Source organism: Chanos chanos, chromosome 5 (genome assembly GCF_902362185.1).
Source record: "Chanos chanos chromosome 5, fChaCha1.1, whole genome shotgun sequence".
NCBI classification, from domain to species: Eukaryota; Metazoa; Chordata; class Actinopteri; order Gonorynchiformes; family Chanidae; genus Chanos; species Chanos chanos.
In genome coordinates, this window is record NC_044499.1 from 26905537 (window position 1) to 26977625 (window position 72089).

General features: G+C 41.1%; 1 protein-coding gene and 1 pseudogene across 1 annotated transcript; both read right to left on the reverse strand.

Moving 5' to 3' along the window:
• Nucleotides 1–27157: 27157 nt before the first annotated feature.
• On the reverse strand, nucleotides 27158–29966 carry LOC115812352 (uncharacterized; annotated as a pseudogene).
• A 5770-nt stretch (nucleotides 29967–35736) lies between these two features.
• On the reverse strand, nucleotides 35737–53786 carry LOC115812353 (histamine H3 receptor). The gene is made up of 3 exons (XM_030774833.1): nucleotides 53543–53786; nucleotides 51599–51765; nucleotides 35737–36522 (listed from the first exon to the last, which is right to left on the reverse strand). Exons 1-3 carry the CDS (start codon nucleotides 53784–53786, stop codon nucleotides 35737–35739), a joined length of 1197 nt encoding a protein of 398 aa, XP_030630693.1.
• Nucleotides 53787–72089: the final 18303 nt, after the last annotated feature.

The following is a 72089-nucleotide window of genomic DNA, read 5'->3' on the forward strand; positions in this document are numbered from 1 at the left end:
CACTTCTTTTTAACACAATTCAAGACTTTGGCTTAAACAAATGATGGACGTTGCATCATTTTAAATTGTATGGGCTTTATATATATATATATATATATTATGGAATCACACCTGTAATTATCAACAGTATAGAGATCTGTTCATAGCTCATCTTTCAGTCCTATGAGGAATTTAAACTGCACACATCTGAGATCAATATAAATATAAAGATATTTCAAACTGCTTTCATCTCACTGAGGTGCAAGGGGCAGAGAAAAGTTTAACAAACTGTCAAATGTCTGTTTTATAAATATATAAGTTCATGAAATGTTGATTCGCTTGGATGGAAATAAAACCCAGGAGCCAAAATTCATCCTGTCTATAACTTTGCTCCATCAAAAACTTCACAGGAGATCTCTGGCTTTGGACTAGACTTACCCTTATCTTGGAGGAGCATGAATTCTAACTAGCATTTCAATTTAGCTCAGTTCAGTTACATTACGTTCCAGTTTAAAGGTTTATGGCATGGAGCAAGCTTAACTTACTGTTCAAAAAGTTATCCGGTATCAGGAAATGTTTTACATCCTCAATCTATGTGGTAAAATGTTAACAGCACAATAGATTAACCCAGTCATTCTCAGTCCAAATAGATACATGTTTCATTTGATAACTGGATCTAGAGTGTAACATACAAGCTTGGAGGGCATTAGGGTAGTCTACTGTGGCTAAGAAAAGCAGGGTTTTGAGGAAGTGAGAAACGGCATAAAAGCTCAAATTAATTTTTTCACTGTTGGAAGTTTTCACTGGACAAAGACATATGGAAAGTAATATCAGATTATATAAATGCATAAATTACTATGATTACAACCCTTTAAATTTCTTCCTACTAGTCTGATTGGTCTAGTAATCATATATTAATACCCCTAATCATTTGTTAACAGTAGACTTTAAAACATATCTAATCTAATCCAATCCCATCTAATCTAATCTAATCTAACATAAAATATTATACAATATAATATAAAAAGTGTAACACAGAGCCCTCCTCCACATTCTGTAAATATAACAGTAAATGATACAATTTTATGTGGTCTATAATTATAATCTCTTTATTTCCACCTTTACTATTTCTTTACTTTAGTTTAAACTGCTTTAAACAGTACATAACAAACTGGGGTCCACATGCCCTCCAGAACAAGTCAGACAAGAAACATAAGCAGCAATTGTGACATATTCATCTAACAACACACCTTCATGGTACGTATAATTCCAAGCTGAATCCACTCTCACTCACTCTCACTCATTATCTAAGCCGCTTATGCTGATTAGGGTCACGGGGTGTGCTGGAGCCTATCCCAGCGCTCATAGGGCGAAAGGCGGGGAAACACCCTGGACAGGTCACCGGTCCCTAATAGGGCAGACACACAGACAAACACACTCACACACGCTTTCATACCTAGGGGCAATTTAGTGTCACCAGTTCACCTAACCTGCATGTCTTTGGACTGTGGGAGGAAACCGGAGCTCCCGAAGGAAACCCACGCAGACACGGGAAGAACATGCAAACTCCACACAGAAAGGAACCCAAGACCTTCTTGCTATGAGGCTACCCACTGTGCCACCATGCCGCCCCTGAGTTGAATCCAAAGTTTGTTAAAGTTTGAATTGTTAAAACCCTCAGTTCAATTCAGGTCAGTTCAGTTTCAGTTGTATAGGAGTGTGTCATGACAGACATGGCTGCCGGATTCCCGAAGTGAGGGGACCATCAGCTGACCAGAGGTGGTAGAGCAGAAAGCTCTAGCAGGGATGTAAGGAGTTATCAGAGACTGAAGGTAGGATGGGGCGGAGCCTCTTGTGGCCTGGTAGGCCAGCACCAGTGTCTTGAACTGGATGCGGGCTACTACTAGAAGGTTCTGTCTAGCTGAGACTGGCGGAGTGGGATCAGAGGATTTCAGGGAGGGTGAGATCGAGAGGCAGAAGGACACGAAGAAGTGATCTGAGGCATGGAGAGGTGTGACTGTGAGATCAAGAGCAGCGCAGTCTCTTGTGAAGACAAGGTGCAGCTGGTTGCCACCCTTGTGCGTTGCAGGGGACTCCACTAGGGTGACGTCAAAGGACTGGAGGAGGGAGAGGAGGCCAGCAGACTGAATAGAATTCAGCGGAAGATTGAAGTCTCCTAGCAGCAAGAAGGGAGTGCCGTCCACAGGGAAGGAGCTGAGGAGTGTCCAGTTCATCCAGGAATGACTGCAGAGGGCCTGGTGGACATTAGAGAACAGTCATGTGCAGTTTACAAGGGGAAGAAACAGAAACAGCATGAAATTCAAAAGATGTGGGGGAGATAGAAGGGAGAGAGGTTACTCGGAAGCTCCATGAGGGGGAGATCAGGAAGCCATTTCCTCCACCCCTTCCTGAGGGTCTGGGGGTGTGGGAGAAGGCAGAGGAGAGGGCTGTGTTCTCCGGCGTGATCCACGTCTCAGGGAGGGCCCAAAAGTGCAGGGAGCATGGAGGCTTGAGCAGAGATGAAGTCGGCCTTCTGTACCGCTGATTGGCAGTTCCAGAGGCCACCTGAAATCACAACAGTAGTGTCAGCAGAGCGTGACGGATGAATGAGGTTAGACAGGTTACGACTACGAGGATGCAGAGACAGCCACCAGCAAAGATTACGAGGGGAAACTCGAACAGGAATAGGGAGATGACACATGATTAGTGTAAGTGCGGGAGAGTCAAGGATATTCAGAACAATCGGCGTAGTAGCACAGTTTCAGAACAAAGAGATTACAGCAATAAGTTGCACAGTTACGTAGATAAACAGAAGGAGAGGGACAAAGATATTCAGAACAATAGGAGTAGTGGCACAATTACGTAGGTAAGCAAATGGAAAATGATTATAACGCAACAACTAGAGCACAGGGATTAGGAGAAAGGAACACAATCACCGTGTGTGCAGCAGGCAGGAAGCAGTTGTCTCGGCTTCCTCGTTGTTCCCCCTCTGTGAACTCCCGCAGGTAGACTCCCTTATCTAAGTCTGACTGAGTCTTCGTCCGACGAGACAAGGGAGATGAGACCACTCCAGTTGCCGCTTAGCGGAGGCACAACTCCTTAAAGAGCCTTGTGACTCACAACGCTCGCAGCTTATGGGCTGGCTACAGCCCTGCCCCCTCAGGAACCAGAACAAACCGGCAATCGGCTGTGACACAAACTAACAAACAAACACAAATCAGCAACTCAACAGCTGATGCGACAGGAATTCAAACGACCTGGTAAAATAAACTAGCGACGCTACCAGACAGAACACACAGTTATAGATTGACAAAGAACCCTAGTCAAAAAGTGAACCCGAAAGAATCTACCACAAAATAAGTTATATACAGCGAACGACAACAGAATAAACAGAGCAAACCGAAATCGCGGCTACTCAGGCAAATAACAAGCAACAGAGACAAGAGAGAAAACAGAAATCGTGGCTACTGAAGCAAATTAAAGCAAAGCCTTACTTAGATCCTACTCTGATGGAGAAGAAATCTGACCAAAAAACGATGCACAGTAAGAGCCACAGTAAGGCCTGTTTACAATAACCTATACCTGTAATAGTTAAAACAAAAGGGAGCTCGGCTAAGGCCTGTCTTCCATCTGTTAAAAGGATGAAGTAATCAGGCAATACCTGATGGGATAATTTCCAAGACATTAGCATGTATCAGTTGATCTGTGAAACACATTGTGATGTCATCACTCATGTAATGTATTAAGCTCAGGCCCCAATGTAGTCTTACAGGGCATGACCTGAAACACATGGTGAAAACATATTGACACTATTTAACTTTCAAAAGGCCTTATGATTGTTACATTACACCCCATGACTTTGGACAAAACATTCTGAAGTAATCATTCTGTTACATACACTCAGAAAAATTATTTGTTGAATGAACACAATTTAACCATGCCACACACTTCCATCTAAACAAATCAAGTGAATACAACATACATTTGTTAATAATATGTAATCATTTCATGTAAGTTATTTACCTTGCACTGTATCCAAATGTTTGTAGGCCTAAGTCTAGTCAAATGAGCTAGTACATTGTTTGTCTTACTAGTATCAGTCTTGTTGGATGACTTTGTAATAACATTTGCTAGTTTTAGTTTCACCAAATTTGGATTAATCTTAAAATATATATACAAAACCACAATCTATGTTCCATTTGTTTTTGTTGTTTATTTACTTCATAATGATGGAAAAAGTTTAGAAATTTTATTATTATTATTAGCACTCACTTCAGCAAAAACTCTTTCAATAAATAAGAGCAGGAACAGGAGACAAACAGTTATACTATATTAGGATGGCGGAGGGGATTACATCTTTCACAAAGACAATTACATTCACAGTACACATTTAACGTTAAAACTATCACAAGAACTAATTAACACGACACAAAGACTAAATGATAAACAATCACAAAAACAATCATAAAAGCTAGACATAAAAGGGAAACATAAACTGAACAATAATGAACTGAGTCTAGACAACAGTCCATTGCCCAAAGGCATGCTGGGAAGCTCCGCCCATCTACCGAGAGTATGGAGCCTGCACAGTAGGTAGCAATACTTGTGTCATTGATCCAAACTAACTCATCCTCCTTGAATTAACATATGTTGATTTGGTTCATCAGAATTTTTGTCGCCTGACATTAAACAAACAAGAATGAATCATGTATCAAATATAAACACAATACATTCACATTACACATATTTCTATTTTGGTAATGTAAACAAATGCCCTTGTTGAGTTTTTGAGTGCACCTTTGTCATGAAATGATTACTTATATTGTGCAGTGTGGAGGAAAAGAGACTTCTGAGAGATATGTATTCTTTTAAAGCTTAGCTGATGCTATAATTTTATAATCATGTGTTGCATAAAACTGCACAAGTGTAATTTATAGCACAGATGTCAAATAACTTGTAATCATCTGTACTAATTTGCAGTTTTACAGTCTCCACAATCCTTCATCTGTGCTCCTAAATTGCTTTGCTATGCTTTGCTTTCCATGTTTGTAAATTCACAGGAAGGAGCACATGGTGAGGGCAGTACCCTTTTGTTTTCAGACTAATGAACTTAATTGAATGTTGTACTTATGTACCTCATGTACTATGTATGAGTGATTAGATCTAAAACCTGACTCGAACTTCACTAGAACATTGTTGTTATTTAAAAAGTGGTAACTGATTAAAAACGACTTTTTCAAGTATCTTGCTCATGAAGGGTAAATTGGATATAGGCCTGTAATTACTTATCACACTATAGTCTAGATTTGATTTCTTCAATAGCGGTTCATTAAATGAACAGACAGTTACAGACAGTTTTTAAGAATTTAGCGGGAACAGGGTCAAGACAGCAAGATGAAGGTTTACTCTGTCTTGCAATCTTACAGAGTTCTGCTTCAGTGATGCTACTAAAGTTCTACATAATTGCTGGCCTATTACAGGGCAGATCATATAGGCTACTGGAATTCCTAACAAAACCAGCTCTTATAGTTGTTATTTTGTTGTTAAAGAATTCTGCAAATTCTTCACATTTTGAGGCAGAAGCTGGAGTAGGATTTAATAATTTGTCGATAGTTGAGAACAGTACCCACAGTTGCCGCAGTACTCTGCAATGACCTATGAAAAGTGTATTCTTCTCTCAGTGCACATAGCATTGCTATAGGTCGAAATACACTCCTTCGGAATGCTACAGTGGACCTCTGATTTAGTTTTTCTCCATGCCTGTTCAGTTGTTCTACATAGATTCTTAAGCTCATGGACAGTGTTATTTATCCATGGTGATATTTTAATACGTGATCATTTTTTCATCTTAACTGGAGCAACGCTGTCCAATGCATTATTTAAATTGCTATTTAAGGCATCAACCATTTCATTTAATGAACAGTGTGCATTACATCGGTCAAAAGAGTTTGCAAGTTCAAAAAAAATTTTCGTTCTGTGGTGGCATCTAAGTACCGTCTTTGAATTATGATTTCTCTTTTGTTACGAGACAACTTTAACAGAGCATCAAAGAGCACACAGTAATGATCAGAGACAGCAATGTCAGACACTGAGACATTATTGTGCTTATCCCGTGTGATACTACGGAGTCAAGTATCTTACCCAGTCGATGAATAGCTTCAGTAACATGTTATGTTAATAATTTAATTATGTTAAAAGTTATCTAAGAGATTCATAAATTCCTTTGTGTTATTACTGTGAATATTCATATCTCCAATGAGGATCATTTGGCCATAACTAGTAAGAGTGATGGACATAAGCTCATAGAATTCAGTAAGAAATATTGAGGATTGCTTGGGTGGTCTGTATAGTGTTAGTATAATTATATCTGATTCAGGTTTGAGCACGACGGCCGGATATTCAAAAGATGAGCATTTACTTAAATTGATCTCGGTGTAACTGACCTGATTGGAGAAAATAACAGCTATACCACCCCCTCTTTTCTCCTGCCTTACTGATTGAAAGAACTTTTAGTTAGGAGGACAAATTTCAACAAGAGTTTCATTGCCATCATTCTTGAGCCGGGTTTCCACAAGAAACATAAAATGCAATTTCTTTTCAGAGATAAAATTGTTGATTTAAAAAACTCTTAAAATGCTAGTTAAGTTACTGAGATTGCAACCAGCATTAAGCCTAGGCCTATGTTTTCTCTGCACAGTAGTAACAGATGGAATGAGAGATAAAGGCAAGGCATCAGTGCAGAGAGGTACAGGTATAACAGTGTTAGTAGGTAGCATGAGCCTAGAGACAGTAGTTTGCCCCAGCCAAGGGCAAGGTACTAAATGCCATGTTGGAATTGGGATCATTGAAACTATGTGTTACAAGTGATACAAGATGTGATACGAGTACGCAGCTGTACTTAGAATCTATTGGCATCAGATTCACTATACGTCAGTTGTTCAAAGCCTTGTGAGATTGCAGCGCGAGTTCAATACTGCTGGCTAATATTCTTGTTCCTGCACTATTTAAATGCCATCATCCTGTGCAAACAAGTAATGTCTTTCCTAGAAACTTGTGAATATCCGCAAATGGTATATTTAATGCACTACAGTAGCCCTTCAGCCAGATGTGTAACTGGCGAATGTGACTAAAGTTCATGTCTCCAAAACAGACCAAGGGAATTGGTCTGTTTTGGAGACATCAAGAAGTGTGTTTATAAGGGTTTTAAAATCTGCCTCCAGTTTTTAAGTTTGCTTATATTTGATGTCATTATATCCAATATGGTGGATGATTGTAGAGGCAGTCGGGTGATCCTGAACTATGGATGGGCTGGATGAGCTGATGTGTGAAACAAGCTGAAAACAAAAGTGGAGGGAGGGCCTGTGGTGGAGGTGCAGTGAGGATCCTCTCGGGCAATCCGCCCTGGTGGTCTGAACTTTGCTATTGGATGAGGTGGTGAGTGGCGTCGAGGAGAAGGCTTGCCCCCATCCTGACCCTCAAGTCGAGAGGCACCCGGAGAAGAAACAGCCATGTCGATAGTTGTTTGCCCAGGGTTGCTGCCTGATCCGGTCACCGCAGTGGAATAATCTGGTTCATCCAATGCCAAAAATCCATTTTTGAGCTTCAGTTCCTCTTACAGCAGGAGGCGACTGAAGTGTCTTCCCCTTCGCCTACAAAACTGGACATTGGACCATGACTTGGGGGCGATCAGTGTGGAGCATGCCATGGTTTTTTGGTTTGGCTCCAAGTTCGGTCCATGGGTTTTCCTCAGGATCTTTCGCCAGCATCAGACAGCATTGTTCACCGATTTCAGCGGGATGCTACATGGAGCGAGTCTAAAAATCTCTAATCCTCCCTGATGGAGTGGTTGGCAATCCGGCTTTCTAGTTCTGAAATCTTCTTATTCAGTGATAAACATCGATCACACTGAGATAACGGAGGCATATCTAAATATAAATAGAGCGAGCTCAATGGACAGAATCTTTCTTGATTGTGTGTCAATATTTTGTAATATTTTCCTGTCTAAACACCCTGTACCTGCCTCCAAGTCCTGACTCTGCCATCAGCATGATGCAAAAGGAAGCAGGACCTGCCCAGCAACAGAATGTTTTCCAGCTCTGCAGTTCACCATTGTATTGAAACTGTGCCCATGAGATCCACTTCCTCTCGAAAGGAGTAGAACTTGGTACAGTCCATTCCTGCTGTTGCCAGTAGGGCTATAGACTAACTAGGTTTGTTAGGCTGTGCATTTTTAGATAGTCTTCTGTAACAGAGATCACTCTGTGCTGTTACAGTTGTAACATAGTTATTTTTATGTCTCTGTAACATCCCCTAGCGGCATATTTGGGTACACATTTAGGCACTCATGTGCAGTCATGCCACAGGAAGTAAGATTCAGGAAGTGATGATGTTCTGGAAGTTTGTTCAGTCAGTACAGGGTGCGATGTTGATGAAAGTTGTTGGATTCCGCCCCTCATCCTCTGTCTTTCGTGACATCATCTGTACACATATGCATTTTTGTTGGTATTTTGTAATATTTGTGACATTTATGTAATGTTGTGGAAAATAACTCGCGCATGTGCCAGATCATTAATGACAGTTCTTCAGACCAGTAATATTGAGTTTCTTCTCTTTATTGAACTTTCACACTTTCTACATTAATAAAGCTGTGGACAACAAAATAACCGTCTTCAGAGTGCTAATGCCAGTTCCCCTTCTTAAACTGTAGGTGCGAGGAGGGAAATACAGTACAGTGAGAAGATATCACTCTACAGATAAGGTTACGGCGCTCATGTGGTTATGGCCACTATCATCATACATTAACATCTACAGGGGTTGGACAAAATGATGGAAACACATGGTATTTCAAGACCTATAAATTTGCTGACGTTTAGACATTAATAATATTCCCAGTGATATGTAAATCTTATGTATATGTATACGTGTGCTTTATTACCCAAGATTTTTCTTTCTGTAGAGTTCTGTGTATCAGTATGAGTCAAAATGTAAGACCTTTCAGATTTCCAAAGAGGGCAAATTGTTGGAGCGTGAATGGCTGGCGCTTCAGTAACAAAAACTGCTGAGTTGTTCAATGTATCAAGGGGAACTATTTCTAAAGTCATGATGGCATACCAAAAGCTAGGGAAAACTAGTTGTGGGAAGTGTAACTATGGATGGAAGCCAACACTCTGTGAATGTGACTGCAGAGCACTAAAACGCATTGTGTCAAAAAATCACAGAACCACAGCTACTAAAGTGACTGCAGAGCTAAACCAACATCTTCCTAACCCAGAATCAACCAAACAGTTCGTCAAGAGCTCAATGCAGCTGGATACCATAGAAGGGTTGCCATTGCCAAACCTTTTTTTTTCCCCATCAATGTTCGAAAAAGACCATCAGAATGGACAATGGACCAGTGAAAGAATGTCATCTTCTCTGACGAATCATCCTTCACGCTTTTTCCTTGTTCAGGATGAATTTATGTATGGAGGAAGCCAAAAGAAGCCCTTGATTTCAATTGCCTGACCCCAACCATTAAGCATGGAGGTGGTTTTGTGATGGTTTGGGCCGCAATATCATGGAATTCTCTTGGTCCTGTGTTAGCACTACAAGTTAGGGTTACCTCTAAAGAGTATTTGTCAATTTTGGGTGACCAAATTCACCCAGTGGTCCAAACACTCTTTCAAACAGTGGTGCCATCTTTCAAGATGATAATGCGCCAATTCACACTGCTAAAATCATTAAAGACGAGCACAACAGTGAAGATGAACACTTGGATAGGCCCCCACAATCACCAGATCTTAAAAAATATCTGGTATATTTTGGAGCAGCAAGTAAGGAGCCACTTCCTTCCACCATCATCTCTGAAAGAGCTGGAACAGGTTTTGCCTCAGGAATGGATTAAAATTCCCTTAGCCACTGTCCAAAAGTTGTATGAATCTATTCCTCAACACTAAGAGACAAACTTATGTGCTCTGAAGACTAGGTCTTATGCCTCTGACTTCTCAGTGCATTCTGGCAGATCAGCTATGAGTGCATCTGCTGTGATTGGCTGCCAAAGCATGCTTGATGTATGCTGATAAGGAGATAAGACTGAGGATGAAGAAAGCTCACCTGGAGCCCTTGATGGAGATGCTGACTCTGGAAAAGGAAATTGCTGTGGCTGTGGCAGAGGCCAAGGTCCTGGAGTCAGCAGCAGATGCCAGTGAGGAAAAACACAGCTGTAAGCTTCCATTCACATCATCACCACTTGACCCCACTCAACCCACAAGAGATTACATGGAGGAGCAAGCTAAGGAACGTAAGGACAAGCAGTTTGCACGTGAGGAGGATTTACCCTTTCAACAAAAGACTAAGCGGTCACTCACAGAGCTATCTGCACTCCACTCTGCACACACCCCATGTCTCAGTCCAGAGAGAGCTATTCCTCCTGTTGTTAATACTAATGTCAATGACACTTACATTAATGCTCTAAGTAAATGTAAGTCTCAGAACTCTTTTCTCACTCCAGATGTGGGTCATATTCCAGCTCCACACAGCAGGCGCCCTCATGGAGTAACCTTCAGCGATGATGATGATGATGATGATGATGATGATGATGATGATGATGATGATGATGAACATCTGCTAACCTCTCCACACAGCCATGCAGCACACCATGCTCTCAATAGCAACATCTACATTATGCCTTCTCAGCCTCATGGTTATGCTCTCTGGCCCACTCATGCTGATGATTTCCACATGATGGATTTCATCATATTTCTTGCACGACTTGAGCTTGTCACAACTGGTCTGCATCAATTTAATGACCAACCAGAGAACTACAGAGCTTGGCATCGTTCCTTCCAGAATGTGGTAAGAGGCCGAGACTTAACATACAATGAAGAAATGGATCTTCTTGTCAAATGGCTAGGAAAAGAGTCAGCTGAGCACGCATCTGCCCACATAAACCAACCAAAGAGGGGACTGGAGATGATTTTGAGCAGGCTGCATGAGTGTTACAGCTCAGCTGAGGCAACTGAGAAAGCTTTGTTCCAGACACTCGATAGGTCCCCCAAAATCAGCATGAAAGATTTCTCAAAACTCGTTCCTCATTCCAGAACTAGAGCCCGATGCTCCCATCACGTTCCAGCTTGACTGTGATGTCATCATACTCCACAAAATTCGCAAACATGTCAGTGGTTTCCTGAGACTCCCAACACCCAGAATTTTGATCTAGGATGGGTGATCATGGGCTATGTTTGTTTGGGCAGTGCTCATAGGCCATTCAGTGTGAGCATGCTCTTCACCAATGCCTTGGAACAAGATCATCCAACCATCTATGAGCCATGTCCCAGTGTGTTACATGTGAAAGAGAGAAACGGCTCCGTTCAGAGCTCCCTGTCACATGCCTCAGGACTCTAATGGAGAAGATACTTACCTAGGCTGTGTTCCAGCTGACCAGCTAGGATAACAAGCTGGCTCCATCCATCGAAGACCTCACTTTCATGGTGATAATGGAACAGGGCCTCAAGAAGGACGACAGTAACAGCTGGGTAGCCCCTCTGCCCTTCAGACTGCCAAGACGACATCTCCCTGACAACAGACTGCAGGCTCTCAACCGCTTCTCTTCTCTCAAACGTAGCCTTGAGAGGAAACCAGAGTTGAGTCAACATTTTTTCTCATTCATGGAAAAAATATTTGAGAATGGCCATGCTGAAGTTGCCCCTCCCCTCAAAGAAAACAAGAAACAGTGGTATCTACCTACCTTCAGGGTGTACCTTCCAGAGAAACTCAGAAACACCTGTTTTGTGTTTGATTACAGCACCCAGTACAACAGAGTGTCTCTCAATGACAATCTCTTACCGAGACTTGATCTCAGTAACACTCTCCTGGGAGTCCTCATTAGATTTAGCAGCCATTGCTGTGACAGCAGATATTAAGCAGATGTTCCATTGTTTCCTCGTGAGGGAACAAGATCGGAATGTCTTGCACTTCTTTTGGTTCCAAAACAATTATCCTGCCCAAGATGTCATTGAATATCATGTGGCTGTACATATCTTTGGGAACAGTCCCAGTCCAGCAGTTGCCATCCACTGCCTCAGACAGTCCCTGAAGAAATGAGAGCCTGACCACAACTTCTGCTTTGACGATGGTCTAAAGTTGCTTCCCACAGCCATCGGCGTGATCAGTCTGCTGACAAGGACACAGGTGATTTGTGCCTCCTAACACCATTTAGGGCAAATACATCCTAAGAGAGCTCACACAAGAGAAAAGTGACGGGGATTCTCCATTGTACAAAGAGACAGAAGACCAGTGGACATCTTTGTGAACCTCCCTAAAGGACCTTGGTGACCTACAGATTTCCATGTCCTACACCAAGGTTTCTCCCTCTACAACATGTAGGAGAAAGTTATGTGTCTTCTTGGATACATCAACAAAGGCAATAGCTGCAGTTACTTACCTGAGGGTGGTCAATCGAAGTGGAAGCACTCATACAGGCTTTGTCATAGGTAAGGCAGAACTGGCTCCTCAGCCTGAACACCCCGTCCCAACTTGAGCTCTGTGCTGCTGTACTAGCTGTAGAATTGGAAGACCTTATTTCATCTGAGCTTGACATGCAGATTGATGCTATGACCTTCTATACAGATACTAAAGCGGTGCTGGGATACATACATAATGAGGCAAGGCACTTCTATATCTGTGTGAGCAATCAATTCATATGTATATGAAGATCCTCTCTTCCACAGCAATGGAAGTATGTATCCACAGACCAAAACCCTGCAGACTATGCCACCAGGTATGTTGTTGCTGCTCATCTCTCAGAAATCACCTAGCTCAGTGGGCCTTCTTTCCTAAATCAACCTGCCCAAGAACTCCCTGGACCTGACACCCTTGAGCTTGTTAATCCAAATGCTGAAGCCCACACCCAAATCTCCATGCTTAATACAGAGACCACGGTCAAAGAGCTTGGATCTCAGAATTTTTCCAAGTCCTCCTCATGGCGGTCTTTGAATCATCTGTTGCCCATCTCCATCATATCGTGCACAGCTATCATAACCACCCAGGTAGCAGGAGCAGTGCCTGCAGGAGAAGCATGTACAGCCAAACAGCTCAGTTAGTCCAAGTTTACCATTAGCTGGGCTGCACAGGAAGAGGCGTACGCTGAGGAACTGACTGGTATAGGAAAGAATGAAAAGATCTCTCAGAATAGTCCTCTCAAAACCTTGGACTGCTTCATTGATGCTTACACCCTCCTTAGAGTTGGGGGTTACATAAGGGAGGGAAAAGCTTGAGGCAGAAGAGAAGAACCCTCTCATAATTCCTGGTAAGCACCTCATCATGACACTGCTGGTTAGACATTACCACAAACAAACCCTACACCAGGGATGCCTCTCCACAGAGCCATCTGCATGGCTGGCTATTGGATAGTAGGTGTGAATAGCATCACCCACCATTGTGTCACCTGTTGTAAACTTCATGGCACCCCTCAAGCACAGAAGATGGCTGACCTGACAACCGATTGCCTGTCCGTGGGGCCTCTATTCAATGTGGGAGTGGACATGCCCTGGAGTGTTGGGGCACACCAGACAAGAGGCAGTCTAGCCTACAGCAAGAGATGGGCTGTGATATTTACCTGTATGACTGTGAAGGCAGTCCACATTGAGGTTATCGAATCTCTAGATACTTCAAGCTTCATTAATACTCTCAGGCATTTCCTTGCCATATGTGGTCTGGTGAAACAAATTCACTCCGACAGAGGAACAAACTCCATCAGTTTGTCTGCTTAACTGAACATCCCAACATTGATTGCACTTCTGTGGTGAGGTACCTTGCAGATCATGGCTGTTCTTGGATCTTCAGCTATCCTCATGCTTCTCACATGGGCGGGAGAGGATGATAAGAATAGCTAGAAGAAGCCTTGATTCAATGTTTATCCAGCTTGGACCCTCAAAGCTAACACACAAGGTACTGACCACACTGATGGCGGAGGTGACAGTCATCATTAACATTAGGCCTCTCATCCCCATCTCAACTGACCCAAGTGACCCTGTCACACTTACCCCTGCCACTCTCCTGACTCACAAAGTGAGTATTCCCTCAGCTCCCCCACACAGCAAAGTTGTGCGGATTTACTTTTTATTACTAGCTCTTTTTTCTAATTCAGCACTATCATACATTCAGTGTGACTAACCAACACTTTTGGAGATACGTTTGTCAGCCAGTTCGGACCTAAACCGACTTGCGACACTGCAGACACTGTACTCTCCTGGGTCTTTTGTTTACTTGCACGACCTCTGAGGAAAACAAAGAGGGGGGAGCACACCGGGGTTCTGCGTAGAAACCGACAGAGAAACTAGAAACCTCCTCTGCCCAGCATTCTTCTAGTTAATGTACAGTCGCTGGACAACAAGCTGGACAAATTGCGCACACAAATTAAACATGAAAGGGACATTAGGAACATTCTGTGTTCTGGCATTCACTGAGGCAAGGCTGGAGCCAAGCGTGCCTGACTATGCCCAGCATGCCCGACTACGCCAGCAAGATCAAATGAAAGACTCAGGCAGGTTGAGGGGACAGGGTGTGTGCTTTATGGTTCACTCTTTGTGGGTCATGGATGTCTGTGTTTTAACAACGCACTGCTCACCGGTACTGGCGCTGCTGACCATCAAAGTTAGACCCTTCTACCTCCCCAGAGAGTTCAGCTCAGTCCTCCTGACAGCTGTTTACATCCCCCCACAGATTGATAAACATTCAGCACCGGATGAGCTGTATAGGATTGTAAATGGACTGGAAAACTCATACCCAGAGGCTGCACTCATTGTTTTGGGAGACTTCAACAGAGCCAATATGAAGAAAGTTCTCCCAAAGTACTATCAACATATCACTTTTCCCACCAGGGGAGAACAGACCCCGAATCACTGCTACACCCCATTCAAAGACTGCTATAAACCCCTCCCCCACCCTGCTTTTAGAAAATTGGACCACTGCTCCGTCCTGCTGCTGCCTGCATATAGGCAAAAACTGAAACAGGAAAAGCCAGTCTCCAGGGTCATCTATAAATAGGACGAAGAGGCTTAGGGGGTCTTACAGGGCTGCATTGAGACAACTGACTGGCAGCTGATGGCAACATCAATGAATACACAGACTCTGTCATACGCTATAAACAAGTGCATCAACGATGTTGTCCCAAAAATCTCCATCTGGACCTACCCCAAACAGAGGCCCTGGGTCAACCGGGAGATTCGAGTCAAACTCTGTCTCTTGCATGGATCACAGACAGGATGCACCGGGTTCATAGCTCGTGTTTTATTAACTGGCAAATAAAATGTTTGGTTGTCAATTTACAGTATTATAATACAACTCGTCTCCTGCTCTGCACTCGCCACCAGTTTTTTTGTTTGTTTGTTTTTGTTACACAGCAAAGTTACATGCTTTGTTAAAACCCATTATGATTTTGATAACAGATAACACAAATAACATTCAGAATATAGTGGCCACTTAGCTAACTAAAAATACATTTAAACACAATACATTTTAACATACCTGGCAAATAAACAGTATTTGGTTGTCAATTTACAGTATTATAATACAACTCATTTCCGGCTCCTGTGCATAAAAATGGAATACCATCAATTATAAAATAATTTAAAACATTTTTAATATGACAATGACCAGGGCTTGTGTTTTAACCTTACCACACTCGCCACCAGTACAAAGAATAGGGACGAGATGTGACATACCCAATGACCTTCACAACCAACGGTTACCAACTGGCATGAAGAGAAGGATGCAAACAGTTTAGAAAAAATCATGAGAACACTTGTAAATGAATATTCAGGGGATTGAGAATCTAATATTTTGACAAACTTTATATTCATTTGAACAGGTTAAAACTACTCCTGCTACAACAGCTCAAATGTCATCATTAAGTTTGCTGACAACAAGTTTGCTGATCATCCTGGGTTTCATCACACACAAATATGAGACGGCTTACAGAGAGCTGAAGGCAATAACCAGCTGGTGCCAGGACAACAACTTCTTACTTAACATCAGCCAAACTAAAAAGATGATCGTAAACTACAGAAGACAACAGGGGGGCTGACACCTGCCCATCCACACTGTTGTTGCTAAGGTTGAGAGGATCAGCAGCTTCAAATTCCTTGGTCTACACATCACAGAGGACCCCTCCTGGTCACTACATATGGACACCGTGGTCAAGAAGACTGAGGTAGTTTGGCATGAACGCCAGCATCCTCACAAACTTCTACAGGTGCATCATCGAGAGCTTGCTGACGGGCTGCATGATGGTCTGGTACGGGAACTGCTCTGCCCACAGCCGCAAGGTGACACATTACATCACAGGCAACAGACTCCCTGCCATTGAGGACATCTTCCACCAGCAGTGCCTGGGGAAGGCACACAGCATCATTAAGCATCCATTGTTTAACAATTATTTTATTTGTTAGTCTATTTTTAGTTAATTTTATTCCAAATTAAAGAGTGGTGGACGTGGGTTTCTCAGAGTAAAATAATTTCTAACTTGGACTTTTGTCACTATCATAATATTTTTATTTTGGATATTATACAACAAAGTGCTACAGTATTTTATTTTTTACTTGGTATGCTCAAAACTTCTAACACATTTACCAGAAAACAATTTAAATCAGTTAAAAATATATTAGCAGTTACAAAGAATGTTTTGACCCCGTAAGACACAGGTACAATACAAGTGTACAATACCAGCCGATATGAAACAAGAAAAAAACCCAATTCAACACTGACCTCTAGTGGCATACCTCCTCCAGTACGCCAAATGTCAGCTCAAATTTAGATTTTAATGGACAGTTTTATAAAACTGAGACATCTGAGTTTATCTGGTAATCAAGAACTCAAGGACTACAATTAATCATTATACATATTTATTTTACCAACAGCACAAAGATATTAAAATTCTGTGGTGTATGCAATTGAAATATAATTCTGCGTGATGATATCTTTTTCACTTACAGATTTACACTATATACAACGAGTATCTCTCAGAAAAAAAATACACACGAGTTATTAAAACACAGCAAAAAGGCATGGTCAAGTTGGCCAGGAAAAGCGGGGGCAACTGGCATCTGGAGGCAGCGTCTTTTTAAAAACGACGCCGTCAGGCTGTGGGCCAATCTCCGACCCTGACTGTGTCTGTTATTTGCCTTGATCTGGGGTGGTGGGGTGGACAAACCTGTTTTGCCTTAAACGCAGCTAAGATAGGTGATGTAGAGGGGTTACTTGCAGGGACAGGACATAGCTGTTTTGTTGATGAGGTACTTGTGGAGGGTTGGGTGGATACCAGGGTAGGATGCTTGAATTCAAGTGACTGTGCATTGTAGATGCTGACAGATGTTTAACATCTTTGCCTCTGCTAAATTTACTTTTGCATTTTACAGATCTCCTTGGCTGGATCTGCACTGACTGTGAAATGCTGCAAGACAGAACTTGTGCAAGGTTTTTTGGCTGCAGGAGCACTACAAGTAGGCTCAGCATGAACCCTCTCCTCTATTTCATCTTCCAAATCCATGTTGGAAAATGGGGTAGGGGCTGGGGGACAGCAAATGAGTGGTCAAAAACTGGTAGTCTGCTAACTATGGAGGTAACTTTGTAGCACCGCCACATATGGGTTTTAGGATTCCTTTTTTTAAATGCAAGGTTAACAGGATGACGCTTGACCATCAATAAAGGGAATCCCTATAAGGTAATATTCCATCCCCAAAATGTATTATGGTTGTTTTAATTTTTTACCAGTCTGTTGTTTTATTTTCGTTTGCTCTGTTGGGGGAAATCAGCTGGCCGTCACACCGGTCAGCTGACCCAACTGTCAGCTGACTTGCCAGCCCGGGAACTTTCAAAATATTTTTAAAACGAGACACGGGTGTGGCAGGAGAGGAGCGTGAAAAGAAAGTCAGGGAGTCTGCGGGGGACCTGAGCATTTAAAGTGCACTCAAAATAAATTCAACTGAAAAAGGAACTGCGTGAACGTTTCTTTGAAAAAACTTGCAATCACCGCATTTCACGCCTGAACGCAGGTAAAATCTTCGGATCCCTATTCCTGCCGGAGCGGTGAGGTTGTCCTTTTTTTCTTTCCTTTTTTTTGCTGGATGCACGGTGGATTATCTTTTTTTTTTGTTGTTCGTTGATTTTTTGGGGGCTCTTTATTTTTTCATATTGCGTTGGATTACCGTTTTTTTTTGAATGACTTTCTTCATGGATTGCGTTGCGAATACGGAGACGGAGCGAACGTTAAGACTGGCATTTGGTTTGTGTATGTGTAAATAAGAGGTGTTGGGTGTTTGAGCAAGTTAATACATTTAAGTTACGGCCTCTTCCGCGTTGCCTATTTATTTAATTTTTTTACAAATCCAATTGTAGCAATTCATAAGAATAGGAAACATCAGTCTCATCTGAAAGGAGAATCAATTTTACCCGTGTGTATAGTGGTAATGATCGTTGTGTGATAGCTGATCGTTACAACTTAACTAGTAGACAAAGGGGCTAACAATGGAGCTAACTATAGACCTTGCTGTCTGCAAAAAGGAGAGTAGCTACTATGCAAATATTTCAATCCTTGTCAACTGTAGATGCAATCACACAAAAGGTAGACCTACTTCTACTCTGCCAACACAAGGCTAACTGGCGAATGGTCAAACAAGCTCTGTTGCATCTAAGTAAGGGATACTGTACAGCGAGCCAGTCATTATAGCAAAATAAACCCCTTCAGGGTGATTCACTGTACATTATCCCGCTACTACATGGCTACTTACTAAAGAAATCAATCATTTGACACAAAATACTGATTTAAATTGATTTTATTTGATTTTATTTTTTTTATTGATTTTATTGATTTAAAAATTATTTTATGGCTTCCACTAAAACAAACAGTTCCATAGCAGCACTCTGCTATACAGAAATAACAGACGGTAGAATGCTGTAATTGACCAATCAGAAGCGAGTATTCAACAAAGTTGTGTAATAATGAGAAATAAACCCATTGAAGACCCCTGCGCTTCACAGGGATCTTGAATCAAGGTTTTTTTCTGCCCTAATGACCGGTTCACTGTACATTATCCAGCTTATTACATGGCTACTTAAAGAAATCAGTCATTTGACACAAAATATTGATCCAAAAATGATTATATTGATTTACAAATGATTTTATTGCTTCTGCTGAAAAACTAGTCCGTTAGCATCCATAGCAACAGTCTGCTATTCAGAAATAACAGAGCATAGAATGCAGTAATTGACCAAATCAGAGTCAAGTATTCAACAAATCAGTGTAATAAGTTGAAACAGTGGCACAGCAACTTTGCTAGAATAGTTATATAGAGCACTCTAATAAAAAAAAAAAATAGTGGTGAAGCAGTGTACTACGTTTTGCCTATATTTTAATCGGGCTGCACTGCTCCTTTTCAGTCTGTGGCCTCTTTCCCCTCCACTCTCCTGTTGTCTCCTTGTGAGGAATGACAGGCCAAGACCAAATCACAGACCCAGTAATGTCAAACAAGTTTATTAGAAAAATCAGGTGGAAGTCTCAAAAACAAAGTCCAATCCAAGGACAAGGCCAGAAATCCAGAGAGCAAGCAAATCCAAAATGTATGGCAAAGGCAGGTCAAAAAACAAGTTCAATCCAGGTCAAATCCAACGATCCTCAGATCCAATTTGTTAGACAAAAACAGATCAAGGTAAACACAGTCAAGATTTCAAATCACAGAAGGCAAAAACTTACACAGGCACAGAAAACAAATCACAATTTGACAAAGAACAGGTACAAACACAGGACTTAAATGCACAGAACGAGTAACAGCAGAGACAGACTACTAGAGGAAACAAACCAGGTAATAATAGGGATGAGGTGGGGGGGCGGGGACAGGGGGGTATTCCAGAAAGTGGGTTTAGTGAAAACTCTGAGTTTGTTAACCCTGAGATGAATGAAACTCTGGGTTTTCCGTTCCAGAAAGCGAGGTAACTCAAACTCTGGCTCAGTTACCATGGTAACTGACTCTGTGAACCTAACCTGCTCGCTGGCAGGTTTTCTTCAACAAACCCTGAGTTTCTCCCTAACTCCTCCCTCTGGCTGAACCTGAAGCAGCTGTAAAATATGGCGTGTCCTTTTGTCGCTAACCCGATCAGCGCTGAAGCCAAATTAATCCGCATAGCCTTATGTCGGGAGAGGTTTTTGAGACCCTGATTAGATGTATTATCATTCCCTGATGACTACGTAATCGAGCGTTACCGTTTTTCATCACAATCTGTCATTTATCCGAACAACTCCGGCCTACATCTCTAATATTAGACACCGTGGACTTCTTGCTCTCAGATTACAGCAAATTCTTTGCTCTTCATTTTTTTTTTGCCGACAGGAGTTTCCTTTATAACACCGGCGACGCCAAGTATATTGGGAAAGCAACTCTTTGTAGAGCTGTAAAAAAGTGTCCCTTGCACTTAAACAGCTACTGCACATTTTCGTAGTGTCTCCTGGTCACAGACCTCTAAGGACCATCAAAGAGGAATTATACAGGATTGCTGGTGACTGATGTAGAATCATTCAGTTGAAGTTAATGATGATATTTTAAATTATATCGTGTTCATGACATTCTGCTGCGACCTCAGACTGGGATGAGTAGTTAGTTTTTATGTTGCAGGGTTTCCCAGTGTCATGGGTTGCATCGATGGCACACAGATCCCTATCACCGCACCTTCAGTTAATGAAGTAGAATATGTGAATAGAAAGTCTTTTCACAGCATTAATGTGCAGGTACACTGACTATTGTCTTACAATAACAAAGACTGTACATCACACTATACTGCAACTTCTCATTTTCTGCACTGTCAAAATCATATATGAAGCAGCGCACTTGATCGCAAATGTTGAACCCAAGTGGCCCGGCTCTGTGCATGATATATGAATGTATCATTAGTGTACCCTGAGCAACAGATTTGCACATGGTAAGTAAAGCTTTGCACAAATATCAGTCCCGTTTGCGCAAAGTCAGAGAAACCCCAGAGACGGTGTGTGACACTATTTTGCCATGTACTGTTCTCCATAATATTGCCACAATTAGAGGAGAGCAGCACCCTGCCACACAAATGAACGATCTTGAGGAAGACAGTCCCATCCACCCTGCAGATGTCCTGGATGGAGGAGCCGTCCGAGACATAATTTGCCAAAAACATTTCACAGATTAAGATACCACCACATAAGGATGACATTAAATTCTACAGTTCTACATGCAGAATTAACCTGGCATTTACTGAACATCTCACTGTGTCAGTCTGTGCTGTGGGGGTTGATGGACTCTCCTCCTGGTAATGCCCAGTCATGCTCTGTTAAAAAGGATAAGAACGTGTCATCCCTTCAATGTGCATTTTAAACTCAAAATTCTACACAAAAATGTAAAAACATTTAAATGGGGAGAGAAATATCAGTAGCTACCATACATAATATTAAGATGTAAACCGCTGTAGGCCTTTCTGAATCCCTCTCTGTGGCAGCAGATGTGTCCTCATCATCATCTTCATCAGTATACTTTAAACTACTATATTTGGCAAAATCTCTGAAGTAGTGAATACTTACAACTCAAATGTTAATCTGCTAAGCAGGATATTAGGCGAGAGGACATTTGTGTATCTTAAAACAGCATTCTGTTGTCTGTTTGGGGTTAAAGCTACTCCAAGTTGAAATAGCCACTGAATGATATTTACTTTGTTTAATATCTCAAATATGATAAAAACCAAAATGAGGTGCAATCATGAGCCTGTAGGCCTAAGCAAAATGTGCCTTACCTGTTTGAAATATCTTTTTATATTTCATTTTCAGTGGCTGCCAAGTGCAATTTGTGCTCATGGGATTACACCTAAAAGAAAATAGAATTTTATTCAATTACATTCCACCATTCAATTACATTCCAGCTGTGTTGCGCCCCCCCCCCCCCCCCACCCTTTTTTTTTTTTTTTTTTTTTGAGAAAATGTGCTCATACTCGCCATAAGCACATATCAGAATTTCTAACTGCAGCTGGGTGAAGTAAAGTGACTTTTGTTTTCGCCGGCTGCAATGGTGAATCGTGGTATGGGAGCTCTATTGATGGTGGCTTTTTATAACTGCTTTTCTGGAACCGAAAACTCTGAGTTTCCCATCTCAGGGTTCATGAACTCCAAGTTCAGGATTAAACTCAGAGTTTGTTAAACTTGCTTTCTGGAATACCCCCCCCAGGTCATGTTTTATGTGTGTATTATTTTGAACAGACTTTCTTCGGAGGAACCACCACATTACTGGAGTGACAGCGAAATAAGATGACTAGCACGGATTGGCACAGTCGGGTAAATAATTTTCTTCTTATTTGAAGGACTTGACTCTGAAAAAGAGCTGAAAGATTGAGTGTGCGCACTAACATTTAAAATCAGCTGATGGACTTGAAATTTTGTTATGAATGTGATGTGTTGGAATTTGAATGTATAGACAAAGTTATAAGGTTTAACTTACTTAAGTTGTTTTAGTTTGGTTTAAAATTTTATGGTACTTACCGGGAACACAAAAACTGCGCCAAACTAAAACACCTAAAAGTAGAAGAAACAAACGTAGGTATTAAATCGTTCCAAAAATAACCTTCCGTTACGTTGCTGAGCAAATAGGGATTTCTAAAAGATTAGAGAGAATTTAACTGAAACTTTAATTAGTAAATAAAGTTAGATCTAATAAGTAGAACAAATTTAGTGAGTCACAAGGGATTCTGGTACCTGGGGCCAGTTTAACCAGACTGATTTCATTTTGTTAATATCAAGGGGAAATGTAATTTCTATGTTGTTTGTTTTTTGCATTTGGGTAATTGTTGTCTTAAGTTCTGAATTCTTCTACCCTTTTCTATAAAATAAAAAGCCTCAGAAGTGTACGCTTCTCTGTTCACTGCCCCTTTCGACACCTAGAGTTTTCCTTGTATTTATAGAGTTCTGAACCAAAATCTTAGTAGCACTTCATAGGGGTTACATCAATCCTCTCTGTTCAATCATAAAGCAAGCAATATCTATGTTTTCAGATCCGGCATCTCCTCTCACTTTGGCAGTCCAAGTCTCGCCACAGCACCTCTGAAAAGTTCCAAAGCTGTCGAGGACCTGTTGTTATTGCAGCATGTCAAGCAAGTGATGCATCTGCTGAAGCCGTCCACACAGCCACGAAGGACAAGGAACCCAGCTGGCAAATTTATGATTGGTGTGCACATGCCTATGTAGAAATATGATTTGTGTTAAAAGATTTTATAAATTAGACCGACAGATAACAGAGAAACAATTTGAACTTACCATAATTCATTAAGTGCATTAACATGGTACACTCTTCTTCTTGTTGCTCTCTGTCCTCTCAGTGTCCTTCCAACTGGATCAGTAATCATTCATAGATCCTCCATCATTGAACTCTAATTCCCCTTCCTCTCAAACTGCCCTGAATATGTTTCTCCAGAGTAGGGGGTAGACGACAGAGCATTTGCTATGTTGTGGTCAAGCTCTGCATCAGTCAGAGGGGTATACCCACCATAGTCTCCAAGTCCTAAGTGCATTCTATGATTGAACAAGGTTCTAACAGTAACACCTAAAATGTTAGCTATAGTGGTCCAACAAAATCCAAGGTGTCGCAGATTGACTAGGAGTGCCCTTGAAATGTGGTACCTGGAGAGAGAAATTTTAAAGAGAAATGACATCTCAAATCATTTTGCCTAAACTGACCTCCCACTGTAATCAGATTGAGATGATGGTACATGGTTCAGCATCAGTAAACAGTAGTATCAGTGAATACAGCTGAAAACATCTATACCCTGGGTTCAAGCACCATAAACAAAGACAGCATCTTGGGTGACACATATGAATGATGTAGCCTCAGATTAATTAAGCAATAATCCTGATGTGTAAACTTTTGTACGAAGTAGTGTGATGTTTCATAACATGATTTTAGATTTAAAGGTATTTATGTGAAAAGCCTTTGCCACATGCAAGATGCATCGTGTGATTGCTTAAAAATTGTCATTTCAGTTGAGGGGTACAGCGTGGCCAGTCACCACCAAATTTAGTAATGGGGGTACAAGAGACACACTTAGCAAAATTCCACGTTTCATATGAATTAGCCAAGGGGTTCACCTAGAATTCATAAAGTAACTGATGAGTAAAAATAACCCAAAATGGTGCCAATTCAAGATGGTGGGATAAAATCTAAAGTACATTTCTAATGAGGGCATTGTTTAGTCCATCAACTTTGAAGTCTCTGCAAAGGAACAGTGATTTTTGTGATTTTTAAAATATTGTACTTGCATCTCTACAGCACCCTGTATGTTTTGATGTGCTTACTGGTTTAAATTACGTCATCTTTATCATTCCTTGAGGCGGTTTTGTTCCTTATGAGAAGAAGTATCTTTATTTAACCTAATTTTGTGGCTCTCAGACAAATGTGAATTTTGGACTGAGTTCTATAGCACAGCAAGGGTCCAACTTGATGGTAGATAACAGTTTCAGGAAACCAAGAGTTCAGCTATCATAAGAAGCACACCAGTTTATTTCAAGTCAAAGGGGAGGAATAATACAGATATAATTGTAACGATATAATACTATTACATAATGGAGCTCACTGATTGATAGACATAAATGTCATATCAGGTGTTCATTACAGCACACCTTGGTCTGCCAGGATAGTTTGAAGCCACCATTCTGGCCATCATAACATTATGGTGGTACTGCGGTCTTCTTTCTATTTGTTCAAGATGATCAGTGACTGAATTCAATAAGTCATTTAGTGATGTGCAAAGACGGGCAAACAGAGACAGTACATTTGCATTTGCAGTAGGGAAACCATTAAGAGCTATCATAAAAGCCAAAATAATATTGATATGATGCTCAAGATTTCTTGATGTTGTTTTTTAATATATTTGCAGAAAGAAAATGATCTAATCCTGTAAAATAATTGCATAAATCTGCCATGCTGATCATTATAAATGTACCAAAATTCTGTAACTGTGGTAATGAGACAGCTAATAGGCAAATAAAATGGCGATGGTGTCTGATTTAGGTCCTCAACAAGATGTCTGGAAATATGCCTGAGACAAAAATTCTATATTTATATATTCAGGAATTATATTTATATATTCAGTAATACATTTATATATTTGGGCTTATATTTATATATTTAGCTTGATATTAATATATTTCCTGTTTGGCCCCTCATTTTATATATATATATATATATATATCCATCCCATTCTGATATTGTCTCAATAATTTATCATTTCTCCCCTGACGTGTATATTCATTTTTGAACAGTACCATAGTAAAGCTATGGCACTTTACCTCAGAGTTTATCCTGATATCTTCATTTACGGGAAATTTTCATCCTTTCTGTGTGTTGGTGTCTGTAACAGCTTTAACTGTGTATTGAAACTTATGGAGTAAGGTACTGTCACCTTGAGAAAAAGAGGGAACCTGTGTGAGGACACAATATTTTTAGTTAAGCTTCTAAGAGAAAAGAGAACTGAAAAATGCAATATGGAAAAAAAGATGTGATTCAAGCTTTAATTAAACTTGTTGCCTAAAGGAAAATTGCCTAAGGAGTGAATGGTGGAGAAATGAGGAGGTTTGGTATAGGGAATGAATGGTGGAGAATTGAGGAGGTGTGGTACAATGGGCGAATGGAGGAAAAATGAGGAAGTTTGGTATAAGCAGTGAATGGTGGAGAAAATGAGGAGGTTTGGTATAAGGAGTTAATGGTGGAAAAATTAAGAGGTCCTGGTATAAGGGATGAATGGAGAGGACATGAGGAGGTTTGGTATAAGGAGTGAATGGTGGCAGGGTTGCAGTGGCCAGAGAGTGAGAAACAAAACAGCCAGAGGTATAGATAGAGGAAGCCAGGTAGGGAAATGACTACCAAGCCAGACTGTGAGGTTTATGCCAGGACTAGAAAACAAGACCAGAGGTAATTAAATCGGTGATGGAGCTAAGTCCCTTTAAACTTGAAACACCAAATTACATGAAATCTTGTACTTTTCCCCTTCATGCAGAACAGCCAGTCTACATGTCTGAGGCTATTGCTCCTATTTTCCTCTATCTGTGTGTAGCTGGCCAGTGCATGTTTTCCGCACTAGAGCTGGCTTAGTGATGTAACTGGGATAATGCTTGGAGGAGAGCCTGACAATGAAAGACCATCGATAGGAAACTAGGCTCTGCCTGGCTTTGCCTGTTTTATTTCTCTAGACCAGTGGTTCCACAATCCTACTCCTACATATCCTCTATCTATCCTTGCTCCGATTAGTGTAATTAACATGTTCTTGATTAAATCAGGTGTGCTAAGCCAATCAAAAGTGCCACTGATGGGTTCAGTCAGGTAGGTAGAGCAGGGAAAGATGGAAAATGTGCAGAGCAGGGGTCCTACAGAGGAGTGATTCAGAAACCTAATTAGGGGCAGAGGGTGGAATATTAGGGGAATTTACACATCTTAATAATTATCTTGTATGTTGCATTCTACCACTTGACCACTAGATGGACTGTTGCTCCAAGTGCATTTTTCTTAATCCATATTTTGGATTTCTTATTTAATCATTTTTCAGATTTAAAAATTACAGCTTTCTTAGCCTGACCCCAATTTAACCCTTTGCATACTCGAGCAATTAACTAACCAAAAACCATTACATTTCCTAACCATGTTCTTAATACCTATTCCGGATTTCTTATCATATTGTTACACTTAAGAATTACAGCTTTCTTAGCGTAACATTCATTTAACCCTTTGCATACTTTAGCAACTAATTAACTGACCCAAAGCTAAGTTTCCAAAGGAATTAAATTAGTTTGAGATTTCTGGCGAACGATAGCATGTTGACAGCTGAAAATTGTATGCACACAGTTAGACTAGCTCCACGAAATTTGTGATACTGTTTTGGATTGTGTCTAAAGAATTTACAACGTCATTTGACGCTATGCAGAATTTGCCCGTCGACGGGCAACGCTAGAGGGCGTTTTGCAGTGAGAGGTTAAATTAGGATTATGCTAAGAAAGCCTTAATTAATTAATAATAATAATAATAATAATAATAATAATAATAATAATAATAATATTTATTTAGAGCCCAATATCACTATTTATAGTCTATAGGCTTTACATGTCTATAACAAAGTCAAATCAAAATTATATCATGCATAAGTTCGAGAAAATAGATGTCTTTAGTTTTGTTTTAAAGGAATTGAGAGAGTTTGTCTCTCTAACTTCTTTAGGTAAACCATTCCAAAGGAAGGGAGAGCGGTAGGAAAAGGCTCGGTTGCCAGTGGACTTCTTTTTAACTCTTGGAATGACTAATAATCCAGAATCTTGAGAGCGCAGGGTGCGAGGTGGGTTATAGGGTGTAATTAAGCCAGACAGGTAGGAAGGCTCAAGCCCATGTAAAATTTTATATGTTAATAAGAGGACCTTAAAATCTGCCCTTGCATGAATTGGGAGCCAATGAAGGGAAGCCAGGACAGGGCTAATGTGATCAAACTTCTTCGTTCGGGTCAGAATTCTGGAAGCAGCATTCTGGACCAGCTGAAGACTATTGGTACTAGAGGCAGGCAGGCCAGAGTAAAGAACATTGCAGTAATCGAGGCGAGACGTGACGAATGCGTGAACAATGGTTTCTGCATCAGCCATACTGAGAAAGGGCCTAATTTTAGCAATGTTACGGAGGTGACAAAAGGCAGTCTTGGTTGTGTTCTGGATATGAGTGACTAGCGAGAGACTAGAGTCAAAAATCACACAAAAATCAAGGTTCTTAGCTGAAGAGTTTTGAGAGATGATGCAGTTGTCAAAATTTAGAGTTAGATCACTAAAAAGATGCTTATGCGTAGGGGGACCAATGACCAGCATTTCAGTCTTGCCTGCGTTAAGCATCAGGAAACTTGAAGACATCCAACCCTTAATAGCACAAAGACATGCCTCAAGGTTAGCCAATTCAGAGCGGTCATTATGCTGGATAGGTAAGAAAATCTGAGTATCGTCAGCATAACAATGGAAGTTAATGTTGTAACTACGAATAATGTCACCCAAAGGGAGCATGTAAATACAGAATAGAAGAGGGCCAAGGACTGATCCCTGAGGAATACCATAGTTAAGCTTGTGGTATTCAGAGGTCACATTATTATAGTGGACACACTGCTTTCTCTCAGAGAGATAAGATTTAAACCAAGAGAGCGCCAGGCCATGAATGCCAATTTGGTTTTCCAAGCGCTTTAACAATATAGTGTGATCGACCGTGTCAAATGCTGCACTCAGATCAAGCAGAATAAGAAGAGAAGTAGCACCAGCATCCATGGCTAATAAAAGATCATTAGTTACTCTAGGAAGGGCGGTTTCAGTAGAGTGAAAACACCTGAAGCCTGACTGAAATATTTCAAACAGACTGTTAGAGGACATATAGGCTATCAGCTGAGCAGCTACAATTTTTTCAAGTATTTTAGAAAGAAACGGGAGATTAGAGATCGGCCTATAATTATTTAAGGCTTCGGGGTCAAGATTTGTTTTTTTTTAAGTAAAGGCCTGATCACGGCTGTTTTAAAAGAGGAGGGTACAATACCAGATTTAAGTGACATATTTAGAATGTTTAGGATTGTTGGGCCAAGAACCGAGAAAAGCTCCATATAAAGTTTAGCAGGTAGGGGATCAAGGAGGCAAGAGGCTGGTTTAGCAAAGTACACCAATTTGGACAGCGAGTCTAGAGAGATAGGGTTAAATTGAGTTAAAGGCTGCACATCCCTACTAATCTTAGGCGCAGTAACAGAGAGCGTGCAGGCAGTCTGATTTGATAAATTAATTTGAATATTACGACGAATTAAGTCTATTTTTTGCGAGAAAAATTCAACAAAATAGTTTGCGGTAAAAGGGCTAGGTTGAGGGTAGTGATTCTGGGTAAGTTTAGATACTGTATCAAAAAGGAACCTGGGGTTATTTTTGTTAACATTAATTATTTTCGAGTAATACGCGGATCTGGCTGCGTAGAGAGCGCGTTTATAATCTATCAGGCTGTCGTGCCATGCAAGGCGAAAAACCTCTAGTTTGGTTGCCCACCAGTTTCGTTCCAATTTCCTACACACCTGCTTCAGCGCGCGGGTTTCATTATTAAACCAAGGTGTTAAGTGTTTACGCTATTTTTTATAGTTAATGGTGCTACCATATCTAGTACATTACGAGGGGTAGAATTTATGCTGTCCGTCAAGTCGTTCAAAGATCTCTGCTGATCACTGAAAGGGTTGAGAGCAGTAGGATGCAGATCAGCGAGCGCAGCAGTGGTGGAAGCATTAACGCGACGGCAGCCACGAACCGCGGTAGAGACAATTGGTGTCAACGGAAGAGTCACTTGGAAAGTAATAAGAAAATGGTCTGAGAGGGCAGCGGAGTAAGGAGAGACGACAACATGAGAGATGTCTAGTCCGCGAGCTAGAATAAGATCTAAAGTGTTGCCACTGATATGAGTTGGTTCGTGGACATATTGGTTAAAGCCAAAAGTGTCTATGATAGTTGTAAAAGCTTTATTAAGTGAATCAGAATTGTTATTGATGTGAATATTAAAGTCCCCCAAGATCAGGATTTTATCCACTCTAGTAAGGATAACAGAGATAAATTCAGAAAACTCATCTAGAAATTGACTATAGGGCCCCGGGGGACCATAGAGCACTGCTATGAGAAAAGTTGAGGCAGTACCATATTGCTTCACGGAGAGCAACTCAAAAGAGTCAAAATTAGGCAAACTAAGGGTGTTAGGAGTAAATTTAGTATAATAGATTAAAGCGACGCCCCCACCTTTATTTGCTGCCCTAGCAGCACAGGAAAAGGAATAGTTAGGGGGTGAAGCTTCATTTAAAGGGAGAAAAACTTCTGGCTTTAACCAAGTTTCACACAAACCCATCATGTCAAGGCTAAGATCACTGATCAGGTCACTAACAAGCAACGCCTTAGGTGAAAACGATCTGATATTGATAAAACCTAACTTCAGCGTAACCGGGTTTACAGTAATCATATCGGAGGAGGGAGTCAGTTGAATTGGAACTAAATTGCTACGAAATATGGTCCGTTTGACTCTAGACCGAAATGAGCTACGAGGGCGTGAAAGTACACTAATGGGAAAAATGTCACTACTAGCTATATACATAGTCATATTAGTCTTAACATTATGATGTTCATTACGATGAACATTATTCGTTAGAAGGATACTTCGAAGAGGGCGACGATTTTCTTGTTGTTTCTGTTGTCCCTGCCTGACCAGTGCTCCAGCTCTTTTGCCTCGCTTCCTTCTCCGTCTCCGTTTACAAGGTGTAGCAGGTAGGCTAAACAATTTAAATCTAAACAAATGGAAGTCCGCTGAATCCGTTGAACAATCTTTGGCTATAAAATGTGTATCGATTGTAGATCTGATGTTGATCAAAGTCTCCCTATCGTAGGTGATCATCACGTTCAAATGTGAATAAATTAACAAAAAAGTTCGATTTAAGATAGAGCTCAGAGAACGACAGCCATCTTGACGGCGCGTTACCAATTCTTAATTCTTAATTCTTAAGTTAACTATATGTGATCCTTAAGAAATGCGTAAATGTTATACATGTCACTACTAAGAGATCTGCAATTCTTAACTCATACAGTAATAAATCCATAATGTTTAATTTTGTAAATAAGAAATCTGTAATTCTTATCTTCTGAAATAAGACATACGTAATTCTTAATTCTAAAATCCTTTGAATGGGCATGTCCATGTGCATTTTTCTCAACACCTATTCCAGATTTCTTATTTTATAGTTTTTTAGACTTGCCGCTTTCTTAGCATAACTGTTGCGTTTTCTGTTCTGTTTTCCATCTCAATAAAACATCACGCAGAAAATGTAGAGTCTATTTTATTCTCTCCCTCATGTCACTTACACGCAGTACAAAGCAATTATCAGTGGTCACTCCACTTTTATAGTCAACGTCACCAAAGGACGTATTGTACCTAATACATGCGAATAACAAAAACGTGGTCGTAAACTATATAACATTGTGTACATATAGTGCAAAGGAATTATGTCTTACAATTTAACAAACAAAACAACAAATGCTGCGGCTGATGAGATCATATAATGTAACAATAACCCTAATTTCATCCTTTGGATACTTGAGCAATTAACTAACTAACCCAAAGCTAAGTTTCCAAAGGAATTAAATTAGGGTTATGCTAAGAAAGCTGTAATTCTTAAGTTAACTAAATGAGATCCCTAAGAAATGTGTAAATGTCATATATAAGATGTCACTACTTAAGAGATCTGTAATTCTTAACTCTTACAGTAGTAAATCCGTAATGCTTAATTTTGTAAATAAGAAATCTGTAATTCTTATCTTTTAAAGATAATGCAGTTGTCTGTGTAATTACAAGTCTTTATTAGGAGATGACATGCACCAAAATCAAGACCAACTCAAAATCTTTTTTTAAAATAAGCAATCGGTAATTCATAAAATTTAAAGTAAGACATCTGTTATTCTTAACACTTTCCACAGTAAATTTGTAATTCTTAATTTTGTAGAAAGGAAATGTGTAATTTTTATTTTCTTAAAATAACACTTACGTAATTTTTAATTTCTCAAAATAAGAAATCCGTGGCTCTATAACATGAAACATATGCAGGAACAGTACAACAACAAGATTGTATCGGTATCAAATACAAGTGAAAACTCCACCTCCTTCAACGCCCTCGCATCACATTTCAAAGGTACCCCGTAAACGTTCTGAATGACGTTCACACATGAGATTTTCAGGATGCGTTCCCTTCCGTATCTAGTACCCAACCGTACAATTTCAGAGCTCGAGCTCCCAGGGTTCTCTTAGCACAAACTGATAAGTACAATGGAAAGTGGGCCCACATGTTCTGACTCTCAAATCTCACAACCTCAGAAAACTCAAAATATTTCTATCAATTGAAAGATTTCGCTTGCGTCTATGTCCTTTTCACTCACTTCATCTGGACTTTATGAAGTGTTGGAAAATTACCTTTGATGCAACTACATGTCTTGGATTCCAATGAAAATGATGGTTTATTTGATCAATGTAGGGTTCTTGATTCTTAATAAGAATTATGGCATCATCACATTTCAAAGGTACCCCGTAAACGTTCTAAATGACGTTTACGCATGAGATTTTCAGGATGCGTTCCCTTCCGTATCTAGTACCCAACCGTACAATTTCAGAGCTCGAGCTCCCAGGGTTCTCTTAGCACAAACTGATAAGTACAATGGAAAGTGGGCCCACATGTTCTGACTCTCAAATCTCACAACCCCAGAAAACTCAAAATATTTCTATCAATTAAAAGATTTCACTTGCGTCTATGTCCTTTTATTCACTTCATCTGGACTTTATTTAGTGTTGGAAATCGATCTTTGATGTGTCTACATGTCTTGGATTCCAGTGAAAATGATGGTCTATTTGGTCAAACTGATTAAACAATTCTTAATTGAGTACTCAAGTCTTAATAAGTATTACGGGAGCGTGAATTCTGTGCTGACGAGTCCTGCTGACTTACACGTATTTGTTATGCATAGACTTTAAAGCTTTACAAGCTGACATATTGACAACTTGACTCACACATGCTACCTGGTAGACGATCTTTGAAATTTAAGTACAAAAAATTCAACTTTCTTAGCGAAAAAAATTCTTATTAAGATTAGGGCGGCCCCTAACTTAATTGTAATTTTCCATAGGAATTAAGAAAATTGAATTTTTAGTGCCATTTTACTAATAAAAATTTGATGTTGAATGGGGTTCAATGGCAGGTTTTGATGAGTCTAACAGAAATCTTAGTAAGAAAGCTTGCCAAGACCCTAACCACTGCTCTAGACACACTGTAACTACACGTACATCAGACTAATATATGAATTGTACATAAAGATTTAACATTACCACACGCTTCTCTATTTTGGATTAAATTCCCTATTTTCACCTATAAGCTTCTAAATGTGTGATTTGTTTTGGGAAGGAATAGTTTGTAGGCTCAGTCTTGGCCATCTGAACTTCATGTAACATAATGTCTAGTGTGTGCATAAATCGCCCATTCAGACTTAATTACATAAATACAAATATGAATAATTACCACCTCAATCTTTGATTGCTATAATTAAATCCACTCATCAGGGCATCAGACTTCAGACACCTTAAACTGTATCTGTAGGATAAAGGAGAGAACTGCTGCCATTACTGGTAATTTATCTGTCTAGCCTAATTAATACCCTTGAAAAACGGAGGATATCTTTGTTTAAAGTAATAAGGAGCATGATGAAGCCAAGCCTAAGGACACACCGTGTCATGGGTAGGAAGCACCATTCTCACATAGCACCCCTAGAGCTCTGCACATGTTCATCTCCACAACCTGACTCAAGGACATAGATTTAAATGTATCACTTCTAAAGGCTGTCTTTCTTCATAACAATGGAGAGTGTTTGACAGTATAATAGTGTGGGTGCAGAAGGAAAATATTTAGCCAAATTCCTCATCAATTAGGATTACAATGTTAATTATTATTGTTATGATTATAATGTTCCTTGTGATGTAAGACAGCTTGTCATGTGTTTCTTATAGTGTATCGGTATGTCTTTATGGGCTCATGTACTGCCTAAACAGAGGGAAACAGATCTACAGAATACTCTAAATTACTTTACAGCATTCTGGCTTTTGGAATCCACCAGATTTCACTTAGAACTTTTGGCATCCAGAAATTTCATGCAATTCAAAACAGCATTAACTGACAGAGGTGTTTATAAAACTGTTTGAATTTGGGGAGGGAATAGCCCATTTAATGATGACAATAACCGGTTTTGTCCTAAATCTGACCTCAGACAAGGGGAGATGGAATATCTTCAAAGCACAGCATTTCATACAAAAGAAAGAAAGAAAGAAAAAGAAAAAGTAAGTAATTAAGTAAGTAAGTAAGTAAGTAAGAAAGAAAGAAAGAAACAAAGAAAGAAAGAGGAACTTTACTGATGAAAGGCCAATTTAGGGCGGTAATATAAGTGTTACGTCCCAGGAGTACTAATTAACTCCTTGCCCATCCTCAGATGAGGGTGAGTTTATACCATTTAGATAATGCATCAATAATAAGAATCCATTATTCCCATGGATAACATAGGTTAAAACATTAATCTGCATCAGACACATGTAATTAACAGTCACAATCTTGTGTATGTGGTTTCAAGAACAATATATTAGATACATTTTGTTGTTGTTGTTGTTGTTGTTATTGTTGTTTTGGTAATAACATGAAATGACATAAAAGTAATGTAGTGGGTTAAAAGATCACAACTTATTAATCAGTAAAGATGTCAATGCAGTGTTTTCAATGATCTCTTTGGCAATTTTCAACTAGCATTTCAAATCAGTAGTCCACCTGGTGTTTAGAGATCATGACTGTCTTTTAGCATGGATCACATCAAAAGTTACACCAAAGGATAGTCCTGAACACAACAGTGATGATCAGTCCTATTAAAAATGCCCACACATCAAACTTACTATAATCACAACACTGTTGTGTAAAAGAACTCACTAATTCCAAGGGTAAAATGAAAACCGTATGCCTTATCAGCAAGCAAATTAGATACAAAACAAAATATTTAATAATTAAGAGATATAAAATATAAAAATATCCAAAATGTTTTAAACTTTGTTAAGCTACATTTATAGTCACTGAATGAATATTTAGGAGGACTGTACAACACAATTTTGTTCTCATAAACTGCAGATGTACTCAAGGAATGTATACATATTCATTTATTCAAAGGAATGTATACACATTCATTTCTCAGCAAAAATAAGATGACAGCCAGAACACAGCAGTCATATCTAATGCTCTCCCAATACCTTTGCTAGGGTAGTATTCTTGTAAATACAGCTGAAATGTTGCAATTAGGGGTTTCATTTGCCTGTAAATTAACTGCTGTGATTTAACCGTCTAAAAAGAACACCTCTGTAACCATTAAGCTAAACACACAAGATCAGTGATTTATAAGATTAATTACCTGTTTACTTGAGTTAGTGACTATTGACTGTTTTTCAGATAATCCTAACTCAGTATAGTGTTATCAAAAATGTCAGCATCTTCACCATATAAACTCAACAAGCTCTGTGCCTGCCACAAAAAGAAAAAAACACACTGATATGAGACTGACATCCTAGGACAGTCTGTATGACACCAAATCCCTTTTAAAACATTTCCCACCAGATCCTAGCAGTATTTACTGAACATCCTAATCTTCGGTCTAATATATACAATATATGCTGTCATCGGTATTGCCTCAAATTAAACAAAATCACTTATAAAAGAGTCTGTTGGCACATAGTATTACAAGACAAACCTACAAAGAAAATTCCTGGGTTTTAAAGTAAATGTAAGATTGTACATCTTAATTGTGCCATCATCAATGATTTGTGAGTCAGTATGTTATGATGACAGCCAATAACAAATTTCGAAATTATTAAACATGTGTGCCATGATATTTATACGTCACTTGTCCTCACCCTTTCCACTGTAAAAACATGAAGGACTGTTATTCAGTATTCAAAATACTTTCATCAGAACTCTCATTTTCTCTCCCCCCCCCTTGCCCCCACCCCCCTCCTCAAAACTACAGTATCCTACGAAAACATCTTGTTCATCTTACATTCTTAAATTGTTCTTTTCTTTTTCATCTCTCTTGGGGACAAAAAAGTCATCGCTGGTCATATGTAAAGTCAATATATGTTGAGAAAGTCATCATTAGTTAGGTGAGGGTGGATCTGGTGGTGGCTGGGTTGACCTGTGCCTTGGGCACAGGATCTTGGCAAAGGCACGACGGAAACTCCTGTGGCATAGAGGGTATAATAATGGGTTAATGGCTGAGTTCAGCCACAAGAGCCAAAATGTTACCTCATACCAGTGATGCTCTACACAGTTCCCCCTGCAGGCTGCACGGATAATCATCAGCAATGTGTATGGTGCCCAGCACACTGCAAACACACAAACAATCACTGCTAGAGATTTGGCAAGTTTCTTATCCTGTGACAAACGGGAGTACTGAGTGCTTCTCACTGACATGCTATTATTTCGTCTAGCAGAGCACGGAGACATTTGGGAGGAGCAAGATCGCACATCTTTCTCTCCATTTTCACAAGCCATCCTCTTGCGGGGCATCACAGAATTTCGGCATAAGAGAAAGTTTAGATGGCTCCTCTCCCCCTGAGCTGGGGCTATGGCTTTAGGTTTTGGAGAGCCAGTGTCAAGTCTACTGCGCAGCCTCCTCCTTCGGATGCTGAGGTAAATGCTAAGGTTGAAGAAGGCCACGGAAATGAAAGGAGAAAAGAACTCAAGAGTGGATGCACAGAGGAGGAAGTACCAGGAATAGTAGAACTCAGCAAAGCACTCGTGTTCTGGCACATGACTCTCTCCGGACACATACTCCCAGAACAGGATCGCCGGACCATAAAGGAGGAAGGCCAGCACCCACACTGCCGCCATCTTGCCAACGGCATGGTTGGTCATTCCTTGCCTGGCACGGTACGACACCTAAATCCAGGGTATGAAAACAAAAAAGGAGAGGAAAAAGACAACATGAAATACAATTATTTTTGTCCTGTTAATTATGATGGTAAATATCCAGAATATTTTCAATTAGTCAGTTTCACACTATCACATTCTCAGCTTACAAAAGCCAAAGTATCGCCATGAAGTTCATTTGAGCTGAGAAATAAGACTATATATATATATATATATATATATATATATATATATATATATATATATGACGCTTTATAATAAGGTGCCATTAAATGGTTAATTAGATATTTACAAGGCATTTGACAACATTAGTAGTTTACATACAAATAGTTTATAAGACACTCAACAAAATGTTGTAACACACATGTTTATTAATGGTAAGCCCATAGTTAATAAAGATGTCAAAAATCCATATAAACTTATAAACATCTAGTTCACTATTTAGAAAGATAATAAATGGCATATAGCACAGTAAGATGATCAACTAATGCATTCACTATGCTTTTTTTTATCAGTTTATTTCATTTTTTTGCAGCCGCCCCCCAATCTAAAACAAGTACTATTCACATTGTATTTACGTTTATAAAGGATGAATAAACATCAATTGCCAATGAACCACACAATGCAATTTAATAGAAATGAAAATTTAATTTTCTTTATTACAAAACACAGTGGATACAAGACCATATGTTTGAACATAGACACAATTTATGATATCAAGCCTGTAAACACATTTTTTTTTCAATAAAAAAAAGGCTTTTCAGGTAAGCATAAGTCATGGAACTGGAAACCTAAGCCATTTAGCATGGGCATATAAGAAAAAAACCCAAAGAAAAACATTTTACCCATTTCAATGAAATGTGTAAAATACACACACACATAAATTGTGTCTACTGAAATGTGTGTGTGTGTGCATATAGAACTTAGCACTAATTCAACAGTCTGAAAAAACAAATCTCTGGCCACAGTCAAGGCATCAAGGTTACATCAACAAGCCAATTTACCAAATTTACTTAACGTGCATCTGGAACAATCTTGCATCAGCCACTTATTATTTCCCGTTCTCAATGGGCAGCAGTTGGCTTGACTTTTTAAAGGCCTGAATGATATCCTTAACACCTGAACTATCATGAATGGCATTTAGACATTTTGTGGGTAAATCACTGAGCTTATCCTTCTTTGAGTGCTGTTCTTTGAGCTCAGCATACTTCTGGGGAGCAGCAATGGCAAGATCTGCAGTTGCAGCATTGCTAACGGTTGTGTTGCGATCCCCTCCCGCAGGCAGTAACCATGGATTTCCCTTTGTTGAAGACCCTCAGCACTCTCTGGTAATGTCCCACAACCTCATGTGGACCATGTGCTGACATTTTGAGAAAGGTAAAGTAGAATTATAACACAATACTTTGTGAATTCAGCTTTGTGAATTCATGTACTTGTCCTGTAGATGAGTTGTGCATTCCCTTAAGTGACATGAAGATGACACAGTTTGTGGGTTATTTTTGGATCCTGTGTATCAGGTTAAGTAAGGCACAGGTCATCAGCCATAAAACTTAATTTTATAATATAAAATATTACAACATTTCTAATTATCCCTTATGACATGACTCTGGTGGCTTCTGCTTCTTTTCCCTCTTTTGTCTCACTCATTTTATTTTTCTTCCCCTTCTTCTTCTTCTTCTTCTTCTTCTTCTTCTTCTTCTTCTTTTTGCCATCATCTTAAGATGGGGACTCTGATGAGGAGTCAGTAGAGGGTGAATAACTTGACTCAGAAGAAATGGACAAATCAGAGGAACTTGACTCTTCAGAGGGCCCAGAGGGTGATTGCTGCTGAACTTGCACAGTCACATCATTTGTAGTGGCGTTTCTTGCTGCTGAACAAAGGAATGAAGAGGAAAAAAAAAACACTTTAGCACTGTTCTATATATATGCATTGTGTATTCTACATATAGGTTGTTTGTTTATGGTGGTGCTGAGGTGAGGTCTGTAATATCAAATAACACCCCTATTTAAGTAATCAAAGTAATCAACTGGATTGGCTGGTTGGAAAATTCACATGCTGGAAATTGGCATGGTGATGCAGCCCTACTACCATTACTACACTGGTTGTTGAGAGCCCTACTGTAGTATCAGTACATTCGAATACCCCATCTATCTTTGACAATAGCCATCGTTAGCTAGTATTGTGTCACAGCCTGCACCTCCATTTTGGACTTTTAGTTTGACATGTCTTTGTGCGCCTGTTCTGTGTCTGTCTCCGCCCCTCACCTGTTCCTGTTTGTCTCATTATTAACTTCGTTCCCCCCTTGTTAATTTTATCCAATCATGTTTGCCCTGTTTAGTTTTCCTCTTGTATTTAAGCCCTTGCATTTCCCCTGTCCATTGTCTATCGTTGTTTGTGTTTTAGAGCACACTGTTATGCTGCACCTTTTTGTTATCGGTTTTGTTCCAGTCTGCAGTTGTATTTTGATCTTCAGTTTGTTAGTAAAGTCCTCCGTTTTGTCACCTCCATCATCGTGTCTTGCACTTGGGTCCTGCACCACACCACCAGCGTGACATATTGCTTACATCACATGTGTCAAAATCTGGTCCTGGAGGGCCAGGGTCCTGCTGGTTTTGTTTTCACCTCTTAGTTACTTAGTTGCTCTTTTAAGAAATCCCTCTCCTTCGATAGCTCTTTTATCATTTCTTGCTGCCATTCTAGTTTTTGCTTGGTCAGCTCCAGCTCATGTTGTTGTTTCTTGACACTGAGTTGAGCAGTTGGGGACCCTGTGGTGGTGCATGAGGATAGTAAAAGAGACCTGTTCAGAGAAAGGGACCCTTTCAATACTATGTTTTGCCAAGCTACTGAATGTAGCTTTCAAGAAGCTTGCTAACCTGGCTAGTGTAAATAGCAGTATCATTTCTCTCATTCGTGAGTGTTAGGTATCCAGCCAGCAAGCCATACTGAACTGGTATGGGACATGCTTTGTTCTGTATTTTTGAGTCAATTCAGTGCAAATCTATGGAAGAGAAATGTTACAGCTCAGACTATAAAACAGCGATTTGTACGAGATAGGCTGAGAGAGAGCAGCAGGGTTTCCTCCTGTCTGTCATGTTCCACTACCCAAACAGAGAATGCACTTCTCATTGGTCGTGAGTCACGACAATCATGCAGCAGCTGTTTTATGGAAGGTTAGCTGATGTCACGCCGGTGGAGTGGTGCAGGACCCAAGCACAAGACACGAAGGTTGTGGTGACAAAAAGGAGGACTTTACTTGCAAAATGAAGATAAAAATACAGGTGCAAACTGGAACAAAACCAATAACAAAAGGTGCAACCTAACAGTGCGCATATAAACACAAACAACGATAGACAAAGGACAGGTGAAACACAAGGGCTTAAATACAAGAGGAAAACTAAACAGGGCTAACATGATTGGATGAAATTAACAAGGGGGGGAACGAGGTTAATAAATTCAACAAACAGGATCAGGTGAGTGGTGGAAACACACAAGGAACAGGAGCACAAGACATTTCAAACTAAAAGTCCAAGGATGAGGTGCAGGCTGTGACAGCTGACAACAAGCATAGATAATTCATTTTAGACACGTTTACGAATGTTGACACTCATCGAGTGCACAGGAAACTAGTGGGAAATTACTTGTTGATTTCCCCTGGTTCAGCCTTTTCATAGGTGTCAATCACACCTTAGGCATGATGTGATCTTCAATTCCTATAATGTTGATATATTGTTTCCATACAGTGATACAAGACTGTTATAATGTTTACTTTATTGTTTGGTAATGTAACGTTTATTTTTTGTCAATGGTTATGTTTACTGGCTGGCTAATTAAGTCTAAAATAACAGCGCTAGATCTTTGATATAGCCTATGTATCTATGCTTATACGACAGTGACGAAGCTGTGTCAGTGCTGGTCTTTTCCATTTAAATTCAGTTTATGTCTTTCTGCATTTAAGTGACTTGTTAACTTAAGTTACCCATTCAGAGTTAACATACCTACCTACTAAGTATCTCAGTCTACAGCAAGAAAAAAAAAATTGTGATTAACCAATTACTTGGTATGTTTTCTTTGTGGAAGGTTAAGAACATGGTCAGACAGGGGAAGACAGGGACATGTTGCACTGATGTTCAGAGAAAGTGGAATTCGAGGACAAGAAAGAATGTAGGACAAAGTAAAATCAAACAAATAAATTTCAAATATCACACAGCATCTCACCATTATGCAAGCTGCACAAGTCCCTCCACTTCAACCCAGAAAGAAAACGCAAACGCAAACCCTAACCTATTCAGATCTCACCAAGAATTTAAAAACAGTGTAAACACCTCTGTGATGGCTCCCCATTTTCAGCTCCCAACAAACGTCCTCCTGCAGATATGTTACAGAGCAAGTGAAGAGAGTGCCTCTGTAAGCCACAGTGAGAGAGAATCACCCTTTGACCCCTTCTTGCCTCACAATGAAGTTAGTGTGTCAGAAATGTGCCGCTTTTTGTGTTGCTTTTATGAATTTTAGCCTAGAGAATCTTGATAGGTTGACACAGGAAACAGACATGCAGAGCAAATCCCAAGTATGGCATGATGCCAGGAAAACAGGGATTACAGCCACTACAGCAAAACGCTGCAAAACTGACCCCAAAAAGTTCCTTAACGAACACTTGTTTCCTACATTTAAAGGAAACTCTGCCACCAAGCATGGCACTGATAATGAGGAAAGAGCCATTTGGCTTATGAAAAACAGAGGGCATAATGTTCAGAAAGGGGTCTTTTCTGATCAGCTATGGTTGACAGCCAGCCCAGATGGGATTACTGATGCTTCACAGCTCCTAGAGGTAGCTGGCAAACTGTGCAAGAAGTACCTTCAATTGGTGAAGATGGAGTGAGTTGAAATACTAAGAAAGAAGGGACTAGAAACATTAACTGTTGTGATAGTTAGGGTTTTTTGTTTGTTTGTTGTATGACTGAATACTCTTACTCACTTTTTAGAAATGTATTTTTTCATAGGATTTACCTTAAACTGTTGTATGTAATTACTATGACACTGATTGAATATGTAAGGAGTTTTTTATTTACTGAACTCCTTTCATACCAATCAACAAAGACTCACATTCACCGAAAATTAAGATATACACAGAATGATTGTATGTTGTGAATAGGTTTGAATAAGATTAAACACTACTTGAATATTCCCCCCCTAGAATTGCAACCTTGTCGTGGTGGAAGGGTTTGTGGGCCTCTGTGATCCTGGGAGCTGTGCTGCCTGGAGCATGCAGTTCTTGGTAGGGTCACCCAAGGCAGAGAGGTCCTAGGTGAGGGGCCAGACAAAAAGTGATTCTTAAAGCCCCTATGAACAGCACCCACAAAGAAACAGGCACCTCGTCCGGAATAGGGAGACCGGGGCCCCCTCCTGGAGCCAGGCCTGGGTGGGGAGCTCGTAGGCGAGCTCCTGTTGGCCGGATCTGCCACAGGGTCCGGCTGGGCTCAGGCCAAATGAGCCACTTGGGGCTGCCCTCTCGTGAGCTCACCACCTGCGAGGGGAGAAATAGGGGCTGGGTGTGATGCCACATGGGTGGCGGGTTGAGGCGAGGGCTGTACAGAAACTGGCTTTTGGTACATGGAATGTCATCTCTCTGGGGGGAAGGAGCCGGAACTTGTGCGGGAGATGGAGCGATATCAACTAGATATAGTTGGGCTCCCTTCTACGCACAACCTTGGCTCTGGAACCAAACTCCTGGATGGGGGCTGGACTCTATCCTTCTGCAGAGCTGCCCGGGGTGAGAGGCGACGGGCAGGTGTGGGGTTACTTGTTAGCCCCCAACTGAGCACCGCTTTGTTGGAGTTTGTCCCAGTGAACGAAAGGGTCACCTCACTGCAACTTCAGGTTACAGGGGGAAATCTCTGACTGTCGTGATGGTGTAGCCTGGAGTACCCAGCCTTCCTAGAGACACTGGAAAGTGTCCTAGTGAAGACACCATCTGGGGACTCTGTAGTTCTACTGGGAGACTTCAATGCTCACGTCGGCAATGACGGAGAGACTTGGAGGGGAGTGATTGGGAGGAATGGCCTACCTGATTTGAAACCGAGTGGTGCTTTGTTGTTGCACTTCTGTGCGAGCCATGGATTGTCCATAACGAACACCATGTTTGAGCATAAGGCTACTTATAAGTGTACCTGGTACCAGAGCTCCTTAGGCTAACAGTTGATGATCGACTTTGCAGTCGTCTCATCAGACCAGCGGCGGGGGAAGCTGCTGGACAGACCAGGTAATCCCAAGCGCATGGTGAGGGTGAATTGGGGATGCTCTGGCTGAGGACTCTGTCCAGAAGGTCTTCAACTCATACCTCTGGAGGAGCTTCTCCCTGATCCTGAGGGTAGGTTGGAGACATGGATTCCGAATGGACCCTGTTCAAAGCCTCCATTGCTGAAGCGGCAGCTATGAGCTGTGGCCAGACGGTCGTCGGTGCCTGTCATGGTGGCAACTCAGGGAAGCCGTGAGGGAAGCTGTCAGACTGAAGAAGGAGGCCCTCCGGGCTTGGCTAGCTCAGGGGACTCTGGAATTGCCTGAGAAGTACCAGCACACGAAAAGGACTGCAAAGATGGCGGTCATGGAAGCAAAAACTCGGGTATGGGAGAAGTTTGGGGAAGCCATGGAAAAGCACTTTTGGTTGGCCTCAAAGAACTTCTGGCAAACCGTCAGGCGACTCAGGAGGGGTAGGCAGGGCCCTGTCCAGGCTGTTCTCGGCAGGGATGGGGAGGTTCTGACCGCGACTGAGGATGTGGTCAGACGGTGGAAGGAACACTTTGAGGAGCTCCTAAACCCGACTGACATACCCTCCGCAGAGGAGGCAGGGCCAGAAGATTCAGGAGGGCTGCCACCCATCTCTCTGGCAGAGGTCACTGAGGCAGTTAGGAAACTCCGCAGTGGCAAGGCATGGATGAGATCCGCCCTAAAACACTGAAGGCTTTGAATGTTGTTGGGCTGTCGTGGCTGACACGTCTCTTCAATCTTGCGTGGGAGTCAGGGACAGTGCCTGTGGAGTGGCAGACCATTTTCAAAAAAGGGGACTGGAGAGTGTGCTCCAATTATCGGGGTATCACACTGCTCATCCTTTCTGGAAAAGCCTACTCCAGGGTACTGGAAAGGAGACTGTGCCCGATTGTCGAACTTCGGATCCAGGAGGAACAATGTGGATTCCGTCCTGGCCATGGAACAGCGGATCAGCTGTTCACTCTTGCACAGATACTGGAGGGATCATGGGAGTTTGCCAATCCAGTCTACATGTGTTTTGTGGATCTGGAGAAGGCTTACGATCATGTTCCCTGGGGTGTCCTGTGGGGGGTACTGCAGGAGTATGGGGTGCCAGGTTCGCTGTTACGAGCCATTCTGTCCCTGTATAACCGCAGTGAGAGCTGCATCCGTATTCTCGGCACAAAGTCAAACTTGTTCCCAGTGAGTGTTGGACTCCGTCAGGGCTGTACCCTATCTCCAATCTTCTTCTTGATTTTCATGGACAAGATTTCAAGGCACAGTCGGGGTGAGGAGGGTGTCCAGTACAGTGGCCTCAGGATTGCGTCTCTGCTTTTTGCAGATGATATGGTTCTGTTGGCCTCATCAAACTGTGCGATTGGGATGAGGATCAGCACCCCCAAGTCCGAGGCCATGGTCCTATGCTGGAAAAAGCTGGCTTGCCCCCTCCGAGTTGGGACTGAGTTACTGCCTCAAGTGGAGGAGTTCAAGTATCTCAGGGTCTTGTTCACAAGTGAGGGTAAAATGGAGCGGGAGATTGACAAGCGGATTGGGGCGGTGGCGGCAGTCATGCGGTCGTTGTCGTGGTGAAGAAGGAGTTGAGTCAGAAGGCAAGGCTTTCAATTTACCAGTCGATCTTTGTTCCAACCCTCACCTATGGTCACAAGCTCTGGGTAGTGACTGAAAGAATAAGATCGCAGATACAAGCGGTGGAAATGAGTTTCCTCCGCAGGGTGGCTGGGCGCACCCTTAAGGATGGGGTGAGGAGCTCAGTCACCCGGGAGGAGCTCGGACTAGAGCCGCTGCTCCTCTGCATTGAAAGGAGCCAGTTGAGGTGGTTCAGGCACCTAGTCAGGATGCCTCCTGGGCGTCTCCCTGTGGAGGAGGAGCTGGTGGATGTAGCTGGGGAAAGGGACATCTGGGCTACCCTCCTCAGCCTGCTGCCACCATGACCTGGTCCCGGATAAGTAGCAGAAAATGATATGATGATACTATTTGAATATTAATGTCTTTACACAAACAAATCAATTCTGTACCATTCTGTTCACATCAGCTGGCAAGGAGAGCCTTTTCCTCTATGTATATAATGCTGAAATGCATAAAAGGTTTTCAAGAAAACTGGTGACATTGACAGTGCAAATATGAATACTTGTAATACAAAAGTATTCCACTTTATGTTTACATAAAAATTACATTACATCCATTGTCATTTTAAGCTGTTTTTGAGACAACATTCTGACCTTCATCTCGCAGGCACATTTCCTAGAACAGTGGTTCTTAACTCCAGTTCTGAGGGCCCACTGTCCTGCACGTCTTTGTTTTAACCCTCCTAAGCTCAGTACTGACACACCTGATTCCACTGATCAGTTATCATCAAGCCCTTGATTTGCTCAATGAACTGTGATAATGAAGAATTAAAACAAAGACATGCAAGACAGTGGGCCCTCAGGACTGGAGTCGAGAACTTCTGTCCTAGAGGACACTTTCACAAATCACCCTATTTCCTTGAAATAAGGTCCCCTCTAAGATTCACCATACTAGCACAAATGATCAGTATTTTATATGCTTTGGGGATGAGTGTGATAGGCACTGTTTGTGAGAGGATTTTGTAAACTTTCAGTGTCCTGATTGCTCTTTCCACATGAATCTGAACATTTGCAATTCACCTGGTGCTAGTGACCTCATCATAGGTAAGCTGGCTACCCCTGCATGTGAAAGCTGGAATGACCAAGGTCACTTTGCATTCCTCCAATAAGTCGCAAATAGCAAATCCACAGTCTGCCATGACTTCATCCCCAGGCTGTAGGTAATCTAGGAGGCCAGAGTCCTGCAGTATAAATTTGTCACTGTACCTGCCTCCATAGGCATCTGAGATGAACATGATCAATCCATAAGCAGCTATTGCCACATGATATTTAATAGTGTTGCTGGTATGGTAATGACTGTAGGAGGCACTTCACGAGTTCAGATTCTTGGCTTTCTGAAGCAAACTCTCTGAACAATCAATGATGCACGTGGTCTTGGGGAACCACTGTGTAAATGCAGGTGGCATGGTCAAAGAGATTGTTGGTAACCATGGCACTAGACTTTTGCAATGCTCAGCCATTATATCAATCCACAGCCCCACAATTTTGCTTGCCAGATGCTGTGACACTCCATAACGATGTGCCAGATCTGCCATGACTAGGTTAAGCCTCAGTTTCATCAGGATTTGGTCCACTGGATGCACTGATATTGAAACTGGAGCAAAAGTCTTGAGGCACTCAACCAGGGCCTGAAATGACAGCAAAGGGAGACCAGTGTAGAGGAAACAGTCAGCAGAGTTGGTAACCAGTCTGTCTGTAACTGGGCTCTTGCTTGGTACTGGATCTGGTGTGCTGCTGTTCTGCAAAGGGCATCATCTAGCAGTCGATGGAAAGAGAACCACCATGTACAGGGGCACTGCGCTTTCTTGAGCAGTTTATGGTCGAATCATTGCTGTTGTAGCCACATATTTAGTTTCACTCGCCTGTTACAGCTGCGAACTGCACACATTGTCTCAGAACTCCACAGAGACATTTCACAGAAAATGAAACGGTGAATGAAACGGTAATTAAACTAGCAAACTACCTAAATTTGATCAGCTTCACTAAAAACAGTGAACACTTCCCAACCATGACACTTCCCAACCAGAAATTCCGCACACATCTCATTACACAGAGGCTTTGTCAGAAATACTGTGGATGGAGTTGGTTAATCTGTCACAGGTAGACTCACTCAGTTTGCATCTGAATGCCTGTTCAAGTGTGGCTTGACAAGACTGATTGCTCACAGTAGCATCAGGGGCTAAACGAGGTCTGACCTCCAAGTTCACTGCTAAGTGCTTTGTGTTAAGGTGATACTTCACGCTTGAACAGACAAAAGGTCTGCTGTGTAAACTGTCTATTAAAGAAGTCTCCAGGTCCATTACAAGTGTTCTGAATGAGGAGAGAGCAACATACTGATATCATGCAGAGGTAATCAAATTAAAGCACATGTAACAAACACTGTGCAGCGGAATAAAATGAACCTAAATTTAAAAAGAGGAAGCGATTTCCAGAAATTCATACATTGTTTATATTAAGCTGTTACACAGGAGGATTGATACAAAAATCACAAAAATAGATAAATAAAAATAAAATGGGCAAGTTAGGTAACTGTTGTTATTAGCGGAGTGATTTATATATGGATTATTTCCTGTCAAATCAGATAAGGTTGTTGCAGCTCTGTCTCCGATTTTGTTCAAATCTTGTCTAGATCATGAATGGGTCCCAAAATCAAGGCCTGTAAAATATTTCTGTTCAAATTCTATGTTTTCATATTTTTTCAGCCCTTGTTATTATTTCATTTTTATAGCCTCAAAAACGCCTTATCTGGGAGGCCAAGTTTGGGCATTAATATCTGGCCAAGAATTGTTCCTAGCCTCATCAAACTTTGTAGGATGGAAGACAAACGTGGTTTCTGTATGCCAAAACCATTAAAAGCTTGCACTGCATGCCATTTTATTTTTATAATGTCCTAGATTTGGAGAAAAAAAAGTGCAAAATTCCTAAACAAGAGTGACATTGAGGGCACTACAAACCCACATTTTTGCACCAATATTATAACAAGGTGTGGTACCATATTTTGGTCATTTTGGTCATAGGACCAAAATGGTAGATGGGGTAGCTAGTAGGAACATAAAAATGTACATGGAAACTGACGTATTATTATTGTGGGTACAAAATTGGTGCAAAAAGTGAGTTTATAATACCCTCAATATCACCCTCATTTAGGAATTTTGCACTTTTTTCCAAATAGGCATGCAGTACAAACTTTTAATGGCTCAGTCATACTGAAAAAATGTTTGTCTTCCATCCTACAAAGTTTGGTGAGGGTGGGAATAATACTTTGCAAGATATTAATGCCCAATCATGGCTTCCCAGATAAGGTATTTTTGTGAGTGTAAAAATGAAAAAAAAAAAAATATAAAAACACTGGAATGGAACAAAAATATCTTATAGGCCTTACTTTTGGGGCCCAAACATTATATATCTGAGATGGTGCTGCAACCACTTTCCTGGATTCTGTCGGATTTTTTATATATATATATATATATATATATATATATATATATATATATATATAAATCCCCCCTTGCAGTTGTGGGCAGTCTTCTTTCCGCTCCAAACTTGGGTCCTCTGCACAATATCTTAGCTGTTCCTAGGACTGCGTTCTTCTGGACAGAGATCTCAGATGTTCTTCCTGGGATCTGCTGGAATCACTCTCCCAGTTTGGGGGTCACAGCTCCAAGTGTTCCGATTACCATGGGGACCACTATTACCTTCACCTTCCACATCTTTTCTAGCTCTTCTTTCAGCCCTTGGTATTTCTCGAGCTTCTCGTGTTCCTTCTTCTTGATGTTGCTGTCGCTTGGGACTGCTATGTGTATCACTACGGCTTTCTTCTCCTGCTTGTCCTCCACTACTATGTTCGGACTCTCAGTCATGTGCGCCTGGGTTGCTTTGGAAAGCAGTCAGGTGGGCATTCTGGGATCCAGTTAGACAGATATTAAGGGATCCAGTGAGACACGCATTCTGGGATCCAGTGAAACAGGCATTCAGGGATCCAGCTAAACAGACATTCAGGGATCCAGTTAGACAGACATCCATAGATCCAGAGACGGCTATTCTGGGATCCCATTAGAGATGTCTGGTTGAATCATAATGGTCATAACAGGTACTCTAAGAACATTTCACAATTTTCTTTATTAAACAAAAAAGAACACACACCAGACGCAGGAGCAGTAGGCAGCCTTCCTTGGCGAGCGCCCGGGGAGCACTGTTAAGTCAGGCAAGATAATATGAGTTACAGCCACAGAATTTACCAAGAATTATGCGACAGCCATACAAACCATCCAGACTGCAGCAGTCACGCGTGCAAAAAACAGTTCAGTTATTTGTGTCTCCCCTTGATCAAACAAACAGACCTCACCCTACAGAGTATCTTTGGAAAGAAAGGGTTGGCTGTTTGCTGTTGTCATAATAATAATAATAATAATAATAATAATAATAATAATAATAATATTTATTTAGAGCCCAATATCACTATTTATAGTCTCAAAGGGCTTTACATGTCTATAACAAAGTCAAATCAAAATTATATCATGCATAAGTTCGAGAAAATAGATAAGTCTTTAAATCATCCAGTCTGCAACAGCTGGAGTGATGTTATCACATCAGCATGGACCAACAGTTCTTAAAGTTCTTACAAACTTGTGGAAAGTATGGCTGTTATGGAGGCATGGGGAGTCTGACATAGCACTAGATGGTCGTACCTAATAAACTGGCTACTGAGTTGAAATAGTTCTTTATAGCATCTACACAAAAATATTAATGCCTAACTCTGAGAAACTAGTCTGGAACCTAAATAGTTTATTGATATTAATATGTATGATGAACAGAATTTTTTTGTTGTTGCTGTTGGGGAGATCTTGAGGACATGCTTTATATTCTGAATACGTTTTGTTTTTGGTTTCCAAGACACTTCTTTAGATGCCAGGACCATACAAAACACAATATTTTACATTGCCATATTTTTGAACTACACTAACACACACACACACACACACACACACACACACACACACACACCTTGCATGCTAGGTTCTGGGAATCCTCTACTGACCTCCATTAGTTGACTTCCATTACACCAAAAGTAAAGAATAACAACTTAACCCTAACGTTAACATTAACACTAACACTAACATAAACACTAACACTAGTCCTAACCCTGACTGAAAACACTTTCAAACTTTAGTTTAATCAAGGTGTCCCCACTGGAATGATGCACTATCAAATGTCCTCCTAAGTTGGCAAAACAAGCACACACGTACGTACACACACACAAAGGCACACAAAAAAGACACACACATGAACAGGTGCATCCCAAAGGGCACCACTTCTGTTTCTTGCTATTGGAACAAAATGTTTTCTGGCAAAAATGTATTTTGTTCTCTGTCTTTGGTGTCCTTTTGATTGAGGTTGCAGTTGATGGCAGAGTGAGCTAGACAAATTTCTTTGATCAAAGGGAATGGTGTGCCAGATTAAAGGTGGGGATTACACTGGGTTTATTTGCATTCATTGCTCTGATGTTTAGTGTTTGTGCAGGAAAACAAAGTGCATCATTGTGTGGGAGACTCTTGGTTGGTTGGGCTGTCTGAACTTAAATGATTGAAAGCTTTGAAGCTTTGGTAACACTTTCCTCTTGCCTAGTAACAGTCATATTCATCATAAACATGTGGGCTAGGTGGTTGTCTTGCAAATGTGCCCGAAACTAAAGCAGGTTAGCTTAACTTCATTTTTATGGGTTTAAGTAAATTGGTAAATACATGAAATTCAAGGAGGTGTTTTTGTTTGCGTGTTTATTTGTTTTTGTTTTGTGTTTTCTTTTTTTAATGAAGATTTTGTTGTGGTTTTGATTAATTCAATTAGAATAGAGAGAAAATGGATAATTGTCCCAAACTGACTGTGATGTCCCATTCCAAACTTTTGCTTTGGTTGTTCCTTTTTATGTTAGTCAAAATATAATTGAGTGATGTCATCTTATCATTCTGATGTTTCTTTCTCCACAGTTAAGTAGAGACATAAATCAGTATTTACAGAGACATCCAATGAAATGTACGGAAAAAAGGAGTAAACATCCTCCAGATAGATAGATGTGCTTTACAAAACTTCACTGTCATTATTATGCATAATAGGCATAATAGTCTGAACTGTTAAACACTTTGGAGAGGCAAGTACAAAGTCCTATGAGCCATGTAAAGATTTAAGTCTCTACAGATTCAAGTTACTAAGGAATCTCATTTCGATTACAGGCTACTTCTTTCTAAAGCTGGGTAAGGATATTTTTCATTTTTCCAGTCTGAAAGAAAATAAGGGTTATCTTGGATTCCTGTTCTACACAGTTTAAAACCTACCCAGGAATAACACAATAGTCAACCCCAAGTTCCATTACTTTTAGCAGTTGAAGATCTGTGAAATTCTGTGAAAAGATGGAGCTCTTCTCCATGTGGCATCATGACCCTCTGTTTATGTAGTTAGTCACAAAATCTAGTGGGTGATCTGACTCTTTTATCACTCCAGCTGAACACTAAGTATCTGCTACTATTGTTACTTCCTGCAAGCCTACATGCATGTGTCCTGTGAACATGAATAAAATAGCAAGTCCTCAAGGCTTGGTGTTTGACCGCTGCTTCTCTCATTGAATATGCTATCTCTCCATGATATTATACATAACAGTAATATTACCCTCTTACATTGACAACATGCAACTGTATACTTATCAGTTAAGCCCAAGAGGTTGCTCAGTTCTCCAAGATAGATGGCTAAAATACATGCTGTAAATAACTACCTGTTTTATTTTACTCAACTTAATATGGATTAAGAAATAATGTAATTTGACACTTCCCATCTTTTGATCTAGCTGCATTTACCTAAAAAAATTTAGTGTTGCATATAACAATCTTGGCTATGTGGAACTGCATGTGAAGCTAAACAAACTCCTTTTTCTTTATGTAAATGACAGTTTCTATAAATGGATTTATAGATGTTCAGTCAATCCATGTGATATTCACCACCTATGCTTTAAAATGAGAATACAATGAAGAGAAAATGACAGAAAGGTGAACCTTTCCAATAATAATAATAATAATAATAATAATAATAATAATAATAATAATAATATCTTACACCACAGAAAGACATCACTAATACCAAAAATGTTTGTGTTGAGTAGGCTAAAGTTATTTTGTCACCAACACTTGTAAGATGAAGAGTCCCCACTCACCGCTCTAGTAACTGACAAGAAGCGATCGTAGCTGATGAGAACAATATTGAAGACAGAGGCAGTGCAGAGCATGTAGTCCATAACCAGCCACATCTTACAGATACCTTTACCCAACATCCATTTGCCAGTCAAGATGTAGGGAATGTACACAGGGATACAGAGGGCACCTGGAATCATGGATGTTGTTTTAATAACTTAATGAAAACCATACACCTAGCAAGCTACACAACAATTGAAGAGCTAAGAGGAAATATAGTTTCCCCTATTTTAAATTGAGTAGTGAATGGTGAAATGTTCACAGCAACAACAACAACAAAAGCACTGTAGTGTACTTTATTGTGTGGGTGATACATGGATGTTTTTTACTCAAGTGAACAAAATACTTTAATGGATGAAGTGATTCACATGTTTTGTCTGGCTTCTGGAGCTCCCACCAAGACAGTCTTTGTTCAAGACAGTCTTTGTTCATCAAGGGTCTCATTTGAAGACTACTGCATACTCTACAGCAGCACATATTAACTACTGATTAATTTATACCAACTAAAAAACAGACCATTCAATAATCTACAACAGTACATACTAACTGCTGATTAATTTATGCAACTAAGAAATGGACAATTCAGTATCCCACACCACCATATGCTACAAACCAATTCATTTGTGAAGAAGCTGTATTGAACTGGGAATCACTTGGAGGCTGAATGAGTCCCTTTAATGTTATTAATTTATTAATAAACGACATCTGCACACACTCCACCGTTTAAAAGATCTCAGCATTAATAGGGCAAAAGTGAGAAGGACCAACAGCATCTGTCTACAATTAGAAGGCATATCTGCATGCCGTTTTTGTTTTGGCATGAAGATCTTTTTGAGGAAGGTTTGAATGTGCTTGTCTTCACTTATCCTCTTTTGTCTTCTCTTCTTGTTCTCTGTATTGTCTACATCAGAGCTGCTGACACCTAAGACAACCTGCTGCTATTCAAGATCTGTTCAGTAGCATACTGAATGTCGCTGCCAAAGAGAGAAGACGTCGCTTTTCTTTCAGCAATTATATTTCAGTAATTCATCCAGATGGGGAGATTATACCGCTAATCATCACTCTTATTTTTATCTATGTATTTATTTATTTGTTGTGCTTTTGCAGAAATGTTGAGATTTACCAATTTAAATAGAATAAATATCACATTAGTTTAACAGTAGTAGAGAACCATCAGTAGAGGAAAAGTTCATCAGGGTAACTGCAAATGTCAGACATCCGATAACCAGCAAAAGATGCTTGTAATTTTTATTTTTAATTCCACTTTTTAAATGAGTGTAACTGTTGAGAGCTTGCTCTGAGAGTGTCTTTTACTCCTCATGTTGTGGTAAAGCCTTGGATTAAAATTCTGATTTGCGTATTACGGGAAAACTGTTGTAACCTGATAATAAAATGAATTTTTGAATCCTGTAAGGCCCAGGTCCTTACACTGTTTCCACATTCTTTAGCCTACACTGTTTCCACAGTGAATAAGTGGTGATAGTTGCTCTGAATTGTCCATTTACCCATTTAAGCATTAAACATAGCTAATTTCGTGTAGATATTCAAGCTATTGAATATGTAGGCAATGGACGAAATAAGTTAGTTTGAGTAAAGTTTCTACGAAATTATTACATATTACAGATTACATTCCTTTTCACATTATGTCACAACAGAGTGATCCTCCATAATCCACAAATGTTACTGTCGATTCCGTTTATCGAATGCCAGCGATTTACGTTTTCATTTATTCATTTAACAGATGCTTTTATCCAAAGCGACTTCCAAGAAAAGGCCAAGACAGGTCACTGATTTGGGGAATAGTATCTTCAATGATCACAGAACAAACACCCTCAAAAATTAACATTACATCAGGAGCTGGATGTGACGCTGCCATTCTTTGGACGGAAACAGACATTTATACTCACCGACAAGGAAATCCGAAATGGCCAAGTTTAATAAAAAGTAGTTGCTTTGTCTCCTCAGACTTTTGTCCATCTTGAAGGCAAAAATAACCAGGGCATTCCCCAACACCGTTAAGAGAACCAAAGTCACCATCATGACAACGAGAACCACCAATACAGGCGCGGCGAAAGCGACACTATTTCTGGTCCTGCCAGAGTTACTGTAATGAACCGTTGTCGAGTTCGAGGCAAATATATAATTAGCCATGATTTTCGCAATCAACAGCACCCTGAGTATTCCAATACTACCGGCAGTCTTCGCCGAAACTCCATCTAAAACTAGACTGCGAGTAAGAGGAAGAATGAAGAGCCAGAGAGAGACAAACTCGTGGTTCATCCACAGTTTATATGCTTTACAGCAAATGTTTTGAATGCATTTGATGGCAAATGCAGCTCACTCTTGTTGTCATCTCATAGGTACCTCTCGGTCCAAGGAAGATGCAAAGGATGAGCCGAATAGAAAGATTCGGTCTACTCTTTTAAGTGCCGTGTCTTCCTATGACGCTCCTTCGTCTCAGTAACACTAACGCAACCTGAAGATCATTATATCATACCAGACAAATCGTCTTTCCTTCTGATCTTTATTTTCCGAGGAGCAACAGTTATATTGCAGTAACGATGTCTTAAATAACGGCTTGGTAACGGAATATACTGCGTTCTCCAACTCCATGGTTACAAAAATGTCATCTTATAGTAATTCTCCACATAGCTCTGAGGACTCATCACCGTCAGTGTCGGGATAAAGTGTTTTTTCTTTTTTTTTTTTTTAATGCACCAGTAGCATTCACGGAATAAGAAGATACTTGAAATTTTACCTCGTGATTTTTTAATTTATACCACACTCTTCTGGCTAACGAGTCACTTAAAGTATTGCCCATGTAGGCCTATCTTACATGCCACACATCTTCAGGTTGTAAACAGAATATTGTGAGAAACATCAGGGGCCATATCGCGCATGATGTTCTTATATATTTTACTTTTATTGTGCATAATTTTACATTTTACGTTGTCATCTGCTATAGATACTCAATTTCTTCAAAGCCACTCTAAGTACCTCACAATAAGTGGTTTGACATTAAAATATTAACATGTGAAAGACTACACACTCTTTTTCCAAGCCATGCATTCATGCCCATGGCATGTTCTTTGTAAGCAGAATTGGTGTTTTTTCATATTACACAACTACAACAAATTCTATTTGTCACAGCCAATCAGCAACAAAAGTTCTGGGACTTTGGGTGCTAATTAAAAGTTCAACTGAGAGCAAACATATATATCACATTCTGCAGTGTCCTCATCATAACCTTGTTTCTCTTGACCACAAAGGTCATCAGATATGAAAGATGAGCTAAACACATATAAAACATGCTAGGCTCCTTTCCTCTGTGACATTTACAGTCTCATATAGCGTATGTAATTACCTTTATCAATGTGTAGTCACAAATATGACTCGAATGTTTGCAACAGCAACAGTCTTGCATGCTTGCAGGTTTAAAATGGTGACAAAAGCAAAACATACCACAAATGTCTTACATTTAGCTTTCAAAGATGTCCTATAATCTGAGATGCTGCTCAATTATTTAGCATGCTAGCGAAGTCTGATACCTTCCAGTCCCTGACCCTCCCTTCCTTCAAAGCAATAATAACCTTATGAGACAACAACACTTTGATGGTTGTTGTCATGACCCCCTTTACAGCTGCCAGGACCCCCCCCCCCAGAGAGAGCGTGGGATGCTGACATTTTGCACAGATCTACAGGGGCCAACTCTGGGACTGGTCTTAATTAAATTTAAGGGCATGGCAGTGTTTTAGACATTTTTTGAGCACTGAATGTCATCATTGCCTGCTGATAAATCCACCACTGCTCAAACCAGGCACTAATCACTATACTTAGCACCCTCGTCCTTGCTGGTAAAGATATAATCTTTTATTGTTGACCGGTGATTCTGAACATGTTCAAAGGCTTCTGCAATGGGAAGTATGTTTATTTAAGGACATATTTCAGTAGGCACAGACTTATACAGTTGGCCCTCCATATCTGCAGGTTCCACACCAGTGGATTCAACCAACCGCGGATTGAAAATATTCAAGAAAAAAAAAGGCAGAAAGTTCCAAAAAGAGAAACTCGAATCATCCATTAAAGTGCGCCACTACACTGAATCCACGCAAATGAAGTGATGAGTAGGCATACCCTGCTGTAGCCTCCTGCAATTGCACAGATTCTCAGTCTCTCCCCAGCATTCGTTTGAACATTGTTCACCTCGTGAATTGTTCGCTAGTTGCGTTTTTAAAAAATTGTATTCTCTCTATTTATAATTATATTTTCTATATGTAGGCCTACTTGCATTTTAAATATTCTGTGTTTTATTCTATGTATTTCTCTTTCAGGTCATTAAATGAAAGCAATTTAAGTGTTGAAAGACAGAAAGAAAGTGTTGAAAGAAAGAAAATGTTAAGTTGTTGCTGACGTGTACTATGTAGTTAGGCCTATGACGGTTGCATCTGTAAAAACCATCCTGACTTTTTTGTTGTCGTTATTCCCAAAACAATAAGCCTAAGTACTTTAAGTGATCGCGACATGATTTAAAGTATACAGAAGGATGTGCGTAGGTTGCAAATACTATGCTATTTTATATAAGGGACTTGAGCAGGAAGTCCTGGAACCAATCCCCCATGGATACGGAGGGCTGACTATATTGTAACACACCATCAGCATGGTTTAAATAGTAACAAGAATAGCCTATCAGTGGGGTTGTTTAGTAACCACAAGTTACAGCAGTTTTAACTGAGTATGTAGCCTAGCCTACAATTTAACGTTCATCTTACCGCTTCAGTCTGCTCCTCAAAAATAGCGCTGCCAGCCACTTGAGGACGCTGATACTCAAACAATATGTCAATTTTTTTTTTTTTAATTTGGAAGTCTGTACCTCTAATGGCTGCTGCATTTTTTCTCTACTTTTTTCGGCCCCTCCTTTACTTTTTGACATTGTCCATGGCTTTCGTTGGCCATCTTACTGCTGCACATCACTTTTGAACCAGTCTAGAATGTTAAAGATTAGTGACTAACTTGGTTGTGATTGGCCGATGAGCCCGGTCCCGGATCACGCATGCAGCATACTCTCATGCGCACCCTGAATGACAGGCAAACAGAGAGGGCCAGAAAAGAGACAGACAGGGCTGGTAAAATCTTTATGGATTTTTTTTTTCTTTTTTTTGATGGTCCACCGGGATTTGTCCTGGTATGCCCAATGGCCAGTACACCACTGCTGGTATCAGATCCTGTCACCGCACATGCTCTGCCTGCCTCTTGGTCCCCAGTCCCTGGTCCTGCTCCTGGTCCTATCACAGCAGAAGCTGTGTCTGCCTCTGCGTATCCTGTCCCTGGTCTACTCCCGTCGCTGCGGAGGCTGTGCCTGTCTCTGGGCTCCCTGGTCCTATCCCCGTTGCCTCAGAAGCCCCTCCACCAGCTTCTAGTCCATGGAGACCCCTCCCCCGGCTCCTGGCCCTGTCCCTGTTGCCATGGAGGCTCTTGTCCCTGTCCCTGTCCCTGTGAAGGCTCTCTTGGTCCTTTCCCCGTTGTTGTGAAAGGCTCCTCCTCCAGCTCTGGGCACTGTCACTGCCATGGCCCCAGTTGCAGGACCTGCAGCAGCACTTGACCCTGCAGAGCCTCCGGATGCTCTGGACCTGCCATCTCCTAGTCCGCCTCCGGAATGCCAAATCCCAGCCCCAGTCCTATCTCCTGGTCCACCATCAGAGCCTCTGGGGCTCAGTGAAGTTGGCAGTACCACCCATGCAGTATTTGTTGAAGTCAACTCTGCAGTGGGTCATTCACTCAACACTATGAGTGACAACACTATGAGTGACATAGCCTAAAACCTAAAGCAGCTGTTTTCTGGTACAGAAAACATGTTTATAATTATTAAAATAGAACATGGACAGTGATGATATTTTGTCTTTTATTTCTTCAAAGACACAAAAGCATTTAGTTTGAACATTTTAATAACTAAGCTGTAAACTTGTACAATCTCATCCAAAGTCTAAAAGGTCTCACCCAAAGGCAAAAAGATCTCATCTGAAGTGTAAAAGAGACAAAATGCCATGCGTCCTCCAAAGAGCTGTGTGTCAGTTTGCTAAGTCATTTATTCAGAGAGTGCAGGGAAGTGAGTGATGAGAAATTAACTTTCTTGCTTTGAAATATATTTTGTAAATAAATACATTTTATTTACACAATGTATTACTTACACAATGTAAATGCATTACAGCTATTATTAAATTTTATTTACCACATAAATGCCTTACAGTTTAATAGCCTTGTAATGTAGCATGTTCGGCAGATGGAAGGAACAGGCGTACGGGTAAGTATTGTAGGTAAGGTGATGTTTTTTATTCAGGTGAGTGAATCTGCCGGCAGGTAAACAGGAAAAGAAAGGGAAAAACAAACAAACAAACAAACAAACAAACAACACAGGACTGAACACAAAAGAAAAGAAAAGAAAAGAAAAGAAAAGAAAAAACATAACAACAACAACACAAACTTTTAATGCAAAAATTTGATGTTAGGACAGGGCAAGTGATTTTAAAATCTGCTTGCCTTTGCCTGTTTTTTTTTTCAATGGGACCCATGATGTCAGTTGAACAGACCCGCCGTTGAGTTTAACGGGCTGTAGGCAAGCACAGCTTATTCTCGGCAGAAAAGCACGGTGAAACAGGGCAAAAATGCTACAAGAGGGCAATGACTGGGTAGTGGGAGAAATGTAGTAAAATACATAGTAGTAGATTGTGTATTGTACATATATGTAGAAAATTATCACTCTTGAGAGATTTACCTTTTGACATTTATTTTTGTGTAGGAAAGTTAGGCAAGCAGTGCTATATTATATTCTGCTATAGTATATTTATATTGTTATATTATATTCTGTTATACACACTGCACTATTAGCATGCTATGTTCTGATTTGTAATGAACCAGCAGAGGCACTTCTTACCTTTTCAATCTCCTAATTCCAACTTTATGAATTACCCACAGCTGCGCCTCAGTGGATCTGAGCAGAAGTGCAACGTTACAATTACACTCATAGACATTGAGCACATGGCAAGGGCACAACAATAACAGAAGCACATAGACCATCACAACAATTACAATGGCACAAGGGGTTTTGGCGGGAAACCCTGAAGAAGCACGGCTGGCGGCTTGTCAGGAGGCCCAACAAGTTCAAACCAGAAGACCGAGTCTGGGACAAGATGAAGGCAGATGATAGAGGAAGCTCGTGTATGTCTTTTCCCCCTCAACAGACTCTGACAACCACCATCTTCCAAAATAATCCCCAAAGCAGGAATGTTACAGAAATTCTATCTTCATTTTCTGGAATGACAATCTGATTTTAATCCCAAACCCTTGCTAGTAACAACCAAGGGAGAGTGAGGAAGTGAATTAGGGGGTCATTATTCCTGAAGGGGTATTAAACTTGATTTATTCCATTTAACTTTGTAAACAGAGATATGTCAATGTCATAGCATTAGGAACTGTATTAGCAGTCTCACAGCAAAACAGCTTGGGAATGAGATGTCCTGTTTATGGTTTTGGTTTGATATCCTGAGACTGCTGATCTGCTTTGGCCAGGGGCTCTAAAGCTAAATTGAACAGTAGAGGGCTCAAAGCGCAACTTTGGAGGATACCACAGGTACCATCTGTTTGAACAACTGTGCAAGGAATATTATGAAGAAGAGACACACCATGTTGATAAAAGATGGCCCAGAGCCAAATCTCTGTAAGACCACATGTAGTCCTCTTGTAGGTGATCAAACACCTTTTCAGCATCTGGTGAAATTGCACAGAAGTGATGGAATGTCATCAGCTTTATCCATTACATGCAAGAGCCTTCTAATATTATCTGCTTTAAACATACCCTTTAAAAAGCAAACATTCTATGCCCGAGAACCCTCCAGATATGCTCCTTTACCTAGTAAAGAGCTGTTAGCAAAAGGCTTGGCTAAACAGATACGTTTTCAGCCTTGACTTAGAGACTGTGAGACTGTATTTGAGTCTCGAACATTAATTGGGAGGCCGTTCCATAACTGTGGGGCTCTGTAAGAGAAGGCTCTGCCCCCTGCTGTAGCCGTCACAACTCGAGGTACCAACAAATGGCCTGCACCTTTTGATCTAAGTAGGCGTGGTGGATCATAAAAGACCAGGAGTTCGCTCAGGTACTGTGGCGTGAGACCATTTCGTGCTCTATAGGTTAATAGTAAGATTTTATAATCAATGTGAGATTTGACTGGGAGCCAGTGCAGTGTGGATAAGATATGAGTAGAAGCTAATACCTTGTTTACGAGGTAGCATATATAAAGAAAAAAACAGTGGGCCTAAAACAGAACCTTGCGGAACTCCAAACTTTACTTCAGTATGTGTAGAGAAGTCACCATTTACATCGACAAACTGATAACGATCAGTCAAGTAGGACCTAAGTCATAAGGGGGCCGTTCCCTCATCCTAAAATAACGTAAGATCTGAGATAGCTTCAGATTGTGGAAATGTGACTATACTTCCTACATTTAATCTGAGTGTTAGTATAAGATCGAGGGTGTGACCACCATTATGAGTGGGCCCTATGACCGTCTGATTAATCCCTACTAAATCTAGAATGGACATGAACGCTGTTCTCAGAGGATCTTCTGGGTTATCAAAATGAATGTTGAAGTCTCCAACAATTAGAGCTTTGTCTAAAGAAATAACGAGGTTTGAGATGAAATCTGCAAATTCACAGAGGAATTCAGAGTATGGCCTGGGGAGTCTATAAATAATAATTAGTGTGATAGATTGGGTAGACTTATTTTTTTGTGGCTACATATGTTATGTTTGTATAAAGAACTTCAAACGCATTGAATTTATGTAAAGGTTTTTGTATGACGCTTAGATTATCATTATAAATAACTTCAATGCCTCCTCCTCTGCTAGTTACACGAGGCTGGTGTATATAACTGTATCCAGGAGGACTAGCTTCATTTAATGCGACATGCTCATTTGGTTTGATCCACGTTTCTGTTAAACACAGTACATTAAACTCCTGATCAGTAATAGTTTCATTGACAAAAAGCGCTTTAGGTGTAAGAGATCTAATATTTAACAGTCATAGCTTTAGATCAAAGGTGCTGGCGGTACATTCAGTATGATTTAAATCTATGTTAATTAGGTTAATAGAACAAAGTCTCAGAGTGTTTCTACATTTTCGTATAGGTCGGGGAACAGACACAGTCTCAATATAGTTTAACCTGGGTGACGACTCTGTGCAGCCAGCAGACGGTCAGTTTAGCCTGCTTGTCTGCTCTCTGGCCTTGGCTCTGGATTGTCACAGATGAACTGTTCTGAAACTATGCGCTATGTTACAAGAAATGAGAGCAGCACCTTCTCGAGTGGGATTCACACCATCCCACCCTAAAAGGCCAGCCTTGCCCTCAAAACTATTCCAATTGTCTATAAAGCCCACATTATTGTCAGAGCACCACCTGGACATCCAGCAGTTCAGCGACCATAACCTGCTGTAAGCTACATCGCCTCGCCGGATTGGGATGGGGCCAGAGTATATTACTGCATCGGACATCGCCTTCGCTAATTTACACACCTCTACGATATTACTTTTAGTAATTTCTGATTGACGAATGCATATATCGTTAGCTCCTACATGAAAAACTAATCTTGAAAATCTATGCTTACTTAACACCTTAAGATTACTTGCTATGTCTCTTACTTGCTATATCTCTCTTGAAAAATATGTCCGGCACCCTGGCTCCCGGTATACAGCTACCTAAGGCTGCTGGTGCCCCTAAAGGTCTAGCTAATTTCACGTGCCGTAAAATGGAATCTCCTATAACCAGAGCTCTTCCAGGTTTCTCAGCGGGTGTTTCACTGAGGAGGGCAAACCTGTTTGACATGTGAAGCGGGGAGGGGTGTTTCTCTCATGGACTAACCTTAGCGTTAGCTTTGGCTTTACACTTATGCTGCCGAGTCGTCACCCATTCGCCGCGCTGTGAGGGCTCTAGTGCCGGGGTCAGGGAGTTGCTAACTCTTCCTGAGCCATCCAGATTATCCTTTACAGTAACTAGGCTATTCTTATTCTCACTAAGCCTCTCTAGCATCTGGATGCGCATCTCTAATGCTACAATCTTCTCCGTCAGGGAGCTAACTAATGTACATTGAGCACAAACAGAGCTGTTACTAACGACGGAGGAAGAATGGCTAAACATCCTGTACTCGACACACTGAACAAGCTGAGTATTTGCCATAGTGAGTGTTTCACGCACCTTAGTTGGACATTTGATTGGTATTAAATTAGGCATTGGTATTTAAATTAGGCAGTTCACTCGTACAGCAGCAGCAGAGTCACACAGGAGCAAACCGGAAACCGGAAACCCTGAAACAAGAAACAAGAAACAAGGACTCTGGCAAGAGCCACAGAGGTGGCTTGTATATATATGTAAATTACACCTGGTGCACAAACACTGTCATCTTCCGACAAGCACTGCTCACTTGATCTGGAGTTTCTGGCATTAGAGTACTCAGCTATGTGCTAACGGCAATAAGCAAACAACAGAATGCGTACCCTGAGAGGTCTTTACTGTTGCTGGAGATTTTAACCACATGTATCTGAAGACCGTGCTTCTGAAATTCGACCAGCATGTTGAGTGGGGAGTGTTAACTAGAGGGGAAAACACACTGGACTGTGTCTACTCTAATATCACCAAAGGATACAGAGCCTCACCCCTCTCACATCTTGGACGATCTGATCACCTATCACTATTCCTAACCCCAGCCTATAGTCCCATAATTAAGAAACAGAAACCCTCCACCAGAACTGTTAAAACCTGGCCTGAAGAAGTGTCTCTACAACTGCAGGACTATTTCCGATGCACCTAGGAACAGTTCTCAGATCAAGATGTAGAGGTATACAATTCAACAGTATTCTTCTATATCAGTACCTGTGTTGAAAATGTCACCACCACCAAGTGTATCCGTGTTTTCCCAAACAGGAAACCATGGATGACAAAGGAGGTCCACATCCTTTTGAAGGACTGCAACACAGCCTTCAGATCTGGTGACAGAGAACAGTACAGTGCTGCCAGATGCAGCCTGAAGAAAGGCATCAAATGTGCTAAGGCACTACTACATACAAGAAAAAGATTGAGGAACACTTCACCAACAGAGATCCAACACATATGTGGCAGGGAATCCAGCACATTACCAACCACAGGAGCAGCAAAGACCCACGTATAGACAAATGTTCCTCGCTGACAGAGTAACTTAACTGCTCCTTTGCCCGCTTTGAGTCAAAAGGGTTAGACAATGTAGCTACACCCTCACCAGCTACCAACAATCATGTATTTACCTTACAGACACAGGAGGTAAGGCGAATTCTCAGCACTGTGAATGTTAAAAAGGCTGTGGGGCCTAATGAGATTCCAGGAGGAGTGTGCCCACAGTCAGAGACTGTGCCCATCATACAGACCAACATCAGCTGTCCGAATGTCTATAGACCAGTGGCACCCACACCCATCATAGCAAAGTGCTTTGTAAGAGTGGTTTTAAAGATCATCAAATCCACCCTCTCCCCACCCTGGACCAGCACCAGTACGCCTACAGAGCTAACGGATCTATGGAGGATGCCATCGCCACGGCTCTCCACACAGCGCTGACCCACCCTGAACAGAAGGGGACATATGTGAGGATACTTTTTATAGACTACATCTCTGCATTCAACACTATTGTCTCCAGCAGATTGATCACCAAACTTCTTGACCTGGCTGCGTGCTAAGTCCCCTCCTCTATTCCCTTTATACATATGACTGCATCCCTACACAACCCTCAAAAACAATCATTAAATTTGCAGATGACACAACAGTGGGGGGAAATTATCTCAAATGGGGACGAGACACCCTACAGAGGCGTAGTCTACAAACTGGCAGGAAGGTGTACTGAAAACAATCTGTCACTGAATCAGAATCAAAATAATTTTAAATGACCACACGACCAAGGTCAGTGGAATTTGCTTTTTGTAGAGCATGGTGGGTGAGCTCAATTCAACAGTGTCAGTAACATCAAACACAGGCAAATATAACATCACATTAGACATTCAACATAACATTAGACATTAGTAACAATGACTAGCACAGTAGACAATACTCAAGACAAACTTCACAGACAATATTCACAAATGATATTTACAAAGAGACACAGGGGAATTTAGAAATGCCACAGGACAAAATTCACAGACAATATTCACAAGATTGGCACAGGAGATTTAAGTGCAGGTACCTCTGTCAGGGTTAGAGAGAAGTGTTCAGAGTCCTTATTGCAGAAAAACTGGCGAAAAACTGTTTTTAAAGCAGGATGTTTTGGCAGGCAGAGACCTATAGCACCTCCTGGAGGGCATCAGCTGGAAGAGGTGGTGAGCTGGATGAGGGGGGTAAGAGTTTTTTTTTTTTTTTTTTTGCTCCTTTGATTGTGGATTTGTGATAAAGTGATTTGACTGATGGGAGGGGGGTGCCAATCGTCTTGGATGATTTATTGACTATGCGCTGCAGTTTTTTGCGTGTATGACTGTCCGAGCAACCGTACCAAACCATTATGGATGAGGCGAGTATGCTCTCGATGATGGCTGTGTAGAACTGAAGGAGAAGGTTTTGTTTTACTTTGAATTTTGGTGCCTGTGCTGAGGGTCAGAGGGCGAGCTTCTCCACAGGAAGCTCAATATCCAGTAGCATATGCAGGGGTCAGTGTTCATGTCCAACAGTTTACTAAAGAGATTGACTGGATTTACTGTATTTAAGGCTGAGCTGAAGTCGATGAATAGGATGCGGGCATAGGTGCTGGGTGACTCTAGATGTTGTAGTGTGTGGTGGAGGGCCAAATTAACAGAATCCACAACTGTCCTGTTGGCTCAGTAAGCAAACTGGTAAGTATCCATCAGAGTGGTGGTTCTGCATTTCAAACAGGAGAGAGTGATGCGCTCGAATGATGTCACCATTGGTCAGAATCGTTGAGGCAGGAGACCTTAGTTGATTTTGGCACAGGGATTATAGTTGAGCCCTTGAAGCATTGTGGAACTGTACACTGGCAGAGGGAGGTGTTGAAAATTATAGTAAATATTGGGGACAGTTGAGCTGCGCAGTGGTTGAGTAATGCTGGACTGATCCTGTCCAGGCCTGCTGCTTTCCTCTTGTTCATTTTCTCAATCGCGGCCCTCAACTCCTGGTGAATGTAGAATGGAGGGGGTGGAGGGGGGATGGAGGGAGAGTAAGGTGGGGCTAGAGACTGTTCAAACCTCCCATAGATCTCATTGAGTTTGTCTGGGAGGTCAGTACCAATATCAGGTGTTGGGGAGGGACTTTCTTGTAATTGGTCATCTCCTTTTTTTCCCAGATAGTTCTTGTGTCATTTGATGAAATCTGTTGCTCCAGTTTTATGGCGTAGTTTGACTTGGCTTTCCTGATTGCAGACCTTAGCTCATACTTGGCAATAATGTATTGTTCCCTGTCTCCGCTGATGAGTATTACTGTGTCTGTTAGTTTGTCAAGGCTGTCAGCACCTGCACTGAATATGTCCAAATCAGTGTATTCGAAACAGCCTTTCAGAGTTTCAGTGGCTTCAGTAGTCCAGGTCCTGTCGGATTTAGACGTTGAATTGGTGGACTTAAGTTTCTGTCTGTATTTCGGAATGAGGAGCAGGGAAGCTCCTAGTGGAGCCCTCAGGAAACGAACAATAAGCTTCGCTAATTGTAACATAACAGTGGTTGAGTGTGTTAGATTCTCTGCTGGGGAATGACATCTGTTGTTTATAGTTGGGGAGCTCATTAGACAGGTTGGTGTGGTTAAAGTCGCCAAGCACAATGACTGCTGCATCAGGGTGAGAGTTTTCGACAGAGAAGATGTAGGTGGCTAATTCGCTAATCGCTATGTTTGCATTAGCCGTCTGAGGGATGTAAACGCCGACCATAACAACCGAAGCAAACTCTCTGGGAAGGTAAGATGGTCTGCATTTAACACTGATGTATTCTAGGCGAGGGGAGCAAGAGTTATTTAGCATTGTAGTACTGGTACACCAGCGCTGATTAACCATAAAACAAATACCACCACCTTTGGTTTTCATGGATAGCTCGGCTGACTTGTCGGCACAGTGGAGTGAGAATCCAGGTGGGGTTAACACTTGATCTAGCACAGTGTGGTCTAACCAAGTCTCGGTCAGGCAGATGGCTGAGCAGTCCTTGTAGTCCTTGTTAGTTTGGATTAGAAGGAGGAGTTTTTAGAGAGATCTGACATTAGACAGCAGCAGTGCCAGTAGTGGTGGCTGGTACAGGCTCCCCCTGAACCTGGAGAGAACACCGGCACACCGCCTTCTCCTACCCGGTTTATGCCTCCAGGAGGTCAGGTAGCCAGGTGTGTTGTTTGTGGTCAGTATTTCCACAGGTAATGTTCAGAAAGTATATGGATCCAAGACTGTGAACGAATTCTCTCTGAGGGATAGTAGCACTTCCAATATGCACTTCCAATGTTCTCCAATATGCTAGTGCGGTCTCATTACTGGGAATGGGGGCTTCTGCAAAGAAACCATCCAGTTGCTGTGATGCCCTTGTCCTTGGCCTTTCTGGCACCTTTTCCCCAAAGAGTCTCTTCAAACATGTCATGCAGAGTGGGCCGTGCCCCATCCTTTTGTGACTTCTTGTTCTGTGGGTGATCAGCTCTCTCTCTACCGTGCATCTCAACTCCAGCACCAGCAGCAGGCCTATTCATCAGTTGTGTGTCATGTTGCTTGTGTGTGTTGTTTAACACCCTCATCAAAGTAGCAGTCCTGATATCTGGGATACAGTGAGGTTGCAATGCAGAAACTGGGATTAGACTCAATTTGTTCAAAGCATTTGTTTACAGCCTCTAAAAATGTGGTCTTTGTTGTTTTAACACCAAGGTCTGTGTCAGCCTCCTAGCTTAAAAGACATCTCAGGGCCCTCATCAAGGAGATCACATCAGCAGCCGATGCCTCTGATGAGCTGACTTTTCTTGTCAGTAGTTCAAACGGGGAGAGAAGTGTGATTAAGTTGTCAACTAATCCCCACTGGTGCACAGTGAGGGCTGTGAGGAGGTCATAGTCTGTGACACATGTAGCAAGTGCGTGCTTTTGTTCCAGAAGGCTCTTCATCATGTAGAATGTACTAATCCAGCAAGTGGCAACATTTTGCTGTAGCCTTTTTGGTTTCATCCCCAACTGGATCTGCACAGGCTGCAGGTGCGAGTAGACAAGGGGTGAGTGTTTAAAGTGTCCAGCAACCTTTGGCCTATTGCCACCACATCCGAGATCCTGCGCTGACTCAGAATGCCATCATGGAAGCAAGCTGCAGGGTATGTGCCATGCAGCCAACACTAGCCAGACCACTGTCCATCATAGCTTTTGCCATATTTCTGGTGTTATCTCTCATGGCAGCATGCACTTTGGATTTGTCTGTTTTCCATGTTTCAAAGATTTTCTCAAATGCCTCTGAGATAGCAGATGCAGAGTGGGAGCCCATGAAATCCTGGGAGTGTAACACTGCTTTTATCAGGTTAAAATCTTTATCAATCCACTGTGCCATGAGGCATGAGGCAAGCATGCTCACGGGGCTAGCATTTGAACTCCATATTTCAGTTGTACAACTCATGGCAGGGATGTCACGAGCCAGTGGTTCATGAATGTGTGTAGCCACAATACTGCACATTTTGGGGAGACAGACGTCAGCAAAACGATGATGACTGGGCAGTGTGTAGCTGGGCTCCATCTACTCCATCAGGCTTTGAAACCCCACATCCTCCACAACAGAGAAAAGTTGGTCATCTAATGCGAAGAACTCCATCACCTTGTTAGTGATCCCTTTATCTTTGGTGCTGTCCATGGGGAATTTTTCTCCTTTTCTTAAATGCTATGGTTATTGGCTGAGTCTTGCCGGTGGTGGTTTGTGCTGTTTTGCTGCCTATTTCAGTTCTCCATTTTTTGTCGGCTTTTAGGTAATCGTTGTACTCTGTCATGTCTGCTTTTCAAATGGCTGATGAGATTTGATGTGTTAAAATTCTTTTTTGCAATACCTCCTCTTGAAGTGTCACTGGAACACATCTTGCAAACTACATATCGCTGATTTTCTTTCACTATTACTTGAAATCAAACCACACATGCACCTGGCATGCGTTGCCCTCTTATGTCATGCCAGAGTCCAGTGGCTGTTATGGGTGGTATTATAGCACAATCTATTGGATCTTCTCTGAATCTGCAGCTGGGTAGGCTACTGTTGTCCGAGCCAGACCGCAAATAACCAACACAACATTTAGCCAGAGCAAAATTGATGCAACACAACAGATAAACGTTGGCTACTGCCACTGATAAATGTCATCTTATTTGCCAATCGGCCATTGGAAGTCAACAAGGTGAATATCAGCTGATACCGATGTACGGCTGATAAATCAGTGCATCCCTAGTCCTAGTCCTAAGATGACAGTGTTGTCTCAGAAACATGACTGATCCTCATGAATCACTGTGAGTATGTTTACTTCCCCATTTGGTACTACCATGTAAAATATGTTTGCCACTAGAGGGTACTTTCAGTGTTATACCAGCATTCAAAGAAGCTCATCTTTGACTATGTCTGTTGTACCTTGCGAGGGAAATTATTTTGTTTGGAAGAGAGTTGCTCAGTCTCAGAAGAATCAACCAATGTATACATTATGAATCTGTCTTTATTTCATGCGGTATGGGACAACCAAGCCTCAGAGATGAAATGCAGTTTTCACTGAGGTTAAGGAGGGCAGAGTTTCATACAGTGAGACAAACAAGTCCAAGGACATGTGTGGGGCTTTACAAGATAACTTTCCTGATGGAGCACAGGATACTTGGTGTTTACCCCCCAGGTGGTACAGACACACAGATCACTCAGAGGTCTTGCCTTCAATATAATAAATGCTCATTTTTAAACTAAACTATGCCATGTTCACTCCTTTCTGCATTTTCTTTTTTTCCACTTATTCTTATTATCTATCTGTTGGACAACCATTATTAACAAATAAATGTGTTGTTGCTATTGTTAGTATTGCTCCACTTACACTGTATGTATGTTTCTCTGTATTGATTGAAATCTGCGCTTCACTAATGTTGTCTTCATAAATTGATCAAGATGACGACTGCTTGCATAAATGGTTGTTTGCCACATAAGCCAAATCTGTGAAAACTTGAATCTGATGGATCATAAGTGGTAGCTGAACTGAAGTTAAAGAACCTCATTGCTTTCCTTCAAAGCAACAATCACGTGAATAAAGCTGAAAATGACAATGTGAGCTTGTGTTTTTTTAGCAGTGTATGTGTAGCAGGTTAATATTTTACATGAGATAGGTAGTACAACCCCAGTATTTTTCCTTACTATCTTCACTTTTCAGAGGAGGCACAGCTTCCAGTTTTTCCACAACACACACTCATCACCTAGGCTGGTTTTATAAACACAACACAGCACCTTTGATTCAAACCAAGTGAGCGCAGATCCTGAGAAGCCCATCCCAGCTAGGGACGAGAGAAGAATCTGGTGGTTCACAGCATCGAACGCTGTGGGGAAGAATCTCCCGAGAGATTGACTGAAAGAGAGAGGAACTGATGGGATCAAAAGGACAGGTAGTGGGATGGTGAGATTTTATTAGGAGTGGAACTTCAGAGTCAGCAGGGAGAAGGAGGAGAAGGTAGTGGGAAAGACAGTAGGTGCGGGATCCGAAATGGGAGGAAATGAGGGGAAGGACAAGCTGACACTGACGGAGTGGGATCAGAGGATTTAGGGAACGATATGACTGGGAGGGAGAAGGATAAGAGGAAGTGATCAGAGGTGTGGAGGGGTGTGACTGTCATAACTGGAGCAGGGCAGCCTCCTGTGAAGATAAGGTCCAACTGGTTGCCAGCCTTGTGTGTCGGTGGGGACTCCACTAGGGTGAAGTGGAAGGGCTGGAGGAGGGGGAGGAGACCAGCAGATTGAGTAAAATTCAGCAGAAGATTGGGAGTGCTATGCTCAGGGAAGGAGCCGAGGAGGGTGTCCTTTTCATCTAGAAATGACTGCAGAGGGCCTGGTGGACAATAGAGAACACACATGTGCAGTTTACAAGGGGAAGAAACAGTAACAGCATGAAAAGAGGAGGGGGAGATGGAAGGGAGAGAGGCGACAGAGAAACTCCATGAGGGGGAGATCAGGAAGCCAGTTCCTCCATGCCTCCCCAAGGGTCTGGGGCTGTGGGAGAGAGTGAAGTCAGAGGAGAGGGCAGCAGGAGTGGCTATGTTCTCCTGTGTGATCCATATCTCAGTGAGGGCTAAAAAGTGAAGGGATCTGTATATTATATTTTGTCATTTTTGAGTAACTGCTGTCACTGAAAAAAAAAGTTGGTCTCCATGATGTTTTTGGAATGGTGAGAGTATCCAGGACTGAGCAGTTTGAACGTGTCCTTTTGGCCTTTGTCTGCCACCCCTCCCCTCTGAGAAGGCTGTGTACTGCTGTAGGAGCATCACTGGTACAACAGCAGTAGGATCACAGCCAGGATCCCTTTTTGTGCTGAGGTTTGCAATCACTACCTTAAATCTCTCTTGGCACACGCCATGCGCATTAAACTGCTCACACACACACACACACACACACACACACACACACACACACACACACACACACTAGCACACATACTTACAGGCTATTCAGTCTCTACCTAAAGGAAGAATTGGAGCATGCACTCACACACACGCGTGCAGACAAGTGAGCTCCTTCTCACAAGCCAGTGGAGCAACTGGGAGACAAGAGGAAAGGAGAACAAGATTCTAACACTTCCCATCATCCAGACAGGTATATTCAGCTGTGTATAACATACCTTTTTACTATTCCTTAAGCTTATTTCATTCTTTATTGATGAGGCTCAGTTTTCATTGATGAAACAAGCTTTCTGATTCTTGTTTAGATTATGGATTTCTTTTCTTTTTTTTAATTAAAACTACAACACAATGAGATGGATTGCAGCACGTCCTACTCCATCTGAAAACAGTTACTGGACTAGATTTGGATTTCTTCTCAATGAAATGTATATAAAGGACTGTCATGCATGGCATTGTCATCAATGGTTGTTATGAGAGAAGAGAGGCTTACCTATGATGTTTTTGCCTTTATTTGCAAAAGTCACTGCAATGTACTCTACAGTCCATGCTCTTATTCTCACAGTTTATACAGGGGCTGTAGGGCAGGAAGATGCAGAATATTGAGGTGTGAGATTCACATAAAAATAAAGCTGAAATGTTAAGTAGCGAACAAAAGGAAGAATGCCTGGTGGTTTATTCACTAGATCAGCCGATTAGAGGCAAGTGTCTGCACAATTATAATACACTGCTAAAACCTGATCTAGATCCCTTATGTCATATTAAATTGGATTAGAGCACATGGCCTCTGTGGACCAAGCAAGCTGTGCACAATTAAGTGCGCTATCCATAAACCCCCAAATTATGTTTTGTCTCATCCTTAGGATATGCACCTCACAGGCTGTCATTTAGGTTAATTAGCTTGCCAGAAAAAAAAAAAGAAAGAAAAGAAAAAAAAATAAGGCTAGGCCTAAGCCTTACCTCAACGTAAACTTTTACCATTTGTGTAATAACACAAAATGTACTGGAAGTATGCACTTTGACAGCAAGACACTTTCAGATGAGGAAACCTTAACTGTGAACTCCTAACAGTCAAAGAGAAGACTGGTTAGCTTTACTGTCAAGAATTCACTGTTGAAGTTTAGTTCTGAGACAAAATTTGTAACTTTCATTTTTGTGTGCCTAAACTGACTTTAACTGATGCTCCTAATAACTGAACTCTAATATTTGCTAGCACTTGTGAAAGTAGGTGATTCAAAAGAAGAGACCTGCTGATTAAGGCTGCTTTCACACTTGGTCCATTTTGCTGCTCCGTACCCGAATGCGATTACTGCCCCCTCCCCCTGCCCCCACTGGTCTCCTTTCACATTGCATTTTTGGTTGTAAACCCTGGTCCGTTTACATTATAAACACATAAGCGTGCAGCTTTTATTTACCAATGTCACTAGGCAATGATGCAAAAGGAAGGCAAAATGGAAAGCCACGCAATATTTGTTTTCTCATTAGGGGTCCAAGTGCAGCTGGAGCCCTCTGGTTTTTATTATTATTGGGGGCCAAGCAGCGAAGCTGCGTAGGCACCCATTGTCTTTCTATTTTTTCTTCTTCTTTTTCTTCTTCCTCTTCTTCTTCTGCTTCTTCTTCTTCTTCGAAAATTGGGTGTCTATGGCAGCCCCTAGAACCGTAAGGTAAAAAGTTGTGAAATTTGGCACACTGATTGGGGACAGTTCCCTTATAATTTTCACCAAGTTTTGTGTCTACACTTCAACGACTCTAGCGCCACCAATGGGTCAAAGTGGGAGGTACATTTACACATGTAACTTTTGAACCGCATGCCCAATTTTCAAAAATGGGGTACCGTTG

What these genes read in the sequence shown, in the direction of transcription:
- LOC115812353 (XM_030774833.1), bottom strand. Translation starts at nt 53,786, where the DNA reads ATGGCTAATTATATATTTGCCTCGAACTCGACAACGGTTCATTACAGT. An exon ending in CATTTCGGATTTCCTTGTCG is followed by an intron (nt 51,766 to 53,542) that starts GTGAGTATAAAT and finishes CCATGATTCCAG; the next exon opens with GTGCCCTCTGTATCCCTGTG. An exon ending in TCTTGTCAGTTACTAGAGCG is followed by an intron (nt 36,523 to 51,598) that starts GTGAGTGGGGAC and finishes CCCTGGATTTAG; the next exon opens with GTGTCGTACCGTGCCAGGCA.